The sequence below is a fragment of the Gopherus flavomarginatus genome, chromosome 3, assembly GCF_025201925.1.
Source record: "Gopherus flavomarginatus isolate rGopFla2 chromosome 3, rGopFla2.mat.asm, whole genome shotgun sequence".
Classification (NCBI taxonomy): domain Eukaryota; kingdom Metazoa; phylum Chordata; order Testudines; family Testudinidae; genus Gopherus; species Gopherus flavomarginatus.
The window spans coordinates 88,589,725-88,661,813 of NC_066619.1; the positions used below are offsets into that span (position 1 = coordinate 88,589,725).

Consider the following 72,089-nt stretch of genomic DNA (forward strand, 5'->3'; position numbering starts at 1 on the left):
CCAAAAACTTGCAGAACTGGCTTTTGATATGGGGTGCTCCATTTTTAAGTGCTCAGATTCAGATGCTAAGGTGCAACTTTTGAAAATTTGACTTCCAGGCCAACAAATAAATGGGTTCCCAAGAATTTCACAGACATTCCAGCTATCGCTAGAAGTATACCAGGTATAACGTGAACATGTTTTGAAAGCACCTCTGCCCACACAGCTTCGGTTCAGATAATTGCTGCACTAATATGGAATAGAACACAAATGCATTACAACTGCAGCAGATCCTCCCAGCACAAACCCATTGTTCTCTTGCTCATCCCTTCAGTGACCACTCGTCAGCAATCTGTGCACCTTCCCAGGGTGCCACATTGGGGGGGGGGGTGCCTACAAGAACTCTGTTGTCTGTTCTTTGAACTTACTTCAACTACTTAGCACCTATCTCATCATCAACATCCACTTCAGTGATATTGCTGCATTCTTGTACAGGCCACCTAGTGCTTTTGGATTTGAAACCATCATTTCCTAACAAAGATGTTTTAGGACCATGCTGACAGCTGGCCTCAGAAGAATGCCAGCCCCGGGCCCTCACTAGGATCTGCTAATGAGAAGGTCTATTCAGAACTGAACTTTGCCATTCAGAACAAGTTTCAGGGTATGCCTTACGTGCAGAGTTAACTTGGGTGAACAGCCAAATACAGAGCTATGCACAAGTTACTGTGGCCTTGTCTACACTACAAAGTTGCAGCGCTGGTGAGGGGGTTACAGCGCTGCAACTTAGGATGTGTACACACCTGCAGGGCATTACCAGCGCTGCAACTCCCTGTTTGCAGCGCTGGCCGTACACCCGGTCGTGCCTCGGGTGTAGAGGATCCAGCGCTGGATCACCAGCGCTGGTCATCAGGTGTAGACACTCACCAGCGTTTTTGTTGACCTCCGTGGAATAAGCAGGTATCCCAGCATACCTGAGAAAGCCTCTCTGGTAATCAAGCAAACTCCACTGCCCTCCAAGCAGGTCTCCTTCCCCGCGGTGTGCTCTGGCGTTCCCCGACCCCCCCTCCAAGCAGGTATCCAGCCCCACGGTGTGCTCTAGCGTTCCCCGACCCCCCCTCCAAGCAGGTATCCAGCCCCGCGGTGTGCTCTGGCGTTCCCCGACCCCCGCTCCAAGCAGGTCTCCTTCCCCGCGGTGTGCAACAGCGCTGCAGCGTGGCCACATCTAACACCACTTGCAGCGCTGGTTGCTGTAAGTGTGGCCAGTCTGCAGCGCTGGCCCTATACAGCTGTACTAATACAGCTGTAACAACCAGCGCTGCAAAATTGTAGATGTAGACATACCCTGTGTCTTCATTGGTGCCACACTCACCCTCTTGTGTTGCTAGGACTTCTGGGAGCAGGTTTTTGAGCTGCAGCAAGGTGAACTGCGTTATGATTCTTTCCAAGTGAATGATGGGAGAATTTGTCTGTCCTTCTGGGCATACGGAGGGGAAGGGGCTGTTGGAAAGCACTGGAAGACCTGCAGTGGTTATCCTTCATCCTCACTGGTAAGTGGGTTGTTTCCAGTCAGAATGAAAAGCTCACTCAGGTTTTAGCCAATAGCTTCACACAAGCTAACTAGCTCAGACTGAAAACACCACCAATCTTTGGTAAGAGGGTTTGTTTGTGTGTGTGGACAGAAGGACAGTTAAGGGAAACTCCCAATTAAGAGCCCAACTTATCTCTGCAGTGAAGACCCACTGTGATACCCACAGTGTCAGGAAGAATTTAGCATAAATGCGGTGCCAGAATAAAATGAAAAGCCACAAAGGAGAGTTCAATAAGGCACAGGACAACAGATCACTAAGGCAGAATGACACTCCCGCCCCTTCTCAAGCCATTATTGAGCCTAAGGCACCCACTCAGCCTCCCATGTGCAGGACATTAGAGAGTCACCTGATAGAATGGTGATGGAGGAGGAGAAGATAAGATAAAGATAAGTGGTGTGGCATGGAGTTGGGCCAGGAATGTGACCAAAAGTCCATAGCCTGTTGCTGTCCCAGCTCCCTACTGATTGAGTCTAGAGCAGCAAAAATATTTTCATCAAAATGTTTTTTTAATGGAAAATGTTTTTTCAATCAAAAGAAAATTAATGGGATATTTTCATTTTGGTCAAAATTTTCTTTTTTTTCTAGAAAAAAAATGAAAAACCAAACAATTTAAATTTAAAAAACAAACAACATTTCAGGGTTTGTGAGGGTTGGGTGGGGCTTTTTGTTTTTTGGCTCCTCCTCCTGCTGGTTTCTTTTTTCTGTAACTAATACACACACACACACACACACACACACACACACACACACACACACACACACACACAGAGTTTTTCCAGTAGAAAATAGGTGGAAGGGAGGGGAAAAACTTCTTATCTTAGCTTGCCAGCTTGACCCTATTCTACTCGTCAGCAGATCTGGTCCTAACCCTAAATTGGAATTTAAGCCTGTAAATCTCCCTACCCAGCAGACACTTTAGTTGGTCTTAAGTCAGGAACTGATTGGAATACCATGCTCTGAGTGTCCCTACCCTCTGTTTGCCAGAAGCTGGGAGTGGTCAATAGGGGATGGATCACTCGCTGGTTGCCTGTTCTGTTCAGAACCTCTGAAGCACCTGGCATTGGCCACTGTCAGAAAACAGGATACTGGGCTAGATGGACCATTGGTCTGACCCAGGGCTTGTCTACATCACAAAGTTGCAGCGCTGGTGAGGGGGTTACAGCGCTGCAACTTAGGAGGTGTACACATCTGCAGGGCATCACCAGCGCTGCAACTCCCTGTTTGCAGCGCTGGCCGTACTCCCGTTTTGTCTCGGGTGTAGAGGATCCAGCGCTGGTGATCCAGCGCTGGTAATCAAGTGTAAACACTTACCAGCGCTTTTCTTGACCTCCGTGGAATAAGCAGGTATCCCAGCATACCTGAGGAAGCCTCTGGTAATCAAGCTGGTCTCCTTCCCCGGTTTGCTCTCGCGTTCCCCGAACCCCCGAGCAAGCAGGTCTCCTTCCCTGCGGTTTGCAGGGTGGTTCGGGGAACGCGAGAGTAAACCGCGGCGAAGCTGGTCTCCTTCCCCGGTTTGCTCTCGAGTTCCCCGAGCCCCCGAGCAAGCAGGTCTCCTTCCCTGCGGTTTGCAGGGTGGTTCAGGGAAAGCGAGAGCAAACCGCGGCGAAGCTGGTCTCCTTCCCTGCGGTTTGCTCTCGCGTTCCCCAAACCCCGAGCAAGCAGGTCTCCTTCCCTGCGGTTTGCAGGGTGGTTCGGGGAACGCGAGAGCAAACCGCGGCGAAGCTGGTCTCCTTCCCCAGTTTGCTCTCGCGTTCCCCGAACCCCTGTGCAAGCAGGTCTCCTTCCCTGCGGTTTGCAGGGGGGTTCGGGGAACGCGAGAGCAAACCGCGGGGAAGCTGGTCTCCTTCCCCGGTTTGCTCTCGCGTTCCCTGAACCCCCCTTGAAGCCGCCCAACAGCGCTGCAGTGTGACCACATCTAACACCACTTGCAGCGCTGGTTGCTGTAAGTGTGGCCACTCTGCAGCGCTGGCCCTATACAGCTGTACTAATACAGCTGTAACAACCAGCGCTGCAAAATTGTAGATGTAGACATACCCCCAGTCTAGCCATTCTTATGTTCTTATATTGGCAACATCCCTAGTCTAAAATCTTACTCTGAGCTGAGTCAATATTTCCAGCATGGAGTTCAGGCAGTTAGTGATACCTGAATTCTCCAGTTCCTGCCCTCTGTCCCACTTCATTCTCTGCTGAAATACTGACAATGGCTTCCTCAGGTGCCAACAGATTTGTCAAAGCTAGGAAAGCTGTCAGAACAACTATGCAAGATGTTTCAGTTCCTCTGGGATGTGCTCTATACTAGAGATTAATGCAGAAAGTGGAGGGTCCTTAATCTTCCAGAATAACCTGCTGCTCATACATTAGGGATCTGTGCTGGGAATTGTGAGAGAGGTACCTTGGGAGACCCACAGGCACTGGTATAGTAACTTCTGAAAGGAAAGGCTTTGTCCTGTGCCCTGATAAAGCAATTTTGTGTGGACATGCTGCTGAACTCATCTACATAAACCAGGTAGGTAAGTGCAGGCTCACTGAACCCCACCCAGAACAAACTGTACTAGAAACACCTAACTAATGTTTAACCATCAAAAAGCTCTCTAGTATAGATAGAGCTTGATTGAAACTGTTAAGACCAATTCCTCCTGTCTCCATTCTTATCTTGTTTACAGCTGATAAAAGGAGATGAGTTTGCTCTCATGACAGGTTTCTCTCAGATTCTTGTGCATAAGCAATCCCTTTCTGGTAGATTTTGTTGACAACAAACATTGGAGGCTATTCTGCAGTTTCATGCCAAACTCCTCTCCATAAGCAAAAGTGGCATCCTAGCTACGCCTAGTGGCATCCTAGTGGCCTCAGTCCAGACATGTGCCCTTTCTGTGTGACTACAGGGAGAAGGAAGAAAGAAATAAGGTAACATGGTGAGAAACATTTATCAATTGATTTACAGCTCTCTGGGCCATCAAATCTTTCACTCCTTAGGGCTGACTTCAGATCTTAAACAAATGGCACAAAGTGTGAAGATGCATCTATATTTCTTTACAGTATCCCCTTTTAAAAGTTACCTCTAGTATAAAACGGCTCTTGATACCAAAAAAGTAGCACAACATCACTGATTTGAATCAGCATTATATTTACTAAAAAACTATTAAGTGTTCTGTCTCCATATTTATTTTGCCTTGTTTATATTTTCTGGCTTCCATCTGTGGTGAGGGAGAAAAGCAGTAAACTGGATCCTGAGTGATAGTGTGGCTGTTAGCTTTATTTTCTAAAGGTTTCAAACTAAAGGGACACTGGCATGTAGATTAATGAATTGTTTTGTCTAATAATAATAATAAATTATGAAAAGCATTTATTCTAGTGCTTTACTTCTTGAACTCAAAACATTATCGTCATTTTACGCTTATGGAAAATAAGGAATGGAACTGGAGATCCGATTAGAACCAAAGGAATTTAATGAGTTTGATTTAAAGGCAAACAAACATTGGGAAAACATTTTATTGAAATATTCCCCAGCAGTGCTAAAAACCAAACACTGTTAGTACATGCAAACTTGACACTGCCTAGTTTAATTACATTGCCCAAGTTGCCTGAAACACATAATGGCCCAGATTCAGGGAAGCATCCCTATTCAGGATAGCACTTGAACATGTGCTTAATTTAAGGTTAATAGGATTAAACAAATGGCTAAACCTAAATATGTGCTTAAGCGCTGTCCTGAAAAGAGCTGGCTTAAGTGCTTTCCTGAACTGGATCCAAAAGGAGGAGACAGCAAAAATAGTGTAAGAGTAAACTAGATTTTAAAAGTTATTCCAGTTTAATCTAAGATACTGCTAACTCAGGTAAGGATTCTGTTTTTCTGACATTATTTAAATAGACACAGTCACGATAAAAATCAAAGTCTCAACTCTAGATTCTATGTTATTGGTATACCCACATCATACAATTGGATCAAATTATGCTCTGAGTTACTCTGGATTTACAGTGATGGCTGCTCTACACGTAAACTTGCACCCAAATGGCAGTTAATTACAACAGACTGGGTTATTTTGATGTAGGTCAGTGCTCTGGAACAAAAGTGGTTAATGTTGATTTAGCGAAAAGTGGTTACAAACCTAAATTAGAATACAGCCAGCTAAAATTGAGCTAAAAGTCCTGCATCTGCACTGGGGAAAAGGTTAAGTTTAGGTCCAGTTTAGCCGGCAGGTGGTGTCTAAGGCTTTGCTGCAAAAAAAAGGTATGTTTTTACATCTTTAGTTATCAGTGTAAATGCTAGTGGAGTAAAGACATGGGTAGTTTTTTTTTTCCCTTCAGGGTTGCTGGTTGAGGTCAACCTCAGGTTTTGCTAAATGAACAGTCGGGACACATTTTCTTCCCTTATCCACACTGCACACAATGAGAATAAATTGCGCAACTGACTGGTGGTCACTGCAAAATATATGGAGCCTGATTCTCCCCTGCTTGCACTTTGGGTAGTCATCTGCACCTGTGATAAGTGATTCTGAAGTGGTAGTTTTACAGCCACCTTCCATTGTCTTTGTACAGTTGTATTTGACTTTTCAAGGGGAATTGGGTCCATGACCTTCCAAGTCAGTGTGTTCTTTGTACCCTGTGATGGCATCCCCATAAATGTGGTTTACCCATGGTGTTTAGAGCAAGCTAAATTATATCTTGATTATGGTATCTGAGAGAGATCTGTAGGCAATTTAATAAGTTCAATTTACAGTTGACATTGAAATGAGTAAGAGATGCCCTCGATGCTCCCCCGATGCACAGCCAATGTTTCGGGGGATGGCTACATGAGTGTTATAAATTTTTCATCAAAATTAAGGCTCCAAATGCAAAACTTAACTCTCATTGACAACATGTGGATTTGCGACATTCTCTGAGAACTTTGGGTGCAGGAGTCAAAAATAAATTATACTGCATGCTGTCAAAGCTATCTGAACCATAATGTTTCAGACAAATATTGTCTTGTTATAGCTACACTAGTCAGTTACATCTAATAAAGAAATTATGAAGAGACCAATTTAGGATCAATCAAGGAGGGACATAATAGCCATAAAAACGTTTGACTATAGATCCACATATAATATAAAAATTATATATGCAAACCCATATAGACTTCTGTCCTTAAAGAGCACAAAGATTCACAAGAATGTTTTCTCTTCCGTTGCTGTCTCTTCAACAGACAGGGGCGGCAAAAAACATAGAGCCGCCCCTGTCAACAGAGTAGAATTTCACCGGCTGTGTTCAGAAGGAAGGAACCCCTACATTTATATAGGATTTCCAATAGAGGATCACACCAGCCTCTGTCAGTGCCCAATAACTCATGTTATTACAGAAGGCAACGAATTGAATTAAATCATGTAATCCATTGAGGCCCACACATTCTAAACTTGTGTGCTTAAAGTAGGTGCTCAGTCTTTTTGAAAATCATGATATTAACTGAAGCACTAAAAATGGGTTTAGGTACTTAACTTTAGGCATCCAATGAGCTGATCCCCCAATTCCCTGCGTGCAAACAGAAACTGATGTAAATCGCACTTTTTGCTCCACCTCCAGCAAGCTGTGTGTGCGTTAGGGGTGGGGTGGACGAGCAAACTCAGAGAAATGATAAGTGACTGTCTGTCGCTACCTCAGTGAGGATCTACAAGCAGCAGAGCTGGGAACTATGTCTCATCTATATTGCTATGGTCTCGAGATAAAGAGAAAAGTTTCCTCCGTTTTCTCTCCTCTGCTCTTTATCCTGTCTCTTTATGGAGCAGTCAGTGTATGGTATGAAGATTGCCGCATGTAACAGCCTACACTGATCTACCTTGGAATCGTGCATCTAGTCAAGCTGCTGAGAATCACACTAGAATTGCAAAGTGACAGAAAATGTACCGGGGACAGCATGTTCGGTAAGGCGATCTGCCGGCCAATTACTTTTTATAAGCAGGGGGTCATTTGATTTGAGTCAAACTCTTTAAATTGTCTGCTCTAAATTATATAAACAAGAGTAACAGTGAAACAATGTATTTATGAACTTTAGTTCAAATGAAGATTAATGCCTACTTTTGCCTTCCGTGCTTTTGTAATGGGGCACTTTACTAATAGGCTAGCTGTACTCAACAACTGTACATAGCAACTTGAAAACAACGAAATGTATGAATCTGTGGCATTATGCAGGGAAACTAGATTTATACATACATAGTTTTTTTCATTGACAAGTTTATTTTGTGGTGTGCTAATTTGAATTATTAGTATTACACTATTTGTAGCCTATCAGGCACTGTATATTTTTTCATAAGAATCCACTTCAGTATTCAACAATGTATTTCATCATTTTTATTTCCATAAATTGATTTCATTATTTTTATTTGTGTAGAATTCTTTTTACTGTGAGTCTGGCCTTGCAGGTCATTCATTATGGAAAAGGTAAGGGGAGCTTATTTTTCCCATCTGTTTTTGCAAGTTTTTCTGAATATATAATATGTGTCGCTCATTTCAAACTGTTCTTTCCCTCCCCTGCCGATTTCACTACCTTTCCAAGGCCGTGAGAAAGAGGAGCATAAAAGTGATAGAGAAAATGTGCATGCAACAGCCCAAAAGCAACAGCCAAAAAATCAAGGCACTACTCACCTGTTTAATGACATGAATCGGAGTGATGAGAGCAGCAAGCAACAGAGTTCGAGAACCTTTGTACCTTTCACTGGTCTTACAGAGAGTAGGTAACATTTCTATACCATCATGTGTGCTCAGTGCTGTAATATTGCTATATTAACCATTTGCAAAGTGCCTTCATAAGCATTCATTCACCATCAATAACTCTTTGCAGACTGTCCTCCTAAGCACTGACAAGGCTGGATTCTGATAGTTTAAACTGGACAATTTAGAGATCCCTGTGGACTACTGTTTATAAAGTGAGCATATAAAATTAAGGTTGAACTAGGTTTCTTGCATCTACAAAACCGCTGTCAAAGAATAAAGAAAATAAGTGCAGATGTTGGTCTTACAAATGAGGTGTGCACGAGACTTGAAGTTTTTTTTTTAAAAAATGATTTTATGTTTTATGGTTAAAAATTCTTGTTAAATTGAAATTTTAAACCTTTTTATTTAAGAGTGACTGTCTATAAACAAACAGTAACACTCCAAAACAACTGCAGATTTCTGCATCTCATAACATCACAAAGTTTTAGGTGAGAGAATCCAGCCCAATCAGATCTCCTTAGTTTCTGTTGCATGGCAGAGTAAAGCTGAGTGACAGTGCTAAAGAACAAGCCTGATTTATAAGAGTGACTGAAATCTGCCTCTGTCAAAGTGAAATATTTCAGTTCCATACATACTTCTTCTGTAGAGGTTGTCAGGAGTTGTTTCTTGACCATCCTGTAATCCCTAGTAGTTTGCTTTTAATCCTTAACTAAACAAACTCAGCTTAACTGAACAAACATTCCTAACAGGCAGCTAATTTTATTGCCCCTAAGGACAATAAAACTAGACATCCCTAAGATCCTTTGGCAGCTACAGAGACCTGAAAGAACAAATGAGAAAGGTGGTTGTTTCAAAGTGTTCCTATTTCTTAGTAAGTTGTGGACCATTGTCTTTTAGGTAAAAAACTGAACAGGCATTGTTGTCAAAATGGAGGAACCTGTATCCTGGGCAGTTTCTGTGCATGCCCAAAACACTTCACTGGCAGATATTGTGAGCATGATGAGCAGAATAGGTAAGAAAGAAAAGATGAAGGCAGAGATCCTCCAGGTTATTACTGAAGACAAGCAGAGAAATGCAAAACCTCTCCCTTGTCATTGACAGCAACTGTGGCAGTGTTGCCCATGGAGTCTGGGTGAAAAAGGGTTGTCGATTCTGTCGATGTGGCTATGGGGTTCTGCACTGCCTTTCGGAAATAATGCAAGACAACTGTGGTAAGGAGATGATTATTTAACTAGTGGGGAATAAATGGAGCTTTTTAGTGCTTACCGGACAACATTATTTTCTGCAGAATTTGCATTAACGTGAAACTTATTCAGTGGCATGGTCTATTTTTGAGAACACATTAATGTAATGGTACTTCTACATTTGCACTTCTAAAGCAGCTCATCCACAGATCTCAAAGTCCTTTGCAAATATTAGTGAATAAAGCATGAGAACACTCCTGTACAGTAGGGAATTATTTTCCCCAGTTCAATTAAAAATTAAAGAGGTTAAATTAGTTGGCCAGGTTTTCAAACACTTAAATCAATGGGATTATTCATATGTGTAAATTACATGCATAAAATTTGCTGGGTCAGAAGGTTTAGAACCTTCTTGAAAATGGTTACCAGACCCTTTTGTCAGAGGATCTCACTACATGTTACAAGCTTCACCTCAGTTCTGTGGGGCAGGAATAGACTATATTATTCACAGTTTATACAGGAGGAAACTAAGGTATCAAGAAGTTAGAGACTTGCACAAGATCACATAGGAAGCAGGTGACAGAGTCAGAATGGGAACCTAAGGGTGGATGAATACCACTTCAATCTGTATCTTAATCATGAGAGTACTCTTAGGGTATGTCTACTCTTAAAACGCTACAGTGGCACCTTGCTAGCACTTCAGCTTAGACACAATTTAGGGCTTGTCTACACTGGCAATCTACAGCGCTGCCGCTTTCTCACTCGGGTGTGTAAAAACACCCCCTGGAGCACAGGAAGTTTCGGCACTGTAAAGCGCCAGTGTAGACAGTGCACCAATGCTGGGAGCTATGCCCCTTGTGGAGGTGGTGTTTTTAGAGCACTGGGAGAGCTCTCTCCCAGCACTTCGCCACAACCACACAAGCCAGGTTAAAGCACTGCCAGTGTAAACTAGCCCTTATTCTGATAGGAGTTAATCGAACTCCCCAAGAGGTGGTAGCTAGGTTGACCTAATGCTGTCTACATGGGGACTTTGACTGTCAAACTACACAATTCTGGGGTGAGGATTTTTCACACCCCTGAGCAAAGTAGTTAAGCCAACCTAATTTTCTAGTGTAGACCAGGCCATAGACTTGTAAAGTGTTTTGAAGATTGGTTTAAAGTGCTATATAAGTAGATATTACCATTTTTGAAAACTATACAAAAAGAATTTTTAGGGCTGAATTACTCAGTTATTTTCTGCTTATGTGTTAATGGCTGTAGAAGGATGGCTTTTTTCCCTTGAGGAAAGGGTTAACAGTCAACATAAAGAATGAGTGCATGCCACTTGCTAACATCTTTGCCAGTGCTTGGTATTTACTTTTGATTATGCTGAGATTAATGCTTCAAGAGCTGATAAGTGCTATCAGTTGCTTCTCAAACGATCCTTGATGGCATCCATTCACATCTCTCCTCTGAGAATAGACTTTCTGATTGGCTTTCACATCTGATAGCTTTAACTTAAGTATCTGCAAAGATGTTGGGAGGAAATTTCAAAGTCTATTGAAATCATTCCTATCTCACTCCCATGTTAACTTTTCTTAATTATTATTTTCTCAGATCTAAAAATAGAAGAGGAGGAATTTCTCAGGTTACGTTCTAATGGCCTGAGATTACAGCAAACCAAAATGTGCTCTCTCATTTTCCTACTCTGCTTCTTCACATTGTTCTGCAGTAGGCTCCATCAGCAGCTTTGAGACTGGCTATATGAAAGAATTTATTTAGGACTCCAATCCCCTCACTTTGAATCAAACAGAGTTTTTGCCCATTGTCAAAACCATTTTTCTAACAGACTGAATGATAAGAGGTGAAATGTATTTTACCTCAAATTTTCCTCATTAACCTAAAGATAACCTCTACTTACTTGTCTGCCTGAAAGGGACATGCTAAGGATTAATTAGTTAATGTTAGTAAAGAGCTTAGATTATGAAAAGCACTAGACTGTATGAATGCTATGTATTAATTCTTATTACTACTTCTATCAGGGTCTGATTTAAGCAGTTCTCTAGTTTTGAAGTATTGGCTCTTCCAGTGGAAGAAACCCCCCAGTGTTTTATGCCTTAAGCATTGGAAATTTATAGCTATTATTTCCTTTGAATATATTTAACATTTTATTTAAAAAAATAAAACAAATTTTATTTCAAAGGATCCCTCTGTACTTTTTAATTTAAACCTTTAAAAAGGAACAGGAGAAAGTTGGTAAGTGTCTGTGGCATTTCCTGTGACTAATTGCTGTTCTTGGGATTCAATCTGAGCAGCTTTCTGCAAAGGTGTCTCCTCCCCTCCCCCCCAGGCATTGATTGTGCCTTGAGATGCAGCACTGTGTAAGCAGTTGCAATCCCACCTTTCTCCCAAAGGTAATAAAATGCTACTGCCTCCCAACTAGCAGATTCATTCCTCCAGCCACTCTATGTTGACCAGCCAGATCCAAGGCTTTCTGCTCATTCCCCACCCTTCTGTCCACTCCCATCATACCTACACAAGTGACGCATATACAGCCTTTACGCTTCTCCGCTCCAGCATCTGAGATGTGGGTAGGCCGCACAGAAAGATGGAGGTCTCTTTCTGAGAAAGCAAATTCAGGTAAGACATCTATTCTCTAAGGGACAAATCCACACACCAGTGCCCTTACCAAGTATCCTGGCTGGGGAAGCCCCTATGGGAGGGAGGATTCCTTTTCCTTTCCCCAGAAAAACTGCGAAGCTCCAAGGAAGCCACTTTAGTGAGGTAATGATACTCCCTACTCCTAATGTAAGAAGTAGCAGCCCCAGGCATAGACTGCCCCCTCTCATGTTGGCGGGGTTAAGGACCTGAAGACAGGGTCAGCTGTAGCCATTTCGCCGCCCCAAGCACGATGGCACACTGTGAGGAGCGCTCTGCCGCTCACCGGTCCCGCGACTCCGGTGGACTTCCCACAGACGTGCCTGAGGATGCTCCACCTGAGCCACGGGACAAGCGGACCCTCCGCAGGGACACCTGTGGGAGGTCCACCAGAGCTGCCTGCCGCCCTCCCAGCAACCGGCAGAGCGCCTCCCGCGGCATGCCACCCCAAGCACGCGATTGGCGCGCTGGGGCCTGGAGCCGGCCCTGCCTGAAGAGCCACAAGGCAGCAAATCCTCTGGCTTGTCTCAATCTAAACTTTACATGACTGTGATCAGGCAGATAATCACTCATGAAGCTGAGCTCTACAAGATGCTCGAGGCCCAGATCTTTTCCACTCCCCTTGTCCTATGAAACCACCCAGGGGCGGCTTCAGGCCCCAGCGCGCCAAGCTCGTGCTTGGGGTGGCATGCCGCGGGGGGCGCTCTGCCGGTTGCTGGGAGGGCGGCAGATGGCTCTGGTGGACTTCCCACAGGTGTCCCTGCGGAGGGTCCACTGGTCCCATGGCTCCGGTGGAGCATCCGCAGGCACGTCTGTGGGAGGTCCACAGGAGCCGCGGGACCAACAGAGTGCCCCCTCACGGCATCCCACTGTGCTTGGGGCGGTGAAATGGCTAGAGCCAGCCCTGAAACCACCACCGCTGCAACCACAAAGATGGGGGAAAATTTCACCAAAATGGATACATTGTTTTGAAAAATATTTATTCATTATGTTGTAAGTTGGAGTTCTTGTGATTTGGATTCTGTATCAAACACACAGATCAAACTATCCATGTCCCAAGGAAAAGTTTTCAAGTTTGATATAGAGCACACTTGTTCAGTGTATTATAGATTATATAGCTTATGGGGTAATTGAAATATACTGTACATTTGGAGACATACAAAATGTGTGGAAGTGCACAGTAAGTATAAATAGAGTACATTAAAATTATTTTTAGCTAATTTACATCTACTATATAAAACATCCAAAAATCAGTCTTAAATGGTGTAACATAAGTAAGGCATCTGGCAACCAAACAGATATGAGATGCAGGAGAATGTAAGTGTGTGTACTAACCCTGAAGGAACTGTATGTAATTGGGCTGTTGAGGTCTGATGGAATTAGACCAATAGAAAGTTCTAGCAAAGCAGCATTTCCCTGCTGTACCAAAGCAGCATTCCAGAACAGCTGATTAGGACCAGAGAGGTAAGTGTTTCTCATTAACATCAGTGGAAATCACTAGCTCACTCAAATTCAAAGATCTGATCATTTAACCTCATTTGGCAGGAAGAGCTGACAAAGAACATAAAGTCACCATTTTAAAAATCGTTTACAAATTCCTGCCCCTCCAGCTCCTGCCCTTATATTCTAGGGAACTGGAAATGTTGAAGATGAGCTCTTCAAGACCTATTTAGATCTACCAAACTAGGTAAGGCGTATCATTCAAGTGATATCTATATTTTGAAAGCCATTTTTCTTCCCTTTTGTGTCAGGGCTCCAGATATTGCATGTCAATGGGTCACTACAGAATAATGAGGCTAGTCTACTCTTCTTAGATACCACCATAGAAAACAGAATCCTTAATTCCTTAAGAAAAACAAAATATATGTGGTAGCTGTTCTACATACAATTTTGCATACACACTAAAATACAAGTAGAAGGGCTGAAAACTGAAAGCAGCAAGAGACAAAGGAAAGCACATAGTCAGACTCTTTGCCTAGGCCAAAAGCGTCTCCACTCTTATCTGTCTCCAGCTGTTTAGAAGTGTAGATAAAAGAAAATGTTCCTCCACCCCCCCTACTCTGGAGGCCTGGCCATTCTTCTAACAAAGCAATTACAAGCACTTTGGTGAGGTTTGTTTATAGCAAACACTGAAGTTTACTCTACAGCTTCATGCTAACTCTTTTTATAGGTCACTCAGTCAAACATAGCATGTCCTAGCAAACTAGACATCTGTTGCCACAAGTTCATGCATGTGCCTCCCTATATGTGGCCACCTTTGGGGAGAAGGGAAACTGTCAAAGGGAAATATTTATCAAATGCTTCACACCTCTCTAGGACATTAGACTTCTCTCTCTTCACAGTTTACCTCAGAACTAAAACAAATGGCACAACCTGTCCTCTAAAGTGCTTCTCATGCCATCCCTTACAGCATATAATCAGCAAAGACATGAAACCATTCATAAAGGAAATATACCAAAGGACACAATTGTGACCTGAGATGTAGCATCATTGGTATCTTGAAAAAGCAACTGCCTTGTTTTTTGTTTATTTTGTTTTGTTTCTTGCCTCTTCTGAATAGTCACTATACTTGACTAGGTACCCATGACAATTGTAATACCAAGCCCTAAACTCTCATAGGCTTACTCCAATCTATTTTTTAACTGCTCTTAAAAGGCAGTTGCAGTGATTCTGCAGATTATGGTTAGTGTAAACTGGACCAAGACTTTTCAACACGATCCTGTAAACTCAACTTCCTTCTCCATGAACTGGATATTTTGAGGAGAAAACCAGTGGTGGCTCATGTATGGAGGGCATTAGGGCACCATGTCCCCCCCAAAACATATGCAAAAGCACACACATATATAGATCCCTGTGTATCACTAAATATGAATCATGAACACAGCAAGTCTAGAGCAGCCAACTATAAATTTGCTGAGTTTGTCTTTCACATGCCTGTAGGAGTTCTCCACCTCCACGTGGCGCATTCACAGACTGTGCAGCCAGAGGGGTTTGAGGTGCTAGATTCATTGCCTCAGTCTGCAGTACTGAACAGCACTCAAACTGTCCTGTATAGCCCTGCTGGCCTGCCCTAAAAGGTACCCAGAGAGCAGGCCAGCAGGATCTACACAGGGCTGTTAGAGCTCTGTACAGTCACTGCAGTCTGTGGCTTGAGCAGTGAGTTCAGTGCCCCAAATTCAGCTGTGGCCAACACTGATGACCTGGACCAGCAGCATCATGAACAGCAGCTACAGCAGCCTGGAAGAGGAGGGATATGAGGAGTAGTTCTTCACTGCCTGAACCTCTTTTATGAAGCCACAAGCAAAGCTAGGGCTGACCTGCAAGTGAGTGTCATGTCCCCAGGCTGGGGCAGCTCTGTCCTGCCTCTTGAAGCCTGGGTGCTTTTCCTCTCCACAGCCCCTGCAGCATGCTATGCTGGGTTGGCCCTGTCGTTGACCAAGTCCATACCAGTCCCAGTTATTCAAACTGTGCCCTGACTTGATCTCCTTCCAGGATGTAATAGGGGGAGAACATAGGGACCAGGATGTAGACAGGGAGATGTGGGGAGGTCTCAGCTGCTCAACATCACTGGTGGGATGGAAAGGAAGGAAGGTGAGTGGAGAAAAAATCATACTCAGGCCTCACTTGCCTCAATGTTCAGCCATCACTGAAGACATCAAGTTTAACACTTGTGCTCTTTCTTTTGCCCTTCTTAGAGTCTGATTACACTTTTCCTGTGTAGATGAGATTAGAATCATGTTATCCACCATGTCTCCATGTGTTTCACTATTTCTGAGGGTAGAGGGAAGAATTTGTAACTGCCCCATAAGGTGCACAGTTCAGTCAACTCTTGTAGAATCTGATTTCCCAATATCCTTCCTTCTCATTTATGACTGTGAAGAAGCTTTTTCCAACTAGTCAACACTGAACATCTATTGGTATCAGAAGCCCCGACACATGCCCATCCCTTTTCTCTCCCTCCCCCTGAAAGTTAAGACAAAATCATGAGGGTTGGCAATACTGGATGGCAGAGCCTTCTTTGTGCCCTAAGCAACTGATGGCACAGGAACGATTTAGATTCAGTAGCTTTGGTCTCAATATTAAAGTTGAAGTATTTTCTTTATACATCACTGAATACCAAGGTGCTGCTTGATTAGCTGGATGACTAAGCATCATAAAGGGAACCTCTGGGAAGAATTAAACAATCATTTGGGTGTCTTGGATAATGCTATATATATATTCAACAAATAATCTCAAGTATATGAAATCTTAAAGACTACTCTACAGTAGACCTGTCCCTGTTTCACACCCTCAGGCCTGGTCTACACTACCAGGTTAGGTCAAATTTAGCCGCATTAGGTCAATTTAAAAATGAATGCATCAACACAAACAACCCTGTTCCGCCAATTTAAAGGGCTCTTAAAAATCTACTTCTGTACTCTTCCATGGTGAGGGGAGAAGTGCTAAAATTGACTTTGCTGGGTTGATTCTGGGGTAGTGTGGAAGCAAATTGACGGTATTGGCCTCTGGGAGCTATGCCAGAGTGCTCCATTGTGACTGCTCTGGACAGCACTTTGAATTCCGATGCACTAGCCAGGTACACAGGAAAAGCTCCGAGAACTTTTGAATTTAATTTCTTGTTTGGTCAGCATGGCAAACTCAGCAGCATAGGTGACCATGCAGTCCCCCTAGAATTGTAGGGCGTAGAATGTTTCTGCGCTCCCACTGCCATCTCCGTCCCTGAGGTTATTGCAGATTAGAAGGTGAAAAAAAACCGCACTCATGATGACATGTTTTCCAAGCTCATGCAGTCCTCTTGCACTGATAGGGCACAGCTTAATGCATGGAGGCCTTCAATGGCAGAGGCCAGGAAAGAATTAAAGTGAGCGCGAAGAGCGGAGGCAGGATGCGATGCTTATGCTAATGGAGGAGCAAACGGACATGATGAAGCAACTGTTGGGGGAGCAAACTGACATGATGAAGCATCTGTTGGAGCTGCAGGAAAGCCAACAAAAGCACACACAGATCCCCTCCGCATCCACTGTATAACCGCCTACCCTCCTCCCCATGTACCATAGCCTCCTAACCCAGATGCCCAAAAAAGTTGGGGGGGGAGGCTTCGAGCATCAGCCACTCCACTCCAGAGGATGGCCCAAGCAACAGAAGGCTGTTTTGTTTATCCTAGAGCAGGTTAAGAGGTGACTTGATTACAATCTACAAGTACCTACATGGGGAAAAGTGGTTCTTTAATCTAGCAGAAAAAGAAACAAGATCCAATAGCTGAAACTAGACAAAGATCAGACTAGGAATAATCCACACATTTTTAACAGTTAGGATAATTAAATATTGGAACAGTTTACAGAGGGATGTGGTGGCTTCTCCATCCCGTGAAATCTTTAAATCAAGACTAGATATATTTCTGAAAGTGATACTCCTGCTCAAGCAGATGTTATGAGGTTAATGCAGAAATTCCTGCAGCTGTGCAGAGAAAGGTAGTTTTATTTCAGAGATTTTCAATATTTTGAAATTCTCTGCAAAAAGGAATGAAGACCCAGCTCTGGGACAGGTCACCTGGGAAACTGCTCTGGGGCTCCTGGCAGGAGGGGCAGTCCACCTGGCAGGCTGCCCTAGAGCCACGAACCTGGGAGCTTGCAAGTTGTAGGGGAGCTGGGAATCTGCAAGCCCTGACAGCTGGGAGCTCTGTTCTCTGACAGCTCAACAGGACAGCTGAGGAGGAGCCTGGGAACTTCAGAGCTTGGGAGTCGGAGCTTCAAGGCTCTCAACTCCCCATCAGCCCACTGCAGGCTGCCAAAGAGATAGGAGTCTGGAAGCCCAGGCTCCCCATCATCCTACCAGGTTGGCTGCTAAGGCACTGAGCCGGAAAGTTGGCAAGAAACCAGGCATGTTTTGAAATCCTGCTTGGGTTCTGTCCCAACTTCATCAAAATCTAAACAGTTCCTAAAAAACATTTTGATTTTGACAAATCAGCATTCTCCAACAGAAAAACATTCCAGCTCTAGATATCACTGGCTGAAGTTCTATAGCATGTGATATGCAGGAGGTCAGACTAGAGTATCATAATGGTCCCTTCTGGCTTAAAATCTATGAATCGACCTTCAGTTAAACTGACCGTAGTAGGAGTTACACCTGTCTGCCTGAGGGCAAAATCAAGTCCAGAGGACCCAAATCTCCATTTGCACCATTGTAAGATGCTGGACCCCTGCACCAAGCCCCACTGAAGTTCTGAGAGAGTGAGGGATCTCTCATTGCAGTATCAGGCTAAATCAGGAGTATCCCCACTGAAGTCATTGGAGTAACACAGGGGTAAAATGGATGAAAGTTGGACCCATAGAATTAGCTGAAACCTTGGAGGGAACGTCTAAGCAAATATTCTTCTGCATTGCTGAGCAGGATCTAAAAACAAAGATTCTCCTCTCACAAAGAAGGTGCAAATTATTAAATAGGGTAGCAAGGAGAGGAAATTGATGCCTTTATCCTGAACACTAATGTTCAGTTCTCAGTCCTGTGATTTCAGTGAACGAGTAGTGCCATTTCCACCCTCATACGCCACAGAACTCAGATTCACTAGTGCACAGTAGAGAACTAAGGGCACCAAAGCCCAGAGCATGTCACTGGAAGTGACCCTGATGTCTGAGAATGGAATTCATCTCATGATGTTAACAATTTGGGATCATAATATTTCCTGAGAAGCTGCTGGCAGAATTGGAGCTCCCAGTTGAGGCTACAGCAAACACTGATCAAGCCAATGAGCTGTCACAGTTCCATATAAACAAGCAATTCTGGAGCAGACTTTGAAATAAGAGAAGTCCAAAGAAATAAAGCAAGGCTTTATAGGTAATGTACAAAGCAGCCTATCATTTTATTGCAACAATTTGGTTAAAAGCATGATCATGAGCTGCATACAACATCACAGAGATGCTTACAGGCCCCAGCTCAGACTAGGCCCTGTATTAATGCATAGTCAGAAACAGTTGCTGCCCTGAAAAGCTGACAATCCCCAGCAAATGTGATTTTTCTGTCTATTCCTAAAGCATCTATCACTAAGTGCAAACTCTAAGAAATGCTGCCTGAGAGCATACATGCTGTTACTTGGGTCATGTTAATCAGGCCTGTTAGTTTTGTAGGCAGACTATCTCAAAATTTCACAACACTATATGTGCATCTATAACAATGGAACAGGTATCACTGCAATTGTGCAGCTGGCCACCAAGTGGCACCACTGGAATAAATCAGTCCACTCGCAATCAGAGCTGGTCTAAAAAGATTTGCTTAAACTTTTTTCCCCTCAAGAAATACCATTTCCATGAAATTTCAGTTTTGACTACATTGATTGCTTTTCACAAAAAATTCATCAAGAAGTTTTCTCAGGGTCACGATGATTGGGTAAGCAGGTGGAGAGAATAATAGAAAGCATACAACACAGTAGAACAAGCTTGGTGGTGAGGGCCTTCTCGATCAATGTTCAAGTCCCTGTGTCTCTTTCCTGTGTTTTTTCACTTAAAAATTTCAAAAGGTCTTATTTGTTCACATTGGAATGAAAGCAAATACCAAAACCCCAATGTTTCACAAAACAAAATGATTGTTTTCTGGCCAGCCTTACTCCTACTCTTCCAATTAGATACAAGTGCAAAAGTAAATTTAGTAATAATGAAACATTCAGAACATTCAAACATTCAGAACCTAACATCACTACTAAATTGATGCACTTAAAGTATATCATAGCCAAGCATTTGAATAAAAGTAGTGTGTTCTATGAATGCAATCACAAAAGGATGTTTTATGTGCTCCTCAGGCTATGAACTGTCTTTCTCGGTGCGTTTACCAAAGTTGAACATATTGTCAATACTTAGCAAAAAATACTCTTCTCATATTTACTATAGGACCAGATGAGAGAAATCCTCACTTAGGCAATTAAGGATAGGAAAATCTTTGGCTTGTTAAAATGAGTATGCACAAGATTACAGATATAAACAAGATTACTGACAAACTATCACATGTGATGGATAATAATTCAGCATTTTTCCAAGAGTTTTACATATCATCATTCCCTTCATGGATTAAAATGAAACTGGCAGAGAATAAGCATGAATACATTCACTGCAGGAAGTAGGAATTTTTCTTGTGCAATTGTGTCAAGACGTTTACAGAAAGAGCAACAATCGCCTTTAATCTCACTGTTCTTTCTAATAGTTTGAAGAACCCACTGGCTGGCTTAACTGTGTCAAAAGACAAATTTATGCTGCTCCCATGTGCATGGATCCTAAGGCTCTGAATACTAATTTTAGAGAAACTTTATCTGACACCCAGACAAGAAGAAATAACAGGGGCTTGTTATGTTTAAAAGCTAAGGGCTTGTCTACACTTAAAACACCAAAAAGGCACAGCTACACTGCTGTAGTGCTTCAATGTAGACACTACCTGTGCCAACGGGAGGAATTCTCCCGATGGCATAGGTAATCCATCTTCCTCAGAGGCAATAGCTAGGCTGACAGAAAAATTCTTCCATCAACTTAGCACTCTCTACATGGGGACTTAGGTCAGCTTAACTGCACAACCCAGGGGATTTTTCACTCCCCTGGCCAACATAACTTTCTAGGGTAGACCAGGCCTAAATATCTTGCTTTGCTCCTGGCAGCTAAAGGCAAAGAGTGCAAAGATGTGCATATTAAGTGTGTTTGGAAATATTTGTTTTCAACATTTACTGTTTAGTATAAATATTCAGCTCTTGAAATATTTCACAGAATGTAAATATGAAGACATAGGAAGCAGACAGTTGTAAACTGATGATATTTTTGTGGGTCTCAGTAAGTAGCAACATAATGGTAGGTTAATTAAAGTACTTCAAAGAATTCAGCCCTATAGATTGATGCTAAAGAGGAAAATGTGTCAGTGCATGAAATAACATTGCCAGAAGATAAATTAGTTGTCTGCTACATTTATTGTTTTTCCGTAACACTCTTATGCACTGACCTTGGTGTGCTATGTATGTGATTAGCTGAGCCAAAATAAAAATGCTTCTTTAATAATTCATTATATATTGAAAAAGTTTCTTTGGGAAATACCAAAAATTCTGGACTCCACCAGTGTATCATTCTGTTCCTGAATACTGATGGGAACGGCTGCTACCACTGCAAATTCCCCACCTGATGAATGGTTTTAGTGGAACGCCAGATTAGCCTGTGGACAGGTTAGAGGAGCACTGGAATCAGGGAAAGCTGCATAACTCAAATCTTTCTTATGCCTTCAGCTGCCTATGGGCAAAAAGAAGTACCTCCTTGTGACCACCTCAATCTTCCTGTCTTGCTCTCACAGCAGACTTCAGCTCATGTGTACTTAGGGCTGTAGGTTCAAGTTTACTCCGCCTTTGTGGCACAAGAGATTGTGCAATCTGTCCTACAGAGCCATCAGTGAATACCCCCTTCAACAACTAATGGGCAGAAGCCAAAACAAAGAGAAGATGGGAAAAATGGACAACAAGAAAGTGCCTATCTTTCTGAGATGACCTGGGTGGATCCACCAAACACTACACAAGGACGGGGAACAAAGATAGTAAGTGGGAAACTGATTTTAAGGTCATTTTAAAAGAATGATTTAGAAACAATGTTAAGGATCACTTAAGATGTCTGTGTAAGCTAAATATCACCAAGGTCTTTTTTTGCATCAGGAATTGAGAAAGTGTCTTTACTGCCTACGCCTTTTGACCAATATCAGAGGAGTCTCATTTATGATCTCATTGGACTTATGCTTTATTGAGGAAGGTTGCTATTTGGGGCCCTTTTTCTTTGGAAACATTTCTATTTACACAGGTAACACTGACACACTGGGGGAGCTCTTGCACTCGCGTAATAAAACATTGCTCTGTGTAGCTTTTCATCTTGGTGAGAACTAGCAAGCACAGTACTTGATGAGCACTAGTAAGCACTCGTTACAATTCAATGGGAGTTGTAGGTGTTCAGCCCTACTGGAACGGTTGCCCCAGAAAACAGATGGGCTTTGCAGCATGGCCTGAAGGACAGCAGGGTATTTTGGACCAAAGTAGGAGGATTGAATTCCAAAGTCAAAGGCCTCTCACAAAGAATGCCCTGCTGGCTGCTTTCCACCCTGCTAAGCCAAGGAACTCAAACTCAGCTGCCTCCACTGAACACAACTGAGGCAATTTCAAACAGGAGGGAAGCAACTCTCAGGCAAGCAGGTTAAGTGATTTAGGGCTTGTCAACGGTGCCCCACAGTTCAGAGACTGGAGGTGTGAATAGCAGTGCACACCAAAGTGTGTTGTAACTCCCCAAGGGGTCGCAGCAGGTGTGAACAAAAAAGTTCCTAGTTTGCATTAATGGAGTCTTCTTCAAACACAGTTATATTAATGCAAACTAGGAACCTTTCCGTTCGTGCCTACCATGTCAACACAGGGGAGTTACAGTGCACCACTTTGGTGCACACTGCAATTTTCAGGGCAGTGTAGAAATAGCCTTAAGGTTTTAGAGGTCAGAATTTACAGTTTAAAGTGTATTCAGAAACAAAAAGGCAACCAATATACATTACAGACCCCTGATGCCACATACTTCTAGCGGGAAACACTACTGAACAAGACACACCCTTGTTTCAGAATGGATTTACGGTGTAACCCAATGAGGGTTGTACTGCAGCACAAATTATAAATTTAAGTAACAGAACAAAAGTGTAGATGCTCTGTCACATCTCCTGGTTGATTCCCTCAATCAACTAACATTGATTCCCTCATATCTAGATTGTGAGCCTCAACCAGTTTGCCCTAATCCAGGCTTTAATGTCTACCATACAGAGGGCCAAGTGCTCAGCTACAATACCTAGATCATATGACAGAAGTGGGTGTCAATGTCCATGTAGTGAAGACATGGCAGACCATTTTTCCCTCACTAGCCCTTCCAATGTCCCCATACACACATTGAACAAGAGAGGGAGACAAGAAGGAACTCTGTGGAACACAACATGAGAGCACACTCGAGGAAAGAGCTACTGCCCAAACCTATGTTCTGGGAATGCTATTATACTGTGGATCACTATCAGAAACTGCTTGATCTTGGATTCCCTTCCTTGTGAAGATAGATTTGAGAAGATTAATAACTGAGGTTATTTTGTGGATGATTCAATTCCAAGTAGCCTGAATATAGATGAAATACACAAAGACTTTTTACTTGCAAGTGAAGGTCAGGGATGCATTTTGTGACAGTTTTACTGGTACTCGATAAGGATGGAATGGCTCTTATGATGGCTACATTTGACACATTAAACATTTCAAAACCATATCAGTAAGATGTGTACGTACCAGACCAGCAATGGATTTCTCTGGATCTTTGAAATAAAAATGTCCTTGGCAAATGCAACATACCATTTCCTTCCTTGTTTGAAATCACTGCAGTTGTCTCAAAAAATATGGCCAAAATTTTCAATCTATTTTTAAGCCCTTAAAATCCATATTTAACTTACATAAGTGGCCTGATTGTTCAAAGGCGATGAGCACTACAGCTGTGAGGGAACTAGAATTTCCGTATTGCAGGAAATTCCATCATTTTGAAACTTGTTTTCATTCTAAATCAGAACAAAAACTAAAAAACTCAAAATTTCTCCACAAAACAAAATGTTGGGGAAAAATAATAATTTTGGGTCAAAATGTTGCATTTCAATGAAATTGAAATGTTTTATTGTTGACTCTTAAAAAATTAAAATATAAATTTCACAATGAAAAATCATTTAAAAATTATCAAAACATTCTATTCCAATAAGGTTGAAACTGAGCATTTTTTAACCTGACTGAAATAATTTGCTTCCATTCTTTGAAAACAAAATTGTCAAAAATGACACATTCCCATTGAAAGTTTTGATGTCAACAAAATGACATTTTCCCACAGAAAAACCTTCCATTGGAAAATATTTGACCAGTTCTACTGCGCACCCACTGAGGTCAAAGTGCACACATATGAAAATGTTACCTATCTTACTAATTCCCAGAAACTGCTCCACCCACACAGGAAAAGGAAAGATGAGCTCAGGATGAGATCTATCTCTTGCCTCCGTCCATCCCTCAAGTATCCTGTTTCAGGACTTGCAGTTCTGCATCCTCAGAACAATCCATGTATCAGTTCCTGCAGTTTGATCAGCTGGGATCTGTAGGTTTTTTTCAGTGAGTATATTCATTATGCTTCTGTACAATGTTCCAGGAGACTCTCAGTTTTCTGGAAAATATGTGATTTTAATCTGCCTCAACTAAAATTTTACTTGACATGTGCCTAGTACTTTTTGTAATCTTAAAAACGATCTTTGCATCATGAAGTCTGTTCCATTCAAAGGCTTTTTTAATGATATCATCTAAGGCTTTATGGTGACAACATGCTGATGAAAACCATTCACATCCTAGATTCATGCAGGATTTAAAATCATGTTTATCTGCCCCTGAGTTAGCCCATTTTGATTTAGAGGCACAGTTGGTCAGATCCTAGGGTCCAGCTGAACTTCATATAATGCAAGTCAGAAGGAGTATATGGGAAGTCCAATGGTGGCATTATGCTCCTCTGGTCTTAAGTCTACTTTATGTGAGGTATGTCCACCAGTTAGAACAGTTCAGGCTGCTCTGATTTATGTCAACTGCAAATGATCCCAAGGGCCATAACAGCAGCCACGAATCAGTGCACTTTTGGGGTGTCCCAGCCACATCCCTTTCCCTGCTAAGCCAGCAGCTGGGAGCTGAGTGTGTACAAGCCTCTATGAGGAAGGATCCCCATTGAATTGGGGTGAACCTACTGGGTCAAAATGGTTGTTTAGCCAGATTTTAATGTTGGGCCCAAATGCCAGCTCCATTAGAGTTTAAGCAGCAATGCCCGCTTGAATACCACACCTTAGAATCTAGCCCAGAGAATCCATAACCAATACTATGGGTGGGCAAGATTTTTGCCATTCAAAAACAAAACATAATGATGATTTATGTTTATTTTCCCCCAAACCAAGACTTCACGAGCTAATCTCCAGTGAAGTCTTGGTTTGCCGTAAGAACAACAACACATTAACACTTACCCTCTTTCTGATATCTGTGCACTTAACATTTGTCAGAAATTAAATGAAGATGAAAAATCATTCGAACAGACTAACTGTCCTCAGGTTTTATACTGCTGCCCATCATCATAGTATCTGAGCACCTTCCATGGAAAATCAATAGCCATAGCAAAATCCCTAGTGAACTTCATGCTGAGTCTCAGGCACTAGAGAGGCTAAAGCTGAAAAAGACAACAAAAAGACAACTGATTCAGTGCCTCCCTTTGGAAGCATCTGATGACAAGTATCTTACAGGAACTCTGCTGGCACAAACCATAAAACTGATTCTGCCTGGTGGAAACCCTGAGGACAGGTGATATCAACTACTCCTGTCACCTCCCTTCATAAAGGAATTCCCCCCTCTAGTTCAAGGAGCCAGGCTAACTGAGAGACACATAAATTATACCTTTTTCAGAGTCTTTGAATCCAGTTCTGTGTGGTAAATTTTAGCCAGTTGCAACTGAAACAGCTGAAAGTTATAAACTCCTGGAAAATGGGATTAATAATGGAAAAGCTTCAGGCAGACACCCAGTGTTGCTGCAAGGTGCCAGCATAACAACAGAATGGACCTTCCATATCTAATTTTACCAGTCTGTGTCACAGAAACAGTATTATGACTGCAATAAACACTAAATGACCTCTATAAATGTTTCATATGTCATATAACTGGTGTCAATAAGAAGTTGCAGTCAGCTAATAAAACATGCCAACTCTCCAATCTGCTGCTTTACTGACCTTGAGATTTCCCTATAAAAGCTATTAAAAAGAAGGGAAAAAAAGTGTGACATGTCCCCTATAGTTTAGGTATCTGGATGATGTGATTTGTGTGCCATCTATAATAGGCCTAGTTTAAAAATCTTATGAAATTATAAAGTATCTTGGTGGGAGGTGCTGGTACCCACTGAAGTTAAAGATGAATTCCAGTTTCATTCTCGTTTTTTCAGTTGTTTATCAATTTCTTTTTTTAAAACAAAGTTCCTATTGGGATAAAATTGTCCCTGCTGATGCTCAACCCAAGAGTGAAATTATGTTTTTGGAGTGAAATGGAATAAGCCATTGAGTTCTTCAAGCGTTAAAAAAAGCACTTTTCCCAATATAATATGATTGGGTATTTTCTGCTACCTCCAACAAACTAGAAACATCAACTTGGCTTGTTTTGTCCACGTACATCGCATAGAAGCGTAAATCAGTGTAACACAGTGAAAGTCAATGTGGCTACACAGGTGTACCTGAGAAGAAACTAGCCTTCTGACTCTACCCAGAAGTAAAAAGTGGCCTCTTAGGGATGACTTTGGGGGATTCCACTCCACAACTTCAGGGAGTCCCTCCTCTGATGTCTTAATGTGGGGTAGGTGAGCAGTTAGAGGGGCTTTAGCCTGAAAGCTTGCAAGGCCAAATTTGCAAAGATATTTAGGCACCTAGTGGGATTTACAAGAGCACCTAAGCAGGTTAGGCACCTCACTTTCTTGAAAGGTGCCTAACCTAATCCGGCCCTCAGAATCTCTCTGGTTGACAGATTCATTCTGGACATCAGGAGGTATGAGGAGAAGGCATAGAGCTACTGCTGCTCTGATAGTGATGAGCAGGCCACTCTTCTTGCTGACTAGTAAAGTATCAGCCAAAAGGGAGCAAAAGAAAAATCATGAGGATTCCAACAGCTGGTGAATCTAGATGGTCTTTAAAAACTTGCACATCCAGAAACACCTTAAGGTATTTTTCCTACTTGATTCAGCATTTAGAGAATAGAATATGAGAAGCTTGCTCTGTTGAGAAGCTCCTCTAACAACCTCTGTTTCTTTTTGTTGGTTCCTTTTATGCTGGATCCATGAAATCTTCATACAAACACACACTAAAACTTAATGGAAGAAGATGGCCAGATTGGAAATGAAGGTCCTGATCTGTAAATACTCGGCGAGACAACTCACATAAGTGTGGGACATGACTTAAACATTGCTCCTTTAAATTCTACAACCCTACCACATAAGTGGCAGTACGTGCTCTGAACATAGAGGCAGAATTTGATAGCTACAGATAAATAAAACCTCAGCCTCTCCAGAGATTTGTTCTTTGTAGTCAAACATTTTGTGGATTCTACAGAGGTCCATGTTAATGGCACTAAGCAGGTGTTTACAGTGTATTTCTGAGCCACAGAAGAGGAGCAACGTATTAACAGTTTATGGTAAACTGTTTCATGAGATTTGCTAATGGAGTGAACAAAGACGGATACAACCAAAATAATTTTCACCACATATAAGTCTTTGTTTACACCTCAGATGAGTTGAAAAACATTCTAACCCATTTCAGATACGGCCAGCAGTGTCTTGTGTACACTGGCACTCAAGGAATTTTAAAACAAATTCCGGTGAACTAACTGGCAGGTTTTTTTGTGTAGATATAATTAAGGTCAATGACAGAAAAAAGCAGTCAAAGTAATCTTGTATCTGGTTAGAATATTATAATACACACACATACAGAAGTAGAATATGTGTGTGTAATATTTGCCTGTGATTTCCAAAGATGTTACTGACTATTTTCTAAAAAGAAATAGTATTGCCAGATCAGTCTTTGCTGAGTTAGGCCCAATCCCGCAAGCACTTAAATATATGCTTAACTTTAAGTACATGCATGTCTTCAGGATCATGAACTTACAGCTTATAGTAATTTTGCTGTTTATAGGTAATTTTCATGGAAGTTACTATACACACACGTGTACACACACATACTGAGACTAGATCTCTATGGCTTTATATAACAATATGAGTTTTTTTTTAAAAAGAGCTTGTATTTTAAAGAAAAAAGAACATATATTAAAAACTGCTTGAAATGTTTAACAGCTCAATCTATTTGGAATAAATTGAAATGGTGCTCTGTAAAAAAACGGTTACAGCAATTAGGGTTTTGATCAACTATTTTATATTTATGGAATTTGGCTGAAAGGCTAGCTACAGTAAAAACTTTTAAAATCTGAGCTACAAAAGCACAGACCTAAAAACACTGCCTGTGGCTTTAGTTGCTTGGAGTTTGAAATATAACAGCAAAGGAAGGTTAAAGTAATCAGTGATATTATAAATATCACTTAAGCTAAGTGTCGCATATGGTATATTAGCAATAAATGGATTTAATGAAAACTAAGACTGGGGTCTACATCTGTCATCAAACAAATGTACGAAATAATTTATCTGAAAATGAAATGTAATAATTCAAGTGATAATCTATAATAGAGTTATAACAACTCCAAATGGTGAAACTACTGCCAGTATAATACCTTTTGGCAGCTAACATTAACGGAACAGACAATTCCTGTGATTATTGTCTTGAGAGAACAGACTGTATGATATGTCACAATCAAACACACAATCCTTAGATCTGCAGCTCAGAACAGCATGCTTCTACAAGTCATCCTCTAATGCAAAACCAAGTGTGATTTGTCACACTATCCTAGCCACCATTACAACCAAGATGGTCATATGGAATTTTTCAAGCTTCACGGGACAAATATTAGAATGGATAATATCAGTGTGCATTTTAAAGAATAATTCCTAGCTCTTGCCAAGTCATGCTCTCTGTGGTATCTGCCAGAGTGGGAGGGAGGCATGCTCTCAAGGGGCCTGTGTTTCATGGTCATCTCAGGCAGGGGGCTGCAAAGTTCATTAAATGAGACTGATCTTATCTCTCTATTAGTTCTGTTCAAAATAGCCTTGATACGATGAAGGATTTATGTTACCCCCACTTCAAATAAAAAGTGCCGAGGGATGGATTTCATTGCTGCCCTGTGGCACTGTAAAAGCCAGGGCTGCAGTTGTATTATTCATCACTGGTTTGTGTCACACAGAGGATTTATTGCAGGAAGAATCTATCTCCAAGGTAAGTAAGGATTTGTTTCTCATAATACATTTCATCATCTTAATGTCGCAAGAGGTGAGTACCTTCTCTAACTTTAATTCTTATACAAATATATTCAAATAAAGGTCAAGGTGTGAGGCAAGCCAGGGAATGGTGCCCAGTTTAACAGCATTCTGGAAAAGATTAGAAGTATTGACACAGAAAAAATATTTTAGGATGAGGTCCCTTGGCAGAGCACTGGACAAAACAGCAATGGGAGTCTCTGTATATTATAGATTGGTGTGCCAAATGGCAGCTGGGGTTACACACACTCCTTCTACAAAGACTTTCAATTATTATCCATTAGATGGATGATTTTTTTTTAAAAAAAATAGACATCCAAACCTGAGAGTGGACCTCTCTCTGGTATGCTGTGTCAAAATTCTCTCACCTGATTAAGAACATGAGCTGCAGACAGGATCTGTCATCTTCCTTGATCCCACAGCATCAGGCGATCCCAGTCAACAATCATCATTTAGGATCTTAACAAAAGTTTTAACAGACAATAATTTATGCTATTTATCAAGAGCCCTGAATTCAACAATTCACGGGATCAGGTTTCAAATGGGATGGGTGGGGAAAAGCTCATGTACTATAGACAATCCTTGATCAAGAAAGCAAACTACAACTGCTTTAAATGTGGAATATTAAAAGAAAGTCAGTAATAGATGGACAGAGTGATGGATAGCTCAGAAAAGGGTAGTCATTTGAACATGGTCTGCTGTGCTACTCTTGTGTAAGTGCTCATGCACATAAGTAGTCTCACTGAAGTCAATGGGTCTACACCCGAAAGTGCTCACCTCTGTGTGTGGGTCCCACATGCAGGCCCTACATGTTTTTGACCTTTGGGAGGAGAGGACAAAGAAAAGTGAGGCCAACTATAACTGGCATTATAAAAGCATTGATGCTGCTGTCTTAGACTGAATAGTCTCCACTCTCCAGGGATTAACCATAATAGCAGCATTACAGGTATCATTGTACATGAGTCAGCTGCCAGTAGCCTTGCATTATTCCAGGTTTCTTTCACACAGTGCTATTATGTGAGAAAATGTCTCAGGAAAACTAGTTCGTGTTGTGTTTTAGGGCAGTCTGCCAAGAATCATCATGTTCCGATTCTGGCAAATGGGTCAGAGTGATCAATATTTCACAGAAAACAATAGTGTAACAGTGGTGCTGTTAATAGGAAGGACTGGCAAACTTTAGAGTGTTGTGTGATGCTGGTATGCAAATATTTCCTTCTAACATGAATGTTTCAGTGTCTACTCTCTTGATGTATGTAGGTAGCTCCCATTAAAATTAGTCAGAGTCATACTCAAACATGGTCTTATCTTGAAGTTCTTGTGCACAGAAAACTCTCCTTAACCCCCTTGGGATTTACACTGGCCACAGACAGGAAAGAGAACATATACTTCAAATATTATCTTGCCCAAGTCACCTTATCTTTCTAATATTCTGGGACCGACATGGCTACAACACTGCATACTTTCAATTCTGTCAAGTGTGGAAGGCAGAATAGATGTGTGCAAGGGGATAAAACAATCCAGAGTTCTATTCTTTCATTGATGTCTGTAGACAGTGCTACACTGAACCATGCTACTCTTATCTATGTACTCGATGATTCTAGGGTCTAAATGAAAAATTGTGCTTATCCAAAATACACACACAAAACACATCTTTTTAACTACAGAGATACACTGCAACATAGATACACATTTGGGTTTCTAAGCCAACCTCCCATTAAATCCCCAAAATAACATTTAGTATTGTGGTTTCAGGAAGACCCCAATACTCTTTATGTTCTGAATACCATTAGGGGATAGGCTGTGCAATGCAATTGCCCTATAATGATGGAAGTCCAGGTACTAGTGATTGTAAAGGGGTCTTATCTTATTTTGTTTAAAGTCATACTGTTTGAAAAGTATATTCCTCATAGCTTCTAGCCATTCGACTCATGTTGGACAAATCCTGATCATACTCTGCAGCTCCTCAGCATGCTGCTAGCCAAAGCTCCATAGCTAGCCACACTTTCCTTTCTCATGAAGCTTCCCCAAAATCAAACCAACTCTGTGTTCTTATATTTTGGCCCCACAATGTAATGACTGACAGAGCTGTCTGGACAATGGATTTTTCATGCCACAAAAAAACTGAGATTTCAAGATTGTATTTCATCCCAATTCAGGACAAAACATCATAATTGTTTGTGAACCGACATACTCCAAAAAATTTTGTTTGGACTCAATTCACTGAATATTGAAAAATTTGAAATGTTTTGTTTCAATTGTGATATGTTTTTTATTATCATTAAAATATAATACATTTCAAAATGAGAAGTCATTTCAAAATGAAAAATCAAAATGTTCTGTTCTGAAAATGTTGAAACAGCATATTAAGACATCTTTAAAGTGTTTATTTCAAAACATTTTTTAAAAGTGAAAATTTTGTCAAAAAATCAACACATTCCCATGGAGTTACTCGATTCCAAGTAATCATCATTTTGCAACATAAAAATATTCCCTTGGAAAATTTTCAACTCGCTCCAATTACTATGCACCCCAGAATTTACAGATAAAACTCTCGATATGTCTGCAAACATTGGTATATTTCCTTAAACCCACAAAATTGTTGCAGCTTTCCCAACACTAATTTTAATGGACAAAGTCTGAAAATATTTATTATACAATTTTTTCCCCCTTAAATAGGGAACATTTTCTGCTTTATCCTTGCAACTACTTTTCTTCCCGCATACAGATTTTTGTCCAGGATCTGAAAACAAAACAGATTTAGAACGGTAATGGAAACTGTTATTTCAGATCTCTTAATACAATAATTCTTTGCATAGCGATAGGATGTAAAACGAATCCTCAAACACTCATCTGAGATAAGAGTTGCCACCCCTATTTTGCAAATGAGGAAGTCAATGGCAGAGCAAATAATAAAAATGGAGGGGATCCTAATTACCTGTCTTATTCTCTAATCTCTAAACAGATATTTTAAAGTCAAATGTCAACAATGACATTATATATATATACACACACACCAGACCTCTGTGCTGTGCAATTTCTGTATTTATTCAGCATATCTATATTATGAAGTGCACTTGCTAAGCAAACTATATGTAAGGAAATATGAATACACAACTGGATTTTTATAGCAGGAGATGAATAATACCTAGAAACCTTAAGTAAAATGAAATGGCAGTAGCTATCTGGATAGGACAAATATAGAAAGATTTATTACAGCAAGGAGAAAAAAGCAGATAGTGTGCAGTACTGGTGATGACTGTAGATACTTTTGGTACACTCTGTACTGGTCTGCAAGGAACCAAAAAACCTAAATATATCATTACAATAAATTCCTACAGGATCTCTTCCTTTGTGTAGCCTTCTCTCAGTGTCTGAGACATGAACACTTATAGATCTTATCAGAATCATTGGTTTTTATTTTTCTCCTATTATTTATATCATTATATTATTTAAATTGTCTCTGATGTCTCTGTTGCAGAATTCTCCCTCTTTGACCATCTCCTCAACATTGCCATCAGTCCCCTCTATCATGCCCAGTCACTTGGCCTTTCTGTGACTTCTAGGGCCTCTGTGTTAATGATTTCCTATCTGCTTTCAGCCCTCTTTTCCCTATCCTCTCTTCCCCTTCTTCATCATGGTAGCTGATACTCTCCATTCATCACTCTGCACCACCCTTGACTCTTTTGTCCCTCTGTCCCATCTCAAGGTCAATCCTGCCAACTCCCAGCCCTGGCTCACTCCTAACTTCGGTTTGCTCTTGCTCTAGTGCTACAGAGCATCTGTGTTGGAAATCCTATGATCAGGCCGACTTCCTCTGTTACCAACTTATTTTCTGCTCTTTTAGTTCAGAACTCTAGTTCTCCAATTTAGTTGAATCTCACGCCCACAATCCCAGCTACCTTTTCACCACCTTTTACTCGTTCCTTAAGCCTTCCCCTCCCCATCTCCACTTCTCTTTCTGCACAGGAGATTGATGACTTCTTCCAAGAGAAAACTGACAAAATATAATGTAACCTTCCCCCTCTCCTTAGCTCACCTTCCCTTTCCCCGTAGAGTTCTCTCCTGCTTTTCCCTTATCACAGGCACAGAAATTTGTCATCTGCTCTCCTCCTCTAAGCAATCCACTTGCCCCAGTGACCCCATCCCAGCTTCAGATCTCCCTCGTACCCACTCTCAACTCCTCCCTTACTCTTTTCTTTAACCTCTCACTCTCCTCTGGTTCTTCCCACTCACAATACAAGCATGCTCTGGTCTCTCAGCTTAAAACGAAGCAAACAAAAAACTTTATCCCACTTGCCTCTGCAACTACAACCCCATCTCCCTTCTCCCTTTCCTTGCTAAACTCACTGAATGCCCTGTCTATAATTGCTGTCTCAAGTTTATCTCCTCCAATTCTATCTTAGACCTTCTCCAATCCAGCTCCTGCCCCCAACATTCAACTGAAACCACTCTCATCAAAGTCTCTAACAACTTCTTCCAATCTAAAACTCAGAACAAGTATTCCATCTTCATCCTCCTTGACCAGTCAGCCTCCTTTGACACAATTGATCTTGTTCCTCTTCTCAAAATGTTGTCCTCCCTTGGCTTTTGTTACTCTGTCCTCTACTGTTTCTCCTTCCACCTTCATAATCACTCTTTCAGCGTGTCCTTTGGACCCTCCTCATCTATCCTCCAATTTTCTATGAGGGTTCTGGTTCCTTTCTCTTCTCCTTCTACAACTTTTCTTTGGGCAATCTCATCTGCAAACTAAAATTCCGATACTATCTCTATTCTGAGGCATCACAGATCTGCTTCTGTATTTCAGATCTGTCTCCGTCTATTCAAACTGTAGTCTCAGCCTGCATGTGACATCTCCTTATGGATGTCTAGTCATTGTCTCAAGATAAACATGGCTAAAACATTGCTTCTAATCTCTCATACGCTCTCTCTCTCTCTCCCCCTTTTCTTGATCACAGTGGGCAATACCATCATCCTGCCTGTCACTCAGGCCCGTAATCTAGGCATCATCTTCAACTCAGACCTCTCTCTAGGTCCTTACATCCAGGCTACGTCTAAATCTTGCCTGTTCTCTAAGATACAGCCATACCTATCCATCCACAGAGCTAAAACTCTTGTCCAAGCTCTCCTCCCACATCTCAGTCATTGCAACACCCTCCTCTCTGACTTTGACAAGTGAAATGTTGCCCTGATCATACCTATTTAGAATACTGCTTTAAAGATCATTCCTAGCCCATTACTTTGGCCAGAGAACTTTTGTTTTTAAATCCCCACACTGGCTGCACCATCTCTATTGTACCAAATATAAGCTGCTTGTATCTATTGTCAGGACAGGGGAGGGATAGCTCAGTGGTTTGAGCATTGGCCTGCTAAACCCAGGGTTATGAGTTCAATCCTTGAGGGGGCCATTTAGAGATCTGGGGCAAAAATCTGTCTGGGGATTGGTCCTGCTTTGATCAGGGAGTTGGACTAGATGACCTCCTGAGGTCCCTTCCAACCCTGTTATTCTATGATTCTATGATTGACCCTCCACAGTCAGTCCCCATCCTAGCTATCATTTCCCTGTGATATTCTGAAACCTGGAGGGCAGAGGAGCTAGCAGGACTATAGCCTCAGCCAAGGCACCACCCTTAGGAACCATGATTGGAGGATTGCCTGGCTCCACCAATTGCTCCACTCATGCTATTTAAGCCAGGAGGCAGCACAGGAAGTTGTCTGAGCAACTAGATAATTCACTGCTGCTACTTTGTGCATTGTTGGGTGCAGAATGTAGAAAATCCTGTGGCTCTGACTCTCAGCTTCAATTCCTGACTCTGATTCTGGCTTGACCTCTGGTGTTGGTAATTGGCAGTTGACTCTTGTCCAGACACTCAACTCCATTTCCCAACCTGGATGCCTGCTCCGCCCACTATAGCAGACTTCTGGTCTGACCACTAGGCAAGACTACCTACATCCCAGTACCCTATACTCCCATTCAATATTGAGCTATCAATGCTGACCTCCAGTTGGGGGACCTCATCCTCCTTTGCCACTCGTTAAATTTTCAAATGCCCATGTTGTCCTTCACGCTTGGGAAAAGCTCTCTGTAAACATCTGCAGAGCCACCTGATTATGCACATTCCAATCCCTCCTTAAACTCTATTTTGCCAAGACACCTGCCAAAAAAATTGACAACAGCTAAGCCGCTGGTGTACAGAGACCACAGCCTAACACACTCACCAATAGTGTCTCATTGTTTCCTTGCACTACCCTTCTGTCTGTCTCTGTCTATTGTCTCATATCTTATGCTTAGACTGCCATTCCCTGAGGGCAGCTAACATCTTTTTGTTCTGTGTTTGTACAGCACCTAGCACAGTCCAAGACTAGGTCTCCAAGATACTATGGTAATACAAATAATAATGAAAGAAAAATAATAGGCCTTTTTCCTGTAACAACACTTAGGAAGTTGTGGCCTTGCTAGGGAGAAGACAGTCACCTGAAGATAGCAAGAAAAGCATGAGGTATTGCAGGGCCCAGTGGCCTCAGAAGCACCGGATTTGTAATACCATCCATGAAACATACATAAATTAAATCTTGCTTGGGTTTAGCCATTTCCCAATTCTGGCAGAAAACAACTTGTCATTTATACTGTTATAAGGAAAAGCAGAATCTGGACCACTCTTGCCCCCAATAGTGCTTAATATCTGATGCCTCAGATGCGGGCAATCACCCATCAATTGCCCTAGACCAGAGGTTCTCAAACTGTGGTCCACAGACCACCGGTGGTCTGCGAACTCCATTCAGGTGGTCCATGGATAGTTTCCCCTAAGGTGCATGCCTGGGCAGCCGCACACAAGAAAATGAAGAGCCATCCACCTAATTAGTGGAGCCGTGCAGGCGTGGCTCCACTAATTAGATGCCTGGACCCTGGAGAAGACGCACTGTAAGGTGAGGTGGTGGCCTTGGAGGAAATAGCAGGTAAGTGTGGGGGCCAGTGGGATGAGAGGACAGGGTAGGGGAAATTTGGGACATGTAGGGCTGCAGCAGCCAGAGAAAAAGGTGACTTTCCTTAGCTCCAGAGCAGCTCCAAGGCTGCTGGGGAGAGATGGCCCTCCTTTCCAGCCTCAGCTCTGTGGCTCCTGCGACGGGAGAGAGAACTCCCTCCTTCCCAGCCCCAGCTTGGGGGCTGCCCCAGCAGGGGAGAGAGGGCACGTCCATCTCATTAGAAAAGTAAGACTACTGATATTAAAATATGAGTTGTGTGCCTTCATTTGTAGAACAAAAAAACTCGTTAATTATTAGTAAGCTTTTTTTATATAGTGCTTTTATGCAAAGCGCTTTACAACAGTTAGCTAATGGTACAAACAACATTTGGAAAGATCATTAAGTGGTCTTCCAAGACCCTCAGCAATTTTCAAATGATCCGCAGGAAAAAAAAAGTTTTAGAACCACTGCCCTAGACAACAGTACTCTGATTTATACATGGAGGGAAAATACCTTTGTGACCCCTGCAAGTGACTATACTTATACTAAAACATAATAGATTTTAAAACATTGTAAAATATTGAGTTGTATCAACTTTCTATCTCTGCTAGCAAAGCCCCTTTGTATCTACTCTTTTCTAATATAGGAACTTAAGTTCCAATTCCTTATATGGAAAGGTATTTTTCTGCTGATGGTAACTATGTTTCATAAAATCAGTGAGTTCCAGCCTCTAGCTATTGATCTTCCACTTACAGAAAAGTCAAGGTGTCACTATTTAACTCATCTTGTATTCCACTTCTTAGTCCCAATAACATTACTAGTGTTTCCAAATAGCACTGTCAGTAACATGGTTTTCCTACCCTGAGAGGTATACCTTTGCAAATTAAATCTAAAAATAATTAATGCACTCTAATATGATTAAATCTAAAAATAAGCAATCATATTAATCCTGTGTAGGAAAAACCCCTTCTAAAGTCATTCCAGCTATTTCTTTCATTGGGGAGCAGTCAGTTTTGGTTCAGCTTGTTTTCAGCCAGGGCTATGTCAAAAATGATTGCTTATGAGTGAGTTTCTCATTGTTGTCCTTTGGAAGGATTGTCACCAGAGGCTTAAATTAATCTCTTTCAGTCAGAACTATTGCAGTTATGGCAGGCCAGCTCAGGTCAGTCCTAACTCCTGAGATTTACAAGAGGGCCATTTGGAGCTCTTTACATACTTTAACAAAACATTACTGTGTACACTTTGTATTACATGCAGAGATCCTGAGTTCAAGCTATGTTCAGTGCCCACTTCAAAGTCAGCATCTCACTTCTCCCCTATTCTCACTTCTCCCCTCTCCTTTATCTGAGAAGTTCTTTTATGTTTACTGTGTTAAACAAGAATTTTTTTAAATGGAAATAGATTTTTTATGGAACACAGGCCCAATTTGTCTTTGCTGGCATAAAGGGAAAAGAGGGCAGGTTTAATGTCCCCCTGCTGAGTGAATAGAATTGACTCAGCAACTAAAAACCCATGCCCAGCCCATGCCAGCCAATTCAGGCTTGCAGGGCTCGGGCTACAGGGCTGTTTCATTGCTGTGTAGACTCCCAGGCTTAGCCTGGAGCCAAGCTCTAGGTCTATGTAGAGTGGGAGGGCCCCGGAGCTCGGGCTCCAGCCCAAGCCCAGAAGTCTACTATACAGCAATGAAACAGCCCTGCAGACCAAGTCCTGTGAGCCAGAGTCGGCTGGCATGCACCAGCCGCAATTTTTTCTTTGCTGTGTAGACATACCCATAGAGGGCTTCTCAGGTAGATGCAGATCCACTCCTTGTAGAAGCCCCTGGCACTGGGGCAGCATTCTGTGACAGGCCAGAGGTGGTGTAACCAGGGCATCCCATTGTGCAGCTGAATTCAGATACATGTGCATGTGAAGGACCAAGCAAAAAAGAGAAGTCAATCATTTTGGAAGGTTTGGGACAGGAATCCTATAAGCATGTGTGTTAATTGAGGCAAACAGTAAAAGCACTGGAGTTTGAAACAGATAGGAAGATTCAGTTTTCAAAAACTACTGCACATGCATGTGCTAAAGTTTTCAAAGCTCTGGTGCTAAGAAGGGTTGTGAATAACCCTTTTATAGGGCCAGACTGTGTCCTGCATAGGTCGTGCTCCACAGCTGCAATGCCCAGGCAGCACTGAGCCAGATTCTAGGTTTGTCTAGCTACAGGAATGGCGAAAAAAGCCTAACCACAAATTTGAACATACAATAAATAGCTTGAGAAGACTGACAGGCTAGGCCAGTTCTTATTTTACCTGAACAAGTGAACCCATCTCAAAATGACTCATACACACAGAAAAGTGTCATGATCCATATGTAGCATATAGCACATTAACTGCACTTCAGACTCCAGACTGTTCTAAAATTCCTCCCAGTATTTCTGCACAGAACATCAGGTGACCTAACAGCAAAGACTAATGCAGATCCTCTCCTTTTGAAAGATTACAAGGTGTTATTTCAACAAATAGTTTGGTTCCTTTAATGGTTAAGAACAAAAAAAATCACCATTTACATCAGGAGTACAGGGACATTCAATAAAACGGACAGGCAGGACAGTTATAACCGATAAAGGGAAATATTTTTTCTCTGAGTCACATTTAGCCTTTGGAACTCATTGCCACAAGGTATAATTGAGATCAATAGCTCAGCAGGATTCAAATAATGAATGGACAATAAGAACATCCACAGCTATATTAATCAGGAATTTATAAGAATAAGGAAGGACTATAAACCCTTATGTTTCAGGCTATAAGCCCACATCTGACTGAGGAAGTTAGGAAATAATGTCCCCTATGGAAAAATTACTCCTAATTGCTTGCTTACAGACTCTTGCTCTCCTCCTCCCCCTCCCTCTCCCCAGCCTTTTTTTTTTTTTTTTTTTTAAGAACCTGATACTGGTCATTCTCAGAAACAGAATACTGGACTAGAAGGATGATTAGTCTGATCCAAATTGGTAAATGCTGTAATATATTCCTACATTTGTAACATTCTGCTCTGTTTAGAGAAAAGGAAGGATACTCACTTGCCTTTAAAACTAGAAAGAAGTAAGTTTTTTCATTGACACATTAAAGCATAAAACAAAAAAAGAAATAAGGAGATTTTCAAAAGCAACCAATATATTTGTGGGCTAACTTTTGATCAAGAAATAACAGAGCCCACATTTTTCTTGCAGCATCCAATTGTACCTGCAATTAATCCCAAATACAAATGCCAGCACATGTATACCTATCAGATTTACTTGCTCAACATGTCAACTTCAGAAAAGAGACAACTATAGTGAAGTTCTGAAAATCAGACTCAAAATGAAGACCCCAATAATTCAGGGGAAATGGGTTGGCAAATAAGGGGGTTTTCAAACTCAGAAACCCAAGAAGAACTCAAACAAAGTCACAGCAAAATCTCAAAAAGAAAATAAAACAATCCCTTCAAATAGGCTATTTTTGTTCTGAGCTCCTAGTCTCTTTGTAGTATGTCTCACATTTTCTCATAAAAAAACTGAATCGCTAAATAGAATTATATAAACATTATGAGCTCCCAGCTTTGCTTTTCGTATCATGCCTGGCAGGTGAATGGCAGCAATTTCTTCAAGCTTTTCCAAGCAAGCCTAGAGGGACTATTTTACTAGCTCTCTGCAGCTCTGATTAAAATAAATTACAAATAATTGCTACAAATTCACACAAGGCATAGGAAACTAAAAAATTAAATGTTGTGGAAGATGGTTGTAATGATATTTTCATGCAAAACCACATCATTTGGAAAGCAGGATGTAAAAGTATAATCTAAAACCCGTTCCATGCTTAATGACGACTACAAAGAGATATTTTTGGAAATAATGACATTTTCTAGCTGTAACATGTGGCACAGAGGCATTGCTATTAACCCGTTAAAAGTCCCGTTGAGAGAGAGAGAGAGAGATTGTTATTATCTTATAAAATTTGTCCCCAAATTTATTTCTCAAGCTGATGTTGAATGTAAACTGCCATGAAGGTACAAGATGACTATCAGAAAGAAATGTAATAAAATAAATAAAATATATTCAATTAAGATTTTGTTTTGATTTTTTTTTAATTAATTCATGGGCTTTTGCAATTTTGCATCCTGTATAATTTCTAACCTTCCCCATTTCTGAGTAAAATGAGGGTAAATGCTGTACTGATTACTGGAAAAACCAATAGAACTCTATCCCTTCAATACTTTGGTAGTGGCCTACTGTAGCCATTTTATGGTCTCTAGTACAAGTTCAACAATAACTCAACTTCAGAATGAATAAACTGCTGTCTCATTCCCCCATGCCGTTATTGGTGGTCAGTGGAGTTTCTCATTCTCTCTTTGTCTCAGGCTATGTCTATACTAGAAAGGCTTTGCTGATACAGCTATAGGCCATGTCTACACTGGCGAGTTTACAGCAGCACTGCTGTAACAATGGAGCTGAGCCACTGTAAGATCGCACGCGTAGCTGCTCTTTGCTGACAGAAGAGAGCTTTCCCAACCACACAATAAAACTACCCTCAACGAAGCTCTCCCATCGACATAGCACAATGCACACTACCACTTATGCCGCCGAAACGTGAGTCACTCAGGAGTGCGTGTTTTTCACACTCCTGAGCAAATAAGTTTGGCCAACATAAGTGGGTAGTGTAGATATGGCCATACTGGGACAGCTGTATCAGCAGAGCCTCCAGTAGAGGTGCAGCTTATATACCATCATAAGGCAGTCTTTTGACGGTATAGTTAAACTACCTTCCCAGATGACATAAGATATAATGGAAAAAAATTCTCTTTTGCCAATATAGTTGTGTTTACACAAGGGTTGTTTGGTGGTTGTTGGGTTTTTGGGTTTTTTTTTTTTTGTGCATGTGCTGGCATAGATATGTCAATCGGGGTGCAGATTTTTCCACACTCCTAAGCAATATAGCTATACTGGCAAAACTTTGTAATGTAGACCTGGCCTCAGGTGGGTTTTTGCTCATGCAGGTAACCCATGCTGCTGCATATGATACCAAGGCCACACCCATACAGCTATTTTTAGTACATTAGCTCAAGCAGAGCTAGAATGTATCTGTGTACCCTCCCAGCTGCTGTACAGACTTATCCTACTGGCAGAGCCAATGCCAACCCCACAATGCTGCAGGAATACCCCTAAAAGAACCCTCCTAGTCTCTATAAGCACATGAATGTGCCACTTGTAATAGTTGGCCAAGCTTGCGAGCCCCTGCACTGAACTTGATGGAATTTGTCTGTCGTGCCATAACTTCTGAATGCCACATCTGATCTATTCCAAAATTTCAGGGAATGTTCTAGACATCAATGGCCAGAACCCTCTTGATTTGAAGGGAAATCAGAATGCCAAAAGAGGGAAAAGGGGGACATGTAGACCTCCTGTCATCTCTTGATGGCACCCATTAACCCCTTGCAGCATAACATTTCTCCTCATCTCTCAGGAGAATTTAACATGTTGGCACACTGAGGTTATGTGTACACTTAAAACACTGCTGCAGCTGAGCCACTGTACTGTAGCACTTCTGTGTAAACACTCCCTACAGTGACGGGAGGGGCTCTCCCATTGCTGTAGGTAATCTACCTCCCTGATTAATTCTTCCATCAACCTAGCACTGTCTACATTGAGGGATAAGTTGGCTTAGGCAAGTTGTTCGGAGTGTGGCTTTTTCACATAGCTGAGAGACATAGCTATGCCAATGTAACTTATCAGTGTAGACCTGCCTTGAAAAACTTAAGAGAAATAATTACTCTCCCTGCTGGGGCGCAAAGGGGCAGATTCTTAGCCAGCAGGGGCAGCCAGAGGGAGAAGAGAGAGAAGGTTTCATTCATTCCATCTTCCTTCCTAATGTCCTGCCTCCTCAGCCTGCTCCAAGTGAGAAGAAAGATGGCATTAGCCATCCACCCCTTCTTTCCAATCTGGGAGTAAGAAAGACAGTCTAGGGTGAGGGAAGAAGAAACACAGGGCTTCCCTGGCATGTTGCATGGAGGATCAGAGCAGAAATGGGGAGAGAGCAATAGAAGAAAATAGAGCCCTAGACATGGTCAGGAAAATGTGGTATATTGATGGGGGCAGTGGGGGAGGAGAGGCACCCAGCACCCTTGATGTGGTGTAGACTAGAGAATGGGGGACCCTGGCATGGGCATACATGGGATTGGAGGAAAATCAGAATCCCTGACATGCTGGGAGAATGAAGGACCCTGGTGTGGGGGGGAGAAGGGAATGGAGAGGAACAGAGCCTCTGGTATGGCACAGAGAATGGGGGACCCTGCTGTGCAGAGATACACAGAACCATTAATGAAGAAAACTGAGGGACCCTGGTGCGGGACGTTGGTATGGGGAAGGGAGGCGCACAGAGTCACTGGCATATGGAAAAGAATTGGGGACTCTGGTATGGGAGGAAAGAGACTAGAGGGCACACAGAGACCCTGGCAGGGTGGAGACTGGGAGGAGTTCCAGCAAGTCCCTGAAATAGATGAGGATGGGAGGATGGAACACAGAGAACATGTTGGGAGCATGAAGGGATGCCAGGAGCATGGCCAGCAGAAGCAACAAAGCATGTAATCCTCTAATATATGTTGTGATTTAGAGCATGATTATGTTAACAAAACAGTAAAGACTATGCAAAAATGGCATCATCTTATTCTACGGGGCCTATCCAGGAAGGCACTTATTTACATATGTAACTTTAAGCATGGGTACATGATCTAATACCTTCCATATTCAGGGCCCAGATGTGTTGCCAAGTTTAGGGTGACCAGATGTCCCTATTTTATAGGGTCAGTCTCGATTTTGGGATCTTTTTCTTATATAGGCTCCTATTACCCCCTACCTCACCCCCTGTCCTGATTTTTCACATTTGCTCTCTGGTCATCCTAGCCAAGTTATATTTGTTTTATTTTGTTGATCCAGGCCACAATGCTCTCATTGATGATTGCACTTAATCACATGCCTGGGCCTGCATAGCCCCACTGATGTTAATGGTGCTTTGGGTAGGCACAGAGGTATGCCCTCATAAAGACAATTGCAGGATCAGGGACTACAACAAGGAACACTTCATGAGGCTCGCCCTGAAGAGCTACCTCAATTCATTCCATCAGGCTGGGGGAAGGTTTTAACTCACCTCAGTTGTTATCGTTCCCTGGTAGTGGGGTGGCCACCTGCTCCTGCCCTGAAGGGCTTGAAATCAGCCCTGGGAGAGGGCTGAAGCTGCCAGAAGACTGCTGCTAGGAAAAGCAGCAAGCCTCGGCTGATTGGGGAACCAGCCATAGATGTGGCCATGCCCCCCAGGGCCCAACCAGCCCTTATAAGAGGGCAGTGGGCCGGAAGCACACAGAGTCTTTCACTCTCTCGATGTGGAGAAGGATGAGCCTGGCTGCTAGGAACTAAGCAGGGTACTGAGACTGGAGCAGGGCTGGGGGAAGGCCAGAGGAGCACCAGCCTAGAAACCCCGCAGGCTGCAGGCCTTGTTAAAGGCCAAAGAAAAGTACTGTGGGGCAGGGCTGGGGGAAGGCTAGAGAAACAGGGGAGCTCTGGCCTAGAACCCGCGCCCCAGGCTGCAGGCCTTGTTAAAGGGTTGCAGAGGGCAGCCCAAGGGTAGGCAGAGGCAGCAGGTCTAAACCCCCCTTGCTGGTGATGAGTGGCATTTATACTGCAGTCTGCCCCAGTGAACGGGGACTAGGTCGAGACTGGCAGTGGCCATAGACTGAGGCAAGGTGGGGATAGAGGGCAGGGCAACCTGGGGGGCGGGTCAAGTGGGGCAATTTGCCCTGGGCCCCACAGGGGCCCTTATGAGAGTTTTTCAGGGCCGCTGGAGCAGGGTCCTTCACTGGCACCCCAGCACTACAGCAGCAGTGCTATTCTCTTTATTCCTCTAGTCCAGTAGCATAGCTGGTGGCATTCAGCGGAAGCAGCTGCTTCCATTCAGGCCAGCAGGCGCAGAAGCGACGGCTGCTGGCCGCACGGCCAGAGGAGCTGCGGGGTGGCAGCAGCAGCCCTGCACGGAAGCAGCACCTGCCAGCCGCGCTGCCCACTGCACAGCTGTAGGAGCCACGGGGTGGCAGGCCAGCTTGGAAGCCGTGCCTGCCAGCCCGTGCTGCCCACCAAATGGCTGGAGGAGCCGCAGGGCGGTAGGCTGGCGCTGAAGCCGCGCCTGCCAGCCCGCGCTGCCCGCTGCATGGCCAGAGGAGCCGCGGGGCAGCAGGCTGGCTCGGAAGCCACGTCTGCTGGCCCGCACTGCCCACCGCATGGCCAGAGGAGCCGCAGGGTGGTAGGCCGGCGCGGAAGCGCAGGAGGAAAGGTGAGTGGGGGAGGGGTCTGGTCTGGGGGCGTGGCCAGAGGGGGAGCCAAGGGGGGGGCACCTTTTTTATGTTTTGTGCTCCCCCTAAGCTGAAAACCTGGCTACGGCACTGCTCTCGTGGAGGTGGAGTACATGCAGCGCTGTAGCCAGGGAGATACACTGCTGTATGTGCCTTGCCAGTGTGGACGGGGAGTGAGTTACAGCGCTGTAAAGCCACCACCAGCGCTGTAACTCTTAAGTGTAGCCAAGGCCATAGCCCTCAAGAACAGAAACAGCCCTAGCCCAAAACTTTACCAAGGACACCGCTGACCAGAAAGGCGAACCCTTAACCCTTCTTTTGTGCACTTGCTTTGCCATACAAAAGGAAGCTCTGAAAGGAATAATAACTGTACTGAAAGTGCTTTAACCCACAAGATACCCTTAACGATTGAGTATGGTTACTGCCTGACACCCTTAACTCTTCCTCCGGGGTTACAGGGTGAAACTCTCCAAATGTGCAAGTCATTAACATCCTTTGTTACAATATTACAAAATGTATCAATATCAACTACAATCAGTGGAAATAAAGTGGAATGAAAAACTAAGCTATTAAGAGTGCTGTTAATTTAACTGTAAAGTCTTTCGCATGTGGAACTTTGGGGGACATTTCTGTTATCTTTGTATAAATAATTAAATAATAAAATAAAGATGTGCTTGCCTACATCTTGTGGAAGTGTAAAGATACTATGAAAACATACTTGCCAGAAATGGGTTTACTCATTATTGCAGGTGTTAAGATGAACTGGTAATTAGCCTGCTGGCAATTTACTTTCAGAGAAACCTTGGAAAAATCTTACAAATGTCAGTTACTTTTACATTACCTCTTTAACTTACATGCAAAAAGTCTTCATCATTATGCTAAACTGAGTGCAATAACTGTATCCTGAATTGTGTGCTGAAAGGTCACAACCACAATTATATGGAGGTGAAAGATATTTTACCAAAGGCACTTTAAGGTGAACAATTAGGAATTGTAATAACTATAGTACAGCATATACCTCAAGTGCCACTTTCTGAATGAAGAAGTAGGAGCATGATTCATTCCCATTAAGTTCTTCTTTTGCCTCCACAGTAAAAAAAACTGCATGTGAATTCAATATCGTAAAGATCTAAAGCATGCTGCAGTAGCACAATATTCCAGACAGCAAAATAGAAAAGGACTGGTAACTGGTCATTTGGGTTTTCTTCTTTACAGAAAATGAATAGTCAATATGTGCGCTTTGAAGTGTTTGGATGTGAAACTGAGGAACTAACAGACTTCTGGGAAAAGACAATTGAAAAACAAACTAAGCATCTGCAAATTGAAAAAGAACGTCAACAGAGAAGTGCTCTGCCAAAGTAAGGATGGGGGGAGAAGGGGTGCTTGTTTCTGTGGGTTGATACTGTAATCCTTTAAAAAAGTAATAAATAAATTTACTGCACGCAATAGATCCCAGAATGACCACCCAGGTAATTGGGGTTCTCTGTGTAATATACAACAACAAAGCTTCATGCGCTGCCCCTCCTCCTGTGTGCCTCAGCCATGACCTCAATGGCTGATCTCAAAAAGATAAGAGAGGGTAGATCATTCTTGGTCTGCTCAAGTTGCTAATGCTACCTTTACCCCTCACTGTCTGGTGCTGTGTGGAGCCTCAGCTCAACCACAGCGGAGAATTTGGCCTTAGATCATTTAGCCTTTCTAGCCTTCTGTTCCCTAGGAAAAAATATGTGTTCTTAACTCAGAGTAACTAATGTAACTAACACAAGGTAAATCCCTAATTAAAACAAGACAGCTGTAGTTTCAACATGTGCCAGCAGGCCAAGGCAAACCCTAAGCTCCCCTCTAGTCTTTAGCTCAGCCTGCTAACCTGTGAAAACTATAAACTGCCTTGTCTTCAGAGGATCTTAGATTGTGCTGGTTACCCTGAGGTAAGAATACATCTTTTTTTTTTTTTTCCCCAGTGAAGATGCACCTTTTCACATAAGCTGGTCCCAAATCAAAATTCATCCACCCTTTTCCTTCCCCCCCCCCCAAAACAAAAGGTTAAAATCCACAGAGAAGAGGAAGGAAGGATGGTGTTGCAGTTAGTGCCCCGGCCTAGGACGTGTGAGAGCTGAGCTGAGTTCAGTTCCTGGGTCTGCCTTAGATTTACACTGTAACCTTGGGCAAGTCCCTTAATTTCTCCATCCTCAGCTCCCCACGTGTATAATTTCTCATGTCTTTTGTCTGTCTTGTCTATTCACTCTGGGCCAGGAACTGTCTTACTATGAATTTGTGCAGTGCCTAGTATAGTGCCTTGATCCTTATTGGGGCCTCTAGGTACTACTGCACTACAAATAAACTCCCACCACTCACCAAACCTATCTGGTCAACAAGTAAGAAGCATTGCTTCTGGTAACAATCTTGTAGATTTAACTGTACAGAGACCCTCTAGTGCTTTCAATCTAGTAGTGCTAAAGGAAACCAAGAAAGTACTGTAAGAGGTTGTCCAGCAGGTGGCAGCAGCCAATCTTGAGAAATAAGGGATGACCTACAAAGTAGATTTGTCAAGCCAGGAGAGATGAAAACTAGAGATGGCTGAGCCCCAAAACTCAGGTTAAGTTTCTTCATCATGTTAACACTATTATGCTAGAAGACACTACCAGCAGGATTTGGTAGATCTCCCACTGTTGCTACTGCTGGCAGAGCAGTACCAATGGTGGGAAATGTTAGGAAGATGAGTTTGGTGGTATCTCTCAAAGCCCGGAGATGTGCAAGACTGGAGTCTTTTTGGTGATACCGGTGTTTGTTTCCTGTCTTAGACTCAGAACTGAATGGAAGGAGAGGTTGGAAAAACGGATACAAATGATGAAGACTCAAAATGAAGAGCCAGCTAGTTGAAGGCTTCTTACACATTTGGGAAAAGAAGGAAAAATGTTTTGCAGAAGAAAACCATAGTGTATTGCAAACACTCAATTTATTTTTATTGATAAGCTTCAACGAGATTTATTTTACAGTACCATCATCATGTAGGGAGCTCATATGTGAAACCTCTATTACTGCTTATGAGACCTATTATCTATGTGGACCCCTCGGAGAAAATAAATGTGCATGGATCCTAAATTGTGGTTCCCTGATCCAGACAACTGTCTGGAAAAGGAATTTAGTATCATTTTAACTAAATGCTCATTGAAATAATCTCCTGTGTATTTTATTAAATACTCCTTGGGTTTCTATACATCCTGATATTATAGAGCAATTTAATGTTGTGGTTTTTCTTTGAAATTGTTTAAAATACATTTTTGTGTGTTTGACTACTATGAAACCACAAATATACACAGAGAACAAATACACTTAAAAGTTATTCATTTATTACTAATACATTTTGGGAGTAGGTCCACTTCCTCCTCCTTATAAGACAGATTGTTTCAAACAGTATCCGTCTAACCCCTACCACCAATATGCAATAGCCTTTACTAAAATGGAAGAGTTTCAATGAAGTAATGCTATCAAGTTGCTTCTTTTTTAGTGACTGTTTCATTGCCACAGGAGTAATGCACGGCAAAATGGATTCTTTTAAAACACAGTAAAAATCCCTTTCCCTCAATTGCTCAGCTGTCAGTTTCTTGCAATGACATCATTTGACTAGTTCTCCAGTCTCCATATAGTTCCAGGGTAGACAAGATTTTAATTACCAAGAAGGAGGGAGGCGTAGAGGGGAAATCAGTAAAAGTAAGATTCTGGTTTTTAAATAGCTTAGGTAAACTGTTATCATAAAGCATGTTTAAAATATTATATTTTCCTTTGTACATCACATTTCAAATATGCCACGTTGGCGAGACCTGAGGGCAAAAAACAAATCTGGCATCTGATAGGAGTTGTGCACATGGAAATGACAGGCTGATTGGGAGCCTGAAAAAAGCAGTTCAAACATAAAAACTGCCTTGGAACACATGCTCAGAAATCAAGTCATCAGAACTTTTGAAAAGAATTTCCCTGTGGGCTGAAACTGTCTAAAATGTGCTATGCTCCATTTCTTCAATATGGTTTTCTTACATTGCTTTCAAAGTGACATAAGCTAAACTGGAAAGGCACTCTTATTCCACATCTACATAGGGAGTTATAACAGTAGAACTATGACCATATAATTATACCCGTAAATTTCCCCATGTAGACAAACCTCAAGGGAGTTAGGTACACAGCTCCCATTAAGTTTCAGTAGGAGTTAGTACCTTTGAAAATCCCAGGCAACTCAATTTTCTCCTCCCTTGCCTGTGCTCAGCACCTACTAAACCCAAGACCAAATTCTGCTCTCAGGGTTGCACTGGATTTTACACTGATGTAGCAGAGATCAAAAATGGAACCCAAGGGTCAAAGGTTATGGCTGCACTACAGTTTAAGTCAACATAAATTATGTCATTCAGGAGTGTTAATTAGCCACTCCCCTGAGCAACATAATTTATGCCCATTTAAATGCCAGTGTGAACAGAGCTATGTCAGTGGAAGAGAGCTCTCCCAGCGTTGCACGTACTCCACATCCTCTACGAGTGTAGCTTGCAGCGCTGGGAGCCACGCTCCCAGCGCTGCAGCACTGTTTACACTGAGGCTTTACAGCGCTGTATCTTGCAGTGCTCAGGGGGGTGTTTTTTTCACACCCCTGAGCGCGAAAGTTGCAGCGCTGTAAAGCGCCAGTGTAGCCATGGCCTTAGTAAAGGCAGAGCTTTTAGCAGAGTGGGATGTGCAACCAACACAGTGAGATCTAGGAATTAAAAAAAAACACTTCTTCAAAGGACAACTTCATCTGATTTTTTCAAACCAAATTTCTGCATTGGTTTTGAGTATAACAATGGGATATTTCAACTATACCAATCCATTTTAATTATTTTTTTTAGATTAAAATAGGATACATTTGCTTATCCTTTCCAGTTTTCATTATTTTACCATTCTTCTTCCTCATCTGGATAGCGTGTTACTAGAAGATGCACTATGTCTCTTTCATTACATATGCACGATTCAGAACAACTTTTTGAAATCTTATTACACAGACAAAATCAGAAGTAGCATAGTTTTGCCATCATCTAAAACAAACACTAAATAATCTGGATCCAATCCCTCTTAGGCTCTGTTTATAAGAAGTATATTCAATGCTACCATGGGAATGACAGATACTTCATTTTACCTGCATTGTATGGATAAAGTCTGACAACTTTGAAACTGTGTTTAAAGGAGAGTTTAAATACAGTTCCTTAACATTGTTCCTGACCTAGTTTCCCACAAACTAGGAAGTGTTGTTGTGCTTGTTTATGCAGTGCTTTGAACCTGAATGACTTACTGAAACCAGAGCAGAGTTCTTTCTTGCTAATACAGTAGTGTCAATTTTGTCAGCGAGTCCAAATGGGACTGGGTGAACTTTCACAAACCTGACCCAGCGCAGGTTCCTTAGGGCTTGTCTACACTGGCAAGTTTCTGCGCAGTAAAGCAGCTTTTTGCACTCAAACTGCAGACGTGTACACACTGCCAGGCCACTTTGTGTGCAGAAACTCCTCAGTTGTAGCGCTGCAAAAAACCCACCTCGAGAAGAGTCGTAAGGCTATTTGCGCAGAGGCTCCAGCCCTCTATTGCCAGTGTAGACACTTGATTGCTTTCTGTGCTGTAACTGGCCTCCGGAGCTGTCCCGTAATGCCTCAAGTGACTGCGCTGTTCATTGTTTTGAACTCAGCTGCCCCGGAGACATGCGCCCCTCCCCTTTCAAAGTACTGATCTGCTCTGGGACACACAGCAAACCATTAACGTGGAATGCTCCCGCTGTTGAACACAGAGGCAGGTGTGTGTGTGAGAGAGAGATTTCTGTGCAGAGAGCCCAGGAAGGGAGGCAGGGGTTAATGTCGGGGGTTTCCCCTCCCCCTGCCTCAGGACAGGTTGCTTCCTGCCACTGTGTGAACTTACAAGACAGCATACTGACACACTCTCTGTCCCCCAAATCACACTGTCTCTCTCTCCACCTCCATACACACATACACTCCTGTCACAAACTCTTCCCTCCCCCGCCACCCTTCAGTTGAAAAGCACTGGCCATGTAGTAGGATGCCCATGGAACAATGGGATTGGGAAACCTGCACCATGTGATACTGTGCCAGCCCCATGAGGCACTGCAAACCCTTCCCAAAGTACCCTGCGGCCAGCTGCACAGTGGGATAGCTACCACAGTGCACTGCAGTCTTTGCAATTGCAAAAGCTGCTATTGTGGATGCACTCCAGCTTCACAAGGAGCACAGTGTGGACACGCAACAGAGGTTTAATTCCAGCATTTTAATGAAAAAGGTATAACTTGTGGCACAGAAACTTGCCAATGTAGACATACCCTTAATGAAGGGTATGTCCAGCTACTGCAGAGTGCCCTCCGACTTTCACAAGTGGAGTATGTCTTCACAGTGACATCCATTGGCCACATGCCATGTCTTGTGTGATTCCTTTGTGTCCTGCTAATTGTGTTTGTTTGGGTTTTTCTTTTAATAGTGGCAGCACTACCTAAAGAAAAGAAAGAAAGACAGACTGAGCTCTATCCCAGTTCAAAGATAAGCAGGTCACTCATCATCATGAGTCTTACTAGATATTTTATACAGTGTTAAAGTATTGGAGTTATTTGTATTACAGTGGCACACAGAGCCTCCACCAAGATCAGGACCCTCTTAGTGCTGGTCACTATCCATACATTTAGTAAGAGACAGTCCCTGCTTCATAGAGATTACAATCTAAATAGGCAAGACAGAAAGAGCAGGAGGGAAAAACAGAGGCAAAAAAAGTGAAATGACTTGCCCAAGGTCAGTGGCACAGCTGTGTTAGCCAGTACAAGTACCAAGCCCCAATCCAATTTCCTAACCATTGGATCATGTTGCCTCTGTTCATACAACAACCACCACTCTCTGATAATCCAGAGAAGACCTGAAGCTTGAGATTTGAAAAAGAAAACCATTCAGGGTCCAGCACCATCAGAGACTGTAGGATCTAGTGAACATATCATCAGGAGTGGATTGGGAAGGAAATTCTTGGGAAGCAAAACTATGTGGGGAAAGGGTAAAGAACAAGACTCACTAGACTCAGGCCAGATGACTGAATTTAAAGAAGCAGGGTAGGTAATTTTTAGAAGGGCAGTCAAAGATTTTGGAGGGAGGAGTAATATCTGAAACAGGGCTTGGATGTGGTTCATTTGAAGGACTGAGATTCAGGACTAGTGTTATTTTGAACTGACCCATTCATCCCTACTTATTACACCTGTGGTCTCTGAAAGGCATCACCACTCTTGTGTTGGTCCACCTGTTGCACATACACATTAAGGGCCCCATTTTACAGAACTTGATCTGCAGAATAAAACCTTAAGTCTTTGGGACCAATTTTCAAACTTGGTCAACCACTTTGCATCAGAGTACTCCAATCATCCCTCAAGCATCTGATTGGGCTCCTAAATGTATAATTGTGTACCTAAGTTAACTACCATATATACTCGATCATAAGCTGGTTCTTTTATAAGCCTCCTCCCAAGATGGCTAAGTAAAAATGGAAAATGTTTATGATCCATTCATAAGCTGACCCTATAAGTCAGGGGTCAGCAAACTTTGGCTCCCAAGCCATCAGGATAAGTCGCTGGTGTGCCAAGATGGTTTGTTTACCTCAAGCGTCCACAGGCAGGGAGGTAAACCTAAGTAAACAAAGTCTCCCGGCCTGCCAGCTGCTAACCCTGACAGGCTGGGACAGCAAGTGGTGGGGAAATTTTTTGGGGGGGAGAAGCTGGGGGTCAGGGGAGTGACCCCTGTGACCATCCCCCACCCCCAGCCCGGGACACCCACACTCTCCCCATTCCATCCCTTCCTACCTTATCTGGGGAGGGCCAGGAGAGGATGTCTCTGGCCCGGCTGGAGCTGCTCTGGCAAGCTGGGCAGCACAGCTGAAGCCTGCTCCGGCAAGCCACACCAGGTGGCGCAGCCACAGCACGTTCCAGCGGGCTGGGCCAGGTGGTATGGCTGAAGTGTGTTCTGGCAGGCCGGGCAGCACGGTCACAGCCTGCTCTGGGGAGCAGGGCTGAGCGGAACAGCTACAGCCTGCCAGCCCCAGAGCTGCAGCTGCTTCAGAGGCTGGGGGTAGAGCAGCATGGCCAGAAGCAGAGAGACTCTGGTCCCGCCTCTTCACTTCTGGCTCTGCTGCCTCTCCTTGCTCCTTCCGTTGGGGGGAGGGGCTGTGTCCCACCTCTCCCTCTCTATAACCGTTCATAAGCCAACCCCCTTCTCTGGTGCTTCCCTTTTTTACTAAAAAAATTCGGCTTATGAACAAGTATATATGGTACCATTCCTTTTGGGGCATTTTATAATCTGTGCAAGACCACAGCTGACTAGGGTGACCAGATGTCCTGATTTTATAGGGACAGTCCCAATTTTGGGGTCTTTTTCTTCTATAGGCTCCTATTACCCCCCACCCCCGTTCCGATTTTTCATACTTGCTGTCTGGTCTGCTGAGAGCTACACAACACCCCAGTGAGCATTGAACAGCCCTTAATTTGATCAAATGTTCTCACATCATGCCTACAGCACTTGTTAGGACAATCCCAAAGATTCTTCTGGGCTGATGCAACAACTTCACATGGGGCCTGATCTGAAGCTCATTCAAGTCTATGGAAAGATTCCAATTGACTTCAATAGGCTCAGAATTAGGCCCATTGCACCTAAAGGAAAAATCTCAATGCATACAGCTGTGCTATGTGTAGCTTACAAATATTATGACTTGTTGTCTGTGTACAGCACTTTTACCTGCCTAGAAGTTTGCTGTCTGCAGCTGCTGGCAGCCATTTTGGGCAGCAGAGTTCGGTGCAGTCTGCTGCAGAAAGGACAAACACAGTGTGCTCTCACACAGAGATGTTATTTTATTCTCGCTTGACTTGCTGTTTCTCAATATAAAGTAAATGTCATTATCAAACAGTTTGCTCTTTGTTTATGAGTAAACATAACCATCCTTTCCACTACTGCTTATTACTGCAATACAGCTAGTTTCCCCCAGGACTTCCCTCACAAACCCGATCTCTCCTAACTATTTGCTAACTTACTTGTGAAAACAATGTGCATGGCCTTGGCTGCAGCCTGCCTAAAGAATGCCTACAGCTTCCTGAGAAACATACTTTAATCCCTTTCTCCTTCCTGCTTGAAAATGGGGCTTTGCTTTATCCTATCATTCTTCTGTCCAGGAGAGCTGAGTGGAGTAACCTTGGTGGCAGGAGTCACTGTTAGGTGAAGTTCACTCTGTGAGCTGAGTGCATTATTTCTCTGACCCTCCCGACCCCTCACTGCCTAGGAAATGAAAGGCACAAATCCACAGAACAGTCTAATAATGACCTGTCAACATTCACTTTGGAAAATAAAGCTATTTTTGAATTGTAGGAGTGGGGAGCACTTTAAGGAACTGAGTTCTACCATTTTAAAACTCAGACAGTGTCTCAGAAATCGCAAACACTAATCAAATGTTTAAAGAAAAATTCTTCTTATCCTGGGATGAGACCTTAATACCAAACTCCATCACAGAACAAATTTTTATGGACAAACTATAAAACCCTTTGAAACTAGAGGTTTATAAGGGGAATGCTGATACAGACTTATCCATGGCCAGAGAAGAACAGCACTGCTATGATTACTGAACACAATCTATAATCTGCATGGCGCTCTGAGTCAAAAGGAAAATGAGAGGCTTTGCTTAATGTTGAAAATCAATCAGGGCTTTGATGTCGCTCTAATCCTACACTATCTCATAGTTCATTTCATGTCCAAGTGATGTGTCATGTAATTTAAGATTACTGTAATTAGAAGGAATGGATCAGAACCCAACAGGAGAAAGAATATGCTCTTTATTTGATTTGATTTACTTAAATTAAATACTGTTTTTTCAAAACACACAAGCGACATCTATTGTATTAGGTGGTGTTTTTAAAGGAAAAGGTGGGAAATTATCAAGTAGTCTATTCATAAAGAAAAGCAAACAGAAAGCAGCTTGTATAATCCTTGTACTGTTTGCAGGTTATTAATATGCAATGTATGCACTGAAAGTCAAATCCTGGGGCAGCCTACATGCCCACAGAATGTCCCAGATAAACTTCAAAGCCAAGGCTCAGCTGTGCATGAAGCCCATAGCAGTGGAGATTCTGTGCTGTGGGGCCATGCAGCAGGCTATGCAATTACAAATGAGATCTCAGTTGATAGCCTGAGCTTCCACCACCAGAAGGAGCGATGTGGACAGGTATGCAATGTGGTTGACCAATGGGGCCATGCAATACTTATTTAGATTTAAAGTGAGTCTAGCCAATGCTCTGGGCACCCTAATGCATCATCAATAATACAATAAAATCCCAGCAGCATTAAAGTAAACATTTCAAAAGAAACTCAGCCACCCAGAGGCCTACTGAAACTCCTTTCCCTTGCTTCATCTTTACTGGAAACTATAGCTGTATGGGAATAAGGCCTTGTCTACACCACAAAGTTGCAGCGCTGGTGAGTGGGTTACAGCGCTGCAACTTAGGAGGTGTACACATCTGCACGGCATTACCAGCGCTGCATCTCCCTGTTTGCAGCGCTGGCCGTACACCCGGTTTAACCTAGGCCATGTCTACATCTAAAATTTTGCAGCGCTGGTTGTTACAGCTGTATTAGTACAGCTGTATAGGGCCAGCGCTGCAGAGTGGCCACACTTACAGCAACCAGCGCTGCAAGTGGTGTTAGATGTGGCCACACTGCAGCGCTGTTGGGCGGCTTCAAGGGGTTTTGGGGAAGGCGAGAGCAAACCGGGGAAGGAGACCAGCTTCGCCGCGGTTTGCTCTCGCGTTCCGCGAACCACCGTGCAAACCGCAGGGAAGGAGACCTGCTTGCTCGGGGGTTCGGCGAACGCGAGAGCAAACCGGGGAAGGAGAGCAGCTTCGCCGCGGTTTGCTCTTGCGTTCCGCGAACCACCCTGCAAACCGCAGGGAAGGAGAGACCTGCTTGCTCGGGGGTTCGGCGAACGCGAGAGCAAACCGGGGAAGGAGACCAGCTTCGCCGCGGTTTGCTCTCGCGTTCCGCGAACCACCGTGCAAACCGCAGGGAAGGAGACCTGCTTGTTCGGGGAACGCGAGAGCAAACCGCGGCGAAGCTGGTCTCCTTCCCCGGTTTGCTCTCGCGTTCGCCGAACAAGCAGGTCTCCTTCCCTGCGGTTTGCACGGTGGTTCGCGGAACGCGAGAGCAAACCGCGGCGAAGCTGGTCTCCTTCCCCGGTTTGCTCTCGCGTTCCGCAAACCACCCTGCAAACCTCAGGGAAGGAGACCTGCTTGCTCGGGGTTCGGGGAACGCGAGAGCAAGCCGGGGAAGGAGACCAGCTTGATTACCAGAGGCTTCCTCAGGTATGCTGGGATACCTGCTTATTCCACGGAGGTCAAGAAAAGCGCTGGTAAGTGACTATACTTGATTACCAGCGCTGGATCACCAGCGCTGGATCCTCTACACCCGAGACAAAACGGGAGTACGGCCAGCGCTGCAAACAGGGAGTTGCAGCGCTGGTGGTGCCCTGCAGATGTGTACACCTCCTAAGTTGCAGCGCTGTAACTCCCTCACCAGCGCTGCAACTTTCTGATGTAGACAAGCCCCTAGGGTGTAGAGGATCCAGCGCTGGTGATCCAGCGCTGGTCATCAGGTGTAGACACTCACCAGCGTTTTTCTTGACCTCCGTGGAATAAGCAGGTATCCCAGCATACCTGAGGAAGCCTCTCTGGTAATCAAGCAGGTCTCCTTCCCCGCGGTTTGCTCTCGCGTTCCCTGAACCCCCCTGCAAGCCGCCCAACAGCGCTGCAGTGTGGCCACATCTAACACCACTTGCAGTGCTGGTTGCTGTAAGTGTGGCCACTCTGCAGCGCTGGCCCTATACAGCTGTACTAATACAGCTGTAACAACCAGCGCTGCAAAATTGTAGATGTAGACATACTCAAAGATTCAGTAGCACAAAAGCCCTATATACAGTGTAACAGGGAGCATCGGCTATTCTTCTCAATGGCCTGCATTTTAGCCTGTGGCCTTGGTGTGCGGACTGCTTGGCTGCTTGTAAACTAAGGATTCTCTCCCCTATCCCCTGATATTTTCCATGCCTTGCATGACTCTTATTACACAGGTCTTTGCCCCATTCTTAGGTTTCACTCTGTGAAACTTTGCAGTTTCAGATTGCAGAGATCAGTGGTACAAGGCTTTTTCTTAATTTCAGTTCACAGAGGTTCACAACCCGAGTCTTGGGTTCAAACGAACTCAATAGGACAGGTTTTCTAGTCTAGCCAAGCTGTGCTCATACTAAGACCAGGAACGGATGTGATTATAAGATATCTGTGTGCTCCCCTGATTTCAGGGTCAGCAGGAAGCCTAGCTACTCCAACTTTATGCCCAGCTGCTCACAGCAATTCTGGCAGTCAAGGATCAATCAGTGACAGGGGTGTCTCAACAATGCCCTGTTTGCCAAATCTCCTACATCATCCCTTGTAAACCCCTGTAGTGGAGTAGAGGGAAGATATAGAAGCCAATACAATGGCTACAGAAGAATTGCCCTATTCAGGCAGAATCCTCCCAAGCGGGATTAAATTGGGTTTATAGTTGCTTTAAGCTGCCATAATAGCAGCTAATTCATATAGGTTATTTAGGCCCCAAACTCCAAGCAAACATTAGCCATGACCACTCTACCTGGCATTCCCCACTCCTCAGCTGAATCAATCTAAAAACCTAGTTTAGCAAGCTTCTCTCCTTCTCAACCCCTAACCCTTGAAAAGCACAAATCAGCCCAAGCACAGTCAAAAGTTAGCCCAGGCCTTGCAAAAACATTTGAAGACATTTAGGCCTTGTCTACACTGGCAAGTTTCTGCGCAATAAAGCAGCTTTTTGCACTGTAACTCCTGATGTATATACGCTGCCAAGCCACGTAGTGTGCAGAAACTGCGCAGCTACAGCGCTGTAAAAAAACACCCCGAGAGGTGTACAGCTTTCTGCGCCAGGCGTACAGTGCCGTTGTGCCAGTGTCAATTACAGGGCAGCAATTTGCTTCCAAGGGGTGTCCCACAATGCTTGTTCTTGCCTCTCTGGTCATCGGTTTGAACTCTACTGCCCTGCCCTCAGGTTACTAACCATCATCCCCACCCCTTAAATTCCTTGGGAATTTTGAAAGTCCCCTTCCTGTTTGCTCTATGATACGTGCAGTGGTCTCAGCGCATCTTTCCAGGTGGCCATGCCTGCTCCACGCACCAAGCAATCCCCCACTTGGGGCAATGCTAAGCTGCTGGACTGCATCAGCATTTGGGGAGAGGAGGCTTTACAGTCCCAGCTGCACTCCAGCCATAGAAATTATGATACCTATGGACAGATTTCACGATGCATGACAGAAAGGGGCCATGAGTGGGACACACTGCAGTGCAGTGTCAAAGTGAAGGAGCTGCGCAACACCTACCACAAGGCGCGGGAGGCAAACTGCCGCTCCGATGCTGCAGCCACAAGCTGCCATTGAAAGATGATGCTGAATGTAGATGGAAGCACAGGGATTGCTGGGATGTGAAGCAATGCATCACAGGGCTTTGGGATAGGACCCAGGATGCCCCACAACCCTCTCCATCTTCCCACAACTCTTAGCGGCAGAAGAGGAAGAGATGCTCTGTGGGATAGTTCCCCAGAGTGCACTGCTCTAGATACCACTGTAAGTGTCACAAGTGTGACCATGCTATTGTACAGGCAGCTGACAGTGTGAGCACACAAACAGCAGTTTCCCTTCAGCGCTCTCTGATCAGTGCTGTAACTGCTGGCTCTGTAACTCTGCCAGTGTAGACAGACCCTTAGTGATCCTGGCAACAGTTTGGGGTAGATAACAAAACTGAATTGCACAGCTCTAATTACTGTGCTTGCTCAGTTAGTTCTTTTCCAGACACTGTTCTATGGGACAACAATATTATTAATAAGACTGCTTTTTAGTCATGGGTAATTAAAGTGAAAGTCACGGATAGGTCACGGGCAAAAGACAAAAATTCATGGCCATGACCTGTCCTCGGCTTATACCTATGACTAAATCTTGTAGGGGCGGATGAGGAGAGGGGGCTGCAGTGGGTGAATCCAGGGCAGGGGGCACCTACTGCTAGGGCCGCTCAAACCGCGGCCGATGTGGCTGGCCCGGGGCCCCCCGAGCAGCTGGCTGCAGAGCCGCTCCAGCAGCAGCCAGTGTGACTGTCCCTAGGGTCATCTAAGTAGCTGGCACTGGAGCCAGCTACGTGGGCAGTGTAATAACCTTAGTCCCAGATTTGGACCTTAGCGTCCAAAATATGGGGGTTAGCATGAAAACCTCCAAGCTTAGTTACCAGCTTGGACCTGGTACCTGCTGCCACCACCCAAAAATTTAGAGTGTTTTGGGGCACTCTGGTCCCTCTGAAAAACCTTCCCTGGGGACCCCAAGACCCAAATCCCTTGAGTCTCACAACCAAGGGAAATAATCCTTTTTCCCTTCCCCCCTCCAGGTGCTCCTGGAGAGATACACCGACACAAGCTCTGTGAAACTACACAGAGGGACTCCCCCTCTCCGTTCCCAATCCTGGAAACAAAAAGTACTTTCCTATTCCCCCAGAGGGAATGCAAAATCAGGCTAGCGATCCAACACACAAATCTCCCCTTGATTTCTTCCTCCCACCAATTCCCTGGTGAGTACAGACTCAATTTCCCTGAAGTAAAGAAAAACTCCAACAGGTCTTAAAAGAAAGCTTTATATAAAAAGAAAGAAAAATAAGTACAAATGTTCTCTCTGTATTAAGATGATACAACACAGGGTCAATTGCTTAAAAGAATATTGAATAAACAGCCTTATTCAAAAAGAATACAAATCAAAGCACTCCAGCACTTATATTCATGCAAATACCAAAGAAAAGAAACCATAGAACTTACTATCTGATCTCTTTGTCCTTACACTTAGAAACAGAAGACTAGAAGGTAGAAACTACTTCTCCAAAGCTCAGAGAAAGCAGGCAGGCAGAAAACAAAGACTCAGACACACAATTCCCTCCACCCAAAGTTGAAAAAATCCAGTTTCCTGATTGGTCCTCTGGTCAGGTGCTTCAGGTGAAAGAGACATTAACCCTTAGCTATCTGTTTATGACAGGCAGCCTTGGGGTCAGCCACACTGGCCATTGCAGAAGTCACAGAGGTCGCGGAAAGTTACAGAATCTGTGACTTCTGTGACCTCCTAAACCCACCATGATTTATACATTTAGAAGATATATGGGGACTTATACACATTGAGTCTTCTTTGCAGGTTCAGTTTGGATCAATGTAGGCATCTGTTTGGGGAACTGAGTGAAAATTTTCATTATTTATTATCTTTTGTCAAGCCAGTTCACTCACCCCAATTATTTTCATGCTAAATGGATTAAATCAGGAAGCAGTTATCATAGGGCAGAGGCTGTTTTATGAAGCCAAACTAAACCATCATCCTTTACAAATAGGTTATGGACACCACAAATTATTCTTATAATTAACCTCATCTTGATCTCCTTTTTTTATAACTTCATTAAACTCAAGCTCAAGGGAACGCAAATAAAAGTCTCCAGCTCCTCAGTACAAATGAGTTAAGACAGACTTGGTTCTATCGGGGCCATACCTATGCTAGAAAATTTTACAGATAGCACTTTTGACAACACACAGCTCCCACCATTGCAATGTCAGCCAGGAGGGCATTCAGAATCACAAGACAGGATCAGCATGGAACCAGAAAGCTCGGAGAGTGGCCAGACCAAGAAGTGATTTACAAAAAGAGTTAGTAAAAAATTTCCTGAATCTCACACAAAGGATTTGGCTTTGCACTCAAATGTGGAGGTGAAGGTTCTTATTTCATCCAGATTGTTTCTCCCCCAGCTACTTAGAACTGTTGAGTTTGCCACCACTAGACTAAAGGTTACTATTTGGTCAGGTGCACATTTACAGAGGGGAGCAGTCAGCCCACACCAGTCTCACTGAGGGGACTGGAGTTGCTTCTGTGCTACGTTGATTAGTCCTAGAGCTAACTGGAAAATTGATATTTTTTTTTAACATGGAAAATTTCAACGTCTCACCAAAGCCCCAACCCCCCAACTTCAGTTTTTGGCCAGAAAATTGAACAGTTTTGAGGAAAGGAGACACTTGGGGTGGGGTGGGGGGAAGCGTTAATTGAAAACCCAATCTTCCATTGGAAAAAGTTTTGCTGGAAAATTTTCAACCAGTGCTAGCGCAGCTGAATCAAAATCACTTGATAGGCCCATAAACTTAGTCACAGCCACAGTGTACACCTGTTAGTAGAGGAGATGCATTACTAAATAATCAGCCCATTTTCCAATTTCAAGGTATGGGAAGAAATAAATGACTATCACACAATGTTCACAGGCTAGCTCACCAGCCTCTACATCTTTTAAATATTTATTTGCACTAATGGACAAGATTTTCAGAAGTGACTAGTCATTCTGGTTGCCTCCATTTTTGGGTGGCCAACTTGAAATACCTTTAGAAGGATGCTGATAGTCAGAGGATGCTGAGGTGCTAAGTACTTTCTGTAAGTAAAAGACCTTTTAAGGAATCTCAAGCTGAGCATCCGACAAATGAATCACCCAGAATCACTATGAAAATCTTGATCAGTCTCTTTTTAAAAAGGTAAATTTAGTGCTTATGAAGGTGTGGACTTGACAGGCCTGAAGAATAAAGTTCTTTCTCCAGAGAAAAGTTAAAGCATGGACAGCAGCCCCCCAAGTTTCCATACCACACTGCCGATATTCTTAAATCCTGAGTGACCGACCCATCGGCACAAAAGGGTACTTTCATTTCCACATCCATTTAGTCTTTAGCCTCTATTCTGAGGCTGGCAATAAGAATACCCTGAGCCATCTGGGCTTCTGGCTTTGTGATGGGGACACCTGCCCACTAAGGAATGATACCAAAAAAAACAACCCAAAGATGATACAACACTTCAGTCATTGTCCTGTGACCTAAAACCAGAAGGTCTCCATAGCTCTTTGCCAGTCATATGAGCCAGGATGCCTGCCAAACCTCTGTGGCACCAGATCCAATGACAATAACGTCAAACTTCTGTGAAACCATATGTCAGTCTCAGGTCACTCTCTTTCCAAAGATTCCACATTGTTTGATTTGATCTGAAGACTCATGTCAGACTAGCCAATAGCAAATTACTTCTTAGTCCAGCCCAGCCCAGTGCAATTTTTACATAGCAAGCTGTAACAGGTAGAGGCAAAAAAGGAAATATGTGTTGGAAAAAGCCACCTCCTAACAACTCCTTAGTCACATGAGCAGTTCTCACTCACACAACAACGGTTTCTATTGGCTTCAGTGGCACTCCTCATGTGAGTTTGCGGGATCAGATCTGTTCTTCGCAACGACTGAATATCAGACGTGCCGTTCAGATATATATCCTTCTTCTCAGCCCAAGATGTTACTAAAACTCGGCCCACTAAGTCTGGCTATGGCCCAGTCTCAAAACCTGGTGAACATCATCAACAAGTACTGAATGGAGCAGACTTCCCAGAGATAACTGGGAAGGGCATGACTATTGTGACAAGAACTTTATCCGTGCTGATATCAGTCCCTGGCTCCCCATATGTGCTGCTGAGGCTCCCTCTGTTGCTTTGCTGCAACTGCCCCTGATACATCCAGGTTGTTTTCCTGAGTGAGAGTTGAGCATTCATCCTGGAACCTCTGGAGAAAGTGGCACTTGCTTCGGTGACCTGTGGTACACTTCTCTAATGTAAAATACACCCAGTTTAGGATGGATGGGCCTACACTGCAATATTTTGCATTGTTTAAACATAACTGTGAAGAATCAAGTTATCTGACATGATGTTGTGCATGATTTTTCAGCCAAAACAGACCATTAGGCTTTAATCACAATTAGCTGACATGATATGGAATATGACTTGTCCTGGTCTATACATAAAGTTGTGGTCAGCATCATGTCAACTAACTCAATTTTCAACAACTGTGTTCAGTGGGTAAAGTTTTATAGTGAAAGAAAGACTCAGTGACATAGGTGATAGATGTAAGAGTTAACAACTTTATATAATGCCTCAGTTTCTTCTTTTCCTTCCTCTTTTTCTTCCGCCCAAAAGTTTTACAGTTCACCTTTAGAAACTAATTTTAATTAAAGAGGAAACTACAACTTTTAATTAATTAATGTACTACTCCCTATAATGGTGCAGTAATAAGGAAAGTAATATAATATAATGTTCTGACATAATCTGCCTCTTTAGGACACTCTAATCCTTTTTAATTGCTTTGTAGAGTGACTATGATTCATTGACTCACTTACTTTAAAAGGCAATTAGTAAAGTAGAGCCCAACGGTGAATAACTAGAAGGTTCCTAATGCTATAGGCTAAATTATGCCACTCTCATGGTGAGTTTGCTAGAGTGGGGAGGGAGTATACACTGTCACAAGGACCAGGTACATTTTCTCTCCTCATATTGTGGAGTGGGGCTAGTGATGAGTACAGCATTGACTAGCCCCAGAGAGAGAGAGAGACTGTGAAAGGTGCAGCTTAGCACATCCACCTCACCATCTGAGGACACCCACTACCTCTAGTCCATGGAAACCCCTGCCAAAATGCTGCTGCTCTTCCCCAGGTCTTCTTCCAGGCCTTCTCACATGGCTTCAGCTGAGCCTTTCCTGTGCTTATTCCCTGGTTCTCTCTCAACAAGGGATTGCACAAGCCCTGTCCCTATAGAATGTCACTCCTTTTCCCTCTCCACTGGGTAGCACTGCATCCCTCTTCCCAGCAGGCTTTGGTCCCAATTTATAGCGAGTTACCTGATCCCTGTACTACAAGTCCAATAACCTGGGAAGAAAACTCAGATGGGTGCTGAGCCTGATTTTCCTTTAAAGATCAAGCCCTGCATGTAACAAAACATTTCTGGGTGGCCACAAGCTTCCCCCCTTCTCTCCACACTGGAATGGTTGTACTGTATGTTGGGCTTGCTACTACTTTTAAAGGCATAGTGCCCTCCCTACTTTGCACTGTGCTCCATCAGCCCACAGGAGGCATTATACCTGTACAAGGTATGCCTCCAAGGCACCATTGCTAAGATAATGTGCCCTTCTCCTCTCCCCTCTGTTTCTGCAGAGGCATAATTGAGCCCTATCCCAGGAGTCTTCGGGCAACGTTTCCCGCTCAATTTCCTGAATTTCATTAGCAGGAAGTTCACTCGTTTTATTTTATGGCAGGTCCATACATGTCCTCTCTGTGGCACAGTAACCTTTGGAACAACAAGACATTTATGCCTTCCATTGGAACTTGACTAGGATATTTATTTTTCTGATCAATGGTTACTAAATATTCAATTAATTTTTGCTTGAATTTGCACTGTCCATAAAGCATCAACTGATATTTAAATCGCTGGTAAACATGGACTATTCCAGATAAGTTTACCAGCTTTTCGGGAAGGTAGATTTAAGAGGCCTAAATAGCTTCTGACTATCTCTTTCCTTCAGAACCTAATTCTGTATAAGAAGCAATTTAAATGAGCTAGATTTTTATAAGGGGGGGGGGTCACACTCAGAGGCTTGGTATGTGAAAGGGGTCACCAGTACAAAAGTTTTTTGAACCACTGATTTATACAACTTATTTGCCAGCTACTGTTAATTTATAGGTTTCTCTAACGATGCACATCACTTCACATACATTAATGACACTTCACAATACCGCTGTGAGGCAAGCAAGCATTTTTATCCCAATTTTACATATGGGAAACTGAGGTACAGAAAAGTGAAGTAACTTGTCCGATGTCTAAGTGGAAATCTGTATCAGAGCCAAGGACAGAACCCAAATTTCGTAAAATTCAGTCATAAGATCATCCTTCAATAGCTTGATCTTTTTGTGTTCTGTAGGCAGTGGCATGTTTTATGATTCTCTAGACACTAGTTGACATATTCAGAACATGTTCCATTTAAACTTCCTTTATACACTATGCTTTCATGCAGATAACTGGGTAAAGCATGCGAAGTTTCAGAATAGCAGCCGTGTTAGTCTGTATCCGCAGACTACATGGGCTACATGTTCTCTGTATGTATAAATATCTTCTTTCTGTGTGTTCCATTCTATGCATCCAAAGAAGTGGGCTGTTGCCCATGAAAGCTTATGTTCAAATAGATTTGTTAGTCTCTAAGGTGCCACAAGTACTCCTGTTCTTCATGCAAAGTTTATGATTATAATGCAGCTAATAGAGTTTACATTTACATTGCTATTAGGCTGCTATTCCATAGAAATACACTGAATTGATAGTGTTCTTGGTAATAAATCGACACTAAAAAGGAGGGGGAAGATTAAATACTTTCTTTAAGCAGTAAAACTCATTTAAAAAGCAAGTGCATTAAGGGAATCTGTTCATTCATACTGATGGAGCTGAAATAATAATGAATGAGTTAACTATTGTGATGTAATTATCTTGAGATTTAATCTATGCCTCTGAGAAACCACACTGGTTTCATACAACCAAGCAAATGGCAACATGATAATAGAACCCAACAATAGCAAAGTCAAGGGTTCCCGGTGCTAATTGTCTTGCTAGTCCCAGGCACACCTTAAAGCTATTAGCTTTTAACGAGCTGCTAAATTGTACTGAACCCCTCCAGAAATGTCAGCTTTCACCATGTTGCTACATTTAAAATCAAATGTAACATAATTCAGAAGAGAAAACAAGGAGATGCCTTTTTCCTTCTAACAGCAGCATCTCCAACAAATCCATCAGTGAGGTTTTTCAATTTTGTTTTTATTAAGCTTGATAATAAATGTAGGTATCTGAAAACAATGTCTGATCAATGGGCCAAAAATGAATAACCTTCTGACACTGATCTTAGCAAACTTAAGCTACAAACAAAAGAAGAGAAAATACAAAAAAAAAGTTTAATCTATGTAATAAATATCTGGAACAGTCAAAGATTATTCATTAGCTAACCACAGCCACTTCACATTAACCATTTCATCAGTTATATGTTGTTGAGGGCTTTTGATCGTCACTACATAATTATTTTGCATCTTCAAGAATAGGAGATTCAGGGCTTGTCTACATGGGGAAATAGCCCAGAATAAGCTATTGCAGAATTCCGCCACTAGCTTCCCATGTGAATGCTCTTATTCTGCACTCAAAATGCCTTTGTGTGGCTTAGTTTAATCTACTTCTAAAATGCATTAAGTTAAACCACAAAAAAAGGGACTCGGAAGACTGGTTACACTAGAAAATTAGGTCAGTTTAACTATGTCAGTCAGGGGTGTGGAAAATCCATACCCCTGAGTTGAATAGTTAAACCAACCTAAATTCCAGTGCTAGGTCAACTGAAGAATTCTTCGGTCAACCTAGCTAACACCTTTTAGGAAGGTGGATTACCTATGCCAAGGGAGAATCCCTCCTATAAGCGTGGTAGTGTCTACACTGAAGCGCTACAGCAGTGAAGCTGCAATGGGGAAGCCGTGTCCCATAGCATTTTAAGCGTAGACAAGCCCTCAGACCTTCTCTGACATTAGAAAGTTGTACCATCAAGGAGTTATTCCAGTATAAATGTGTTTAGGATTTGTACTGGTATAATTACATTAGTAAAAATCACCCCCTCATTGACATAGTTATCCCGCTTTTCAGAATTTTCCTTTTTCAGAGGAAGAAAAGTAAAACCAAAGCCAGCTTGTGGTAATTACCGCTCCTCTAACACTTTAACAAGAGATAGGACTGTTAGGCCTAGCATCTCAGATGAATTCCCACTCAAATAATTGCATTCTGCCTATCTCAAATTCTCCCTGGACATTCAGATACATTCTTCACTTTCTCTACTCCTTTGCTATTCTTCACTTGCTGTTCTGAGCTATGCTGCATGTTTGCTAAGCACTTCCACCCTAAAAGTGGCTAAAATCCCAGTGCTGCAAAGACTGATGAGTTCTGGTCTGCAATTAAAACTTAGGCCAACATAGCTTTGGTGCTCAGAGGTGTGAAAAATCTACACCCTTGAGCACCATAACTATGCTGACCTAACCCCTGGTGAAGATGCAGCTAATTTTGATGGAAGAATGCTTCTGTTAACTAAGCTATCATTGCTTAGGGAGACAGAGTTTCTACAGAGATGGAAAAAATCCTTCCTATGTATACACCCTGGGATTACAGCAGCATAGCTATGGTGCAGTAGCTATGCCCTGACCCTGTAGTGCCCAAAACGTAGACATGACCTCATGAACATGCTTAACTTCACACACTGTTGAACCCCTCTGTATGAAAAGTTAAGCATGTGCTTTAGTCTTTGCAGGAGCCTGCTCACCTTATCTGTGATGAGTAATCCCATTTAAATGAATGGAACCACTCACATAAGTGGCCCATAGTATGAGATCTATAAACATCAGGTACTAATTATTGTTTACCATCATTATCCTGAGTCAAAGTTCATGGAAATAAATACTACTTCAATTTGCAAGTCTTTGACTCTCCTTAGGCTCTAAACTTCTTTTTTTAAATGCAGAAAGCTAATGAAGATCATTGTTTATAGGCCACTTGTATGTGTGTGAGAGAGCAGGATCATGGTGAGAGAGAGGATCAATATTGGGGGTCAATTAGGGAGGGAATCATTACAAGAAGAATTAATTGCTCTGTGAGATTAGAGAATACCGTAAATTTCTCCTTCCTTATTATACTTTTACGTAGGTTCTTTTTCACCACTGAATTCTGAATGCAAAAACAAACTGGACAAGACTGTCACACCAGCTCCTGTTTTTAACGGAAATTCAATGGCCTCGTTTTATTATCTAGCTTACTTGAAATGGAAACTTCAGAATGTTTGGTTTATTTCTGAGGCATAATTGCAGAGTTTCTACTTCTTGCAATTTTACTGCACACCTCATGATGTTTATGATTTTTATTAAAGCCTACACTCCTGGATAACATGAGAATTTTAGCCTTAATTTAATACAAATTAAGTTTCTAGCCTTTGTTGTTGCAGAGAAAAGTTGGAAAATATGAACCTTGAAAAACCAGAAAGCAAAAGAGAGTTCCAAATTTATTATTGTTTAAAATCATATGATTTTTTAAAGCAAATCTTTCAATATTGGGGTCTTAATTCATGAATCATAAGTGCTTCGGTTGGCAATACTACAGCTGAAATAACAGGAAACCACTTCAAGATAGGTACACACCCAATGAGTGCAACAGGCCTCCACTAATATAGAGCAAGGAGGGTCTTCTGCAAATACGCTTGCACTCGTTTAGTCAAACTGGTTTAGTTAAAGTGGTGCAAGTCCCTGTGCAAATTATTTCAGTTTCATTCAAACCTATTCCTTAAACTAAACCAAAATAAAGCATGGTTTAAACAGAAACAAGTGTGTCTACATGGCCTTTTGCACAAGTGTAACTAAATCTGTTTAAAATCACATTTTAAGTTAAACCCATGACACTCTGCATGTAGACAAGCACTTATTTAAGGATATGCACATTTTATAATCTAATAAATAATACATTATTATTGTGTCACTGAGATCTGTCCCTTATCTGTCAAGGTCCTTATGGGACTGCACAGTTAAATAATAAATTGCTGACCATTAAAATATTGTATATAATATTTAAAAGGCTCCAAACAAGGTAGCATATTACACAAAAACATACAAATACTCCAAATATGGTCCCTTTGTTGGTTCCGGACTCATTTTAATTTTGTCTGGGCTCTGTATCTTGATCAAAAGACTCCAAATTTGCACCCTATCATCCTGCATCCTGATGATGCACTGAAATTTTCAAGATAATCTGAATGTGCATGTGGATATTAGAGCACTTTGAAAATTAGCTTTTAACTGAAAGCTCAGTTCAACCTTAACTATGGTGCCCCAAGGCCACCCCATAATGGGGCCTGTATAACATCACCCTTCTGGCCTCTTGGCAAATTGCTGAGTTAATGAGAAGAGGTCAAGTGAGGAGGTGGGAGGAGAGAGTAGGAAGGTGCTAATTGTAAGTGACCTGCTGCAGGGAGCCAGGAAATACATAGTGTTAAAGCTCAGGGGGATAAGCATTACCCTGTGAGCTGAGGTGTGCAAGGGAGTAGCTTTAGTCTGCCTTCTGTGTTCCCTTCTGTCAGAAAGAGTTCTTCATTGTATGGACTGTGGCATGAAAACTACAGCAGAGGGATTTCAGGTGTAAGGAAAGGAAAAAAATTCAGACTGACCTGAGGAAAAATGCTGCTTATTAGGTAAGCTAATGCTACTTTATATACATAGAGTCAGTCAGGAAAATGCCAGTGTTCATTCATTCTAGTGAAGTGTATTGACATTTTATAAAATCTTACATTTAAGATCCTTAACTTCGATTTTATCTCCCTTTATAGCTATCATTTTCCTTTGTACTCATCAATGTATTACTGTAAGTAGGTGTTGATTTCCTTTCCTCAAAAACTATATTGCTCCAAGATTGTTGTGCATAATAAATTCTAGGTTTATTGTTCCTTTGATGGTATAATTTAACTTTTTTTAATGAGATCAGCATTCCCTTATATGTATCATTTTGTGTTTTAGGTGTCTTTTAAGCTTGGCACTATCTTTACAAGTAATCCAATTTGGAAATGGTAAGAGTACTCCTTCTCTCTCCCCTCCAACCCCCGTTTTGCTTTTGCTGGTTTTCTTAAATGAAAAATGTATTTTTCCGTGCACTTTGAATACTTTTACTTTTAAATACCTAGCATACGAAACAAATACTGCTTCTACCCTCACCCTGCAAACACTTACATATGTGACTAATCCTAAATGCTTCTATTCATGTGAGTAACATTAAGCATGTATCAGATTGTTTGCAGGATTGGGGTCTTCCGTCAGCACTGCACCCTGAATCAGTTGCCAGTTCCACTCTAAACACAACTGAGGACAGAACTGATGTCTCAGGATATCTATGCACAGTTTTGGGGGCAACTTTTAACTATGTGTGTACAGTGGCAAGCACAGTAGGCCTGGATCCCTAGTTAGGAGCTGCTTGATACTATTGTAATACATACTACTAAGCTTCAGTAAGATATTTCAGAACATTCCAAAAAACCTTTTCCCTGTCCTACCTCTCACTGAGAGTAGACAAGGAGAATTAGATCAGGCCCTGAAGCAGAAAAACAAACAGACAAAGGTGCATAAAATACTGACCAGCTTCCATACCACAATGGAATAATATCTTCAAACCACTTCAAACTTGCATAGGAACTTTATTTGAACACCATCTATTGCTGCTATCTAAGCTAAATCTACAGTTAAGCCATCAGTGAGAGTTTGACCTAAATTTTTGTTGTTGTTTTTTTTAATATATATTTAAAGCCTGTAAGGGGGAGAACTGTGATGATAACCCAGACCAGAAAAATCCAAATACTTCCTTAACCACCTTTAATGATATAAATAATCTCAATTCTGAGAGGAGAAGGAGGAACCCCTCTGAAGTCTTACCTTTCACTGGGCTTACAGATGGTAAGTTATTCATTGTATTGGGAGGCAACGGGTTTTTCATGTCCAATGTGAACTAGCTTCTCAAGGAGAAACCCTTTCATGCACGCACCACTGCATAATAACCTGACTTTGTTATGTTAAAAAAATCAAGGGCTCCACTTCTGTGCCCACCTGTTGGATGCACAAAACTCTGTATTTGCATACGCAGTGATGTTTGTATGAATAACCTGTGTCATTGTATATAGAAATATATACTTGCATGAAAGACCCTTAGTACTTAATAGAAATTGAATCTAAATTCTGCAGGAAGATATGGATTCTACAGTAAATTCCATGGATTATGTTGTGCATTCATCCCTTATGCACTCAAGATACACCTTTGTGTGTGAAAACACGTTTTTGCACACATAAGGAGTGTAAATACATATTTTTGCAGATGGACCTTGCTGCATGTGGCCACCTTTAAAAATTGGCTCTAAAATCTTAAACAGTTACAAAGAATAAATGAATAGCAGACAAGTGCCCAGAAAGTGGAAAACACTCAAAATTCTGGTTTAAGATCCGATTAAATGCTGTCTTGAAAACAGAACATTGTACAGCAGATTAGAGTTCTTTAAAAAGTAGAGCTACCCACAGGTGAAAATTAAATATAAACCATGTGGCCAACTCTAGTGGCTTAGAAATGAGAAGGCAAATAAAAGTAACCTCTTTTTTTTTTTTTAATCTCCTGATTTGTATGCCACTCATGTTTTGGTGTGACACTTCTGATCTTTAAATACTTAGACTTGGTAATACTGTATAAATCTGACCTCAATCTGTAACTTTTCAAAGTGTTATATGGCATTTAGCCACTCAAAATCCCATCAAAATATCCTGTGACACTTGGGAAATGTAGCCCTATGGATAATCAGGAAATGCTGCTAGTCCATTTCAGCACTAATGCTGTCACTGATGGAAAGGGTTAAAGGTGATATCTCATACACCTCATTCTCACTTTTGCTTGTTGCAAACAGACAAAGGGAAGTTGAGAAAGTTGGCTCAATTCATCTCTTTTGATGGGAGCGTGCCATTAGTATTTTGTTGCCACTTAAATAGTGATTGGTACATGATCAAAAAAAATATTCTTTTCTATGCTCACAGTTATTATATTTTCATCCTAGAGGTGGGGGGAAGAGGAGAAGAGTCAAGCTTCACTGTATACATGATCCAAATTGAACTATTTGTTTACAATAACTAAAGAAACCTTAATTGAAGAACTGCAAGCTCCAGTGATGTCCAGACCTTTGTCCTCAATGCATTACTTAGGCTATGTCTACACTGCAGTTTATAGTGCAGGGGTCGGCTACCTCTGGCATGCATCTCACCAGGGTAAGCACCCTGGCGGGCCGGGAAAGCCCCCTGGCGGGCCGAACCAGTTTGTTTATCTGCCTCGTCGGCAGGTTTGGCCAATCGCGGCTTCCACTGGCTGCGGTTCACCATCCCAGGCCAATGGAGGCGGCGGGAAGCGGCATGGGCTGAGGGATGTGCTGGTCGCAGCTTCCCGCCGCTCCCATTGGCCTGGGACGGTGAGCTGCGAACGGCCGAACCTGCCGACGCGGCAGGTAAACAAACCGGCCCGCCAGGGTACTTACCCTGGCGAGCCGCGTGCCAGAGGTTGCCAATCCCTGTTATAGTGGCACAGCCATGCCGCTAAAACCTTGCTGCTGTAAGGCATGCAGTGCATCTGCTCTCTGTCTCTGGAAGAGAGCTCTCCTGCCAACAAAAGAAAACTACCCTCGAGAATAGGGGTAGCTTTGTCACCAGGACAGCATCTCCCGCTGACAAATCACTGTCCACACTGGCACTTTTTGTCATTAAAACTTTTGTCGTTCAGGATGGGGATGAGGGGTGTTTTTTTTTCACATCCCTGAGTGACAAAAGTTTTAACAACACAAGTGCAGCGTAGACAGCCTCAGTAGCACAGCACATAGTCTAGTCAGGCACTGTAGCTAAATTTTTTTAAAGGCGCTGCAGAACAGTGTGACTTACAATTTATAATTGCATATGCATGCTAAGATAAAGAATCATTTTGCACACTTCTGGTCATGAACTATGGGGCTGAGAAGGAACCTCTCTAATGTACAGTACAGCACTGCAAAACTGCTTAGGTGCACTACAGAAGCAGGCAAGACTTTGTTCTCTTAAACATCAGCAATTCTCATGACCAGACAGAGGATACCACACTAGGTGGATCAGTAATCTGATCTGCCTTGCAAAATCTCATGTTTTCAGGTTAAAAATAGAGACGC

At 42.7% G+C, this 72,089-nt stretch overlaps 3 protein-coding genes across 3 annotated transcripts in view; all 3 read left to right on the forward strand.

Annotated features, from left to right (window-relative positions):
- Window positions 1–7,222: 7,222 nt before the first annotated feature.
- LOC127047573 (cryptic protein-like) lies at window positions 7,223–11,510 on the forward strand. The gene is made up of 6 exons (XM_050945998.1): window positions 7,223–7,462; window positions 7,930–7,979; window positions 8,095–8,268; window positions 9,150–9,264; window positions 9,354–9,463; window positions 11,030–11,510. Exons 1-6 carry the CDS (start codon window positions 7,440–7,442, stop codon window positions 11,164–11,166), a joined length of 609 nt encoding a protein of 202 aa, XP_050801955.1. The 5' UTR covers window positions 7,223–7,439; the 3' UTR covers window positions 11,167–11,510.
- Window positions 11,511–28,911: 17,401 nt separating this feature from the next.
- Window positions 28,912–47,819, forward strand: LOC127047604 (protein FAM240B-like). Its single transcript, XM_050946063.1, has 3 exons — window positions 28,912–28,996; window positions 45,562–45,704; window positions 47,148–47,819. Exons 2-3 carry the CDS (start codon window positions 45,565–45,567, stop codon window positions 47,224–47,226), a joined length of 219 nt encoding a protein of 72 aa, XP_050802020.1. The 5' UTR covers window positions 28,912–28,996; window positions 45,562–45,564; the 3' UTR covers window positions 47,227–47,819.
- A 20,914-nt stretch (window positions 47,820–68,733) lies between these two features.
- LOC127047301 (cryptic protein-like) overlaps window positions 68,734–72,089 on the forward strand; it is an 8,097-nt gene continuing 4,741 nt past the window's right edge. The window contains exons 1-3 of the mRNA XM_050945426.1: window positions 68,734–68,743; window positions 68,859–68,945; window positions 69,676–69,822. Coding sequence (XP_050801383.1) covers window positions 68,734–68,743; window positions 68,859–68,945; window positions 69,676–69,822 — 244 coding nt within the window. The remainder of the gene's footprint in view (window positions 68,744–68,858; window positions 68,946–69,675; window positions 69,823–72,089) is intronic.

What these genes read in the sequence shown, in the direction of transcription:
- LOC127047604 (XM_050946063.1), top strand. Translation starts at nt 45,565, where the DNA reads ATGAATAGTCAATATGTGCGCTTTGAAGTGTTTGGATGTGAAACTGAG. An exon ending in CAGAGAAGTGCTCTGCCAAA is followed by an intron (nt 45,705 to 47,147) that starts GTAAGGATGGGG and finishes TTCCTGTCTTAG; the next exon opens with ACTCAGAACTGAATGGAAGG.
- LOC127047573 (XM_050945998.1), top strand. Translation starts at nt 7,440, where the DNA reads ATGTACCGGGGACAGCATGTTCG. An exon ending in TACCGGGGACAGCATGTTCG is followed by an intron (nt 7,463 to 7,929) that starts GTAAGGCGATCT and finishes TTATTTGTGTAG; the next exon opens with AATTCTTTTTACTGTGAGTC. An exon ending in GAGCATGATGAGCAGAATAG is followed by an intron (nt 9,265 to 9,353) that starts GTAAGAAAGAAA and finishes TGTCATTGACAG; the next exon opens with CAACTGTGGCAGTGTTGCCC.